Raw genomic sequence first — 69,645 nt, forward strand, 5'->3', positions numbered from 1 at the left:
TTCCTTGTATATAAAAGAAGGAAAAGAACTTCAAACATGACTATGAGTAGGATTGTTTTTTATCTAAATTACAGAAAAAAGGTTTATGAGCAGTAATATTTGAATTATCAACTATTACTGCTCATAGAATAATCACGCGACATAGATCACTTACTTGCAAAGAGTTTTCATTTTAAGTTCATGTAATCATAGAATAATCATAGAAACATGTTAACTCGACTTAATAGATGCTGGTGTCTATGGAGATCCTCAGAATTTTATGATGAGATGGAGAAGGGAAGTCTTGAAATCCTTGTGTTTTCTTTATTTAGTATGTTCTCAATGCTTGGGGCTATATTGTATTACATTTTTCTTTCTGAATATATTCACAGATGCTAACTATGGATCATCCCTTATACATTAATGTACGCATGTGTGTATTTAAGTGTTGTATGTGCCATTTGAGTGCAACCTCACTAGGTCAGGGGTATAGGAAAATGCGGTTGAAAGCCAAATTAAAGGGGGAGAACAAGTCATCTGCAAATTATTTTAAGAATGTGCTGGTGTTTTTTATTAGATTCAGATCATGTGCATCATGTGTTGAGCATGTGTCTAATAGATGCAAAAATTAATCCGAAACTCAGATGGTATTCGAGCTCATGACTGTTAATAAAAGAGAAAACTAGTAGCTTCAGGCTAAACCTTGATCAATTGATTAATCATATAGCGATCTTGTTGTTTAATACTAGTATCTTACATATTATATGCACGTGCCTTGTGTGTGTGTGTGAGAAAGAGAGAGAGAGAGACGAGAAGTTATTGGTTGGACCACCAGCTCAGTGGTGGACCAGTTCAACCACGAAGCTAGGCGCGCATGCATGGATGAGAAAGAAATGGGAGGGGAAGGGTGCAATACAAGTGCGTCCCTTCATGGTTGGACTGGTCCATTGCTGAGTAGGTGGACCGGATCCAACCAATAATTTTACGAAAGAGAGAGATGGTGAAAGGATGAGAGAGGATGCGCTCCTTCTCTTCTAGAGTTCGAGTTGTATCTTTCATGCAAAACGATGATTTATCTTTTTTCGCATCTTCGACCATTGGATTGCACCACAAACAACCCTCAAAACATTTTGGACATCTTTATTCATCCGTCTGCATAAATCTCAAAGCGATTATTGCACGATCCAATAGTGAATTCATGTAAAGAAAGATGAATCCTTCATTCGAGCGAAAGATAGAACCCTATTCCTCTTTCTACCGATAAGCATTGCACTAACTTAGCATGAATCCCAAAAATGAAACACGTGTCTTTGATTCCTATACTATTAACTAACAAAAAATAACACCCTCAATTTTTGGGAGCCCAAGCCCCAACTCCAGAATTTCCCATATATTGAGAGATTTTTACAGCAATTAAGTTTCATTAAGTTGCAAGTATCGCATGTCTCTCCTGAATTTTTCAACAAATAGTCTCGCTATGGCACGCATGCTGTTACAAATTCCACAAGTTCTTTTGCTCAAAAGTGAAAAATAAAAGAATCTACAAGTTGTACAATATTGTAAGAAGTCTATAACATCATTATGGAAATTTGGGTGGAATCGAGCTGTAGTTATCTGCATTTATTCTTCTAAAATGAAAGCCAAGCTAATCTGCTCCACAATCTAAGCTACATCACTAGAAGCACCATGAAGTGGTTAATTTCATCTTCGTCAATTGTCCTGGCGTTCCTTGGAGTCAGAAACTCTTAGCTTTTTTCCTTTTAGCTTCAATACTCTTTTCGAGCTCCCCTGTAGCACCCTCTAACTGACGCTTTGGAATAGAACCCCAGAGATAGAAATCGCTCTATCATTTCCTCTGCTTTGAAGTTTAGCGAGACAAGCAGAATTGACCACCGAACTACCAATATTGGCCTAGATTCTTCTCAACAATGATGCCACCCGTCATCGAAATAATAATAGAATCTATAATTGCACACAAGATTTTCTCGAATCATCCGTATGGGTAATATGTAACATCAACTTGTTGGTATTTATACTCTTACAACATATCCCTGGCAAGGAAGAATCCGGGATCTATAATTTAAGATACATTTCAGATTAAATTGATATATTAGAGGAAACACAAATGACCTTGAATTGTATCTCTTTATTACATAAGAGATGGCAACTTTTTCCTAGCGTTTTCACTTGGTTTTTTTCGCACACAGAAACAGGATTTTTTATGTTTTTGTTTTTTTATAAGAGGATGTCTTGACAACTTTTGTTTCAGAAACAAAAAAAAAAGAGAAGAGGTGTAATCATCACAAGCTTAATGCATACAGGGCATGACATTGACGATGCTTTATCCGCAGCTCACAAGGTGGTACACTGCGAATTAAAGAAGAAAACGCCTGGTGTCACTCAATGACGTGCTATCTAATAACTTGCATGGGTCCACGCCACAACGCACGAAAAATTATGATGCAAGGAATTCTGCATGTTGGTTAGCATCTCGCCATCAACTAGACATAGAACATGGCTTTTCGGCATAGCTAAGTCAGCTGACATGGACATTAACAGCCGTCTAAAATGATTGTTTTTCGGTAGGCTTGGGAGCAAATTATGGAGGAATCCTTGGCCGCCATTATGGATTACTGCTGCTCTCTGTCGGTGATGGATACATTATGGAGGAATCCTTTAGCCACCATTCTTAGCATCTTGCTTTGAATAATAAATCACTTAATTAGTTAGATCCCGGTTATAATCACCATTAACGATTGAATAAGCCTATAAATAAGAGGTCGCTCGTCCCCGTTACCCATCACAAACACTTCTAGTTTCTGTGCGCACAAACTCGAGAGAGATGGCAGTGCAAAATAGCACTAGCATTTCCTCTTGCTTTCTTTTGACAGCTTTCCTCACCCTAATAGCCTTCGCTCTTGATGCGAGTACTTGTCATGCAGCAAGACCTAACACCCATGGTACAATAAGCTTAGAATTTGTGAGGACTTCTTGTAACAAGACCAAGTACCCAAGCCTCTGCTTCAATTCACTGGCAGCTTATGCAACCACAATTCAGACAAGCCCTGTTCAACTGGCTGAGGCCGCCCTCTCTGTGAGCCTGAGCTATGCCCGTGGCGCGTCGACCATGATGACCAGGCTGTCGAAAGGCAAAGGCATGAGCTCAAGAGAAGCAGAGGCCATGAGCGATTGCATTGAGAGCTTGGGGGACTCTGTGGAGGAGCTCCGACAGTCCCTTAAAGCCATGGGGCATCTCAGCGGCAAAAATCTCAAACTTCGAGTCAATGACATCCAGACATGGGTGAGCTCAGCCTTGACAGATGAGAGCACTTGCATGGATGGCTTTGCAAACGATGGTATGAAGGCCGGGGGACGAAGTGCCCTTAGAAGCCACATCGTCAAGGTAGCGCAGCTCACCAGCAACGCCTTATCAATCATAAGCGGCCTTGCTGCTATTGAGTCCTCACCTTAAGTCCTCTCGTTAGCCTCTTATTAGCTATGTATCATGGAAGTTGCTTGCTATGAGTGTGTGCAGTTGGTAGATGACAGAGATGGCCATATGTTTATAGTATATGTAGAATATATAAAGCAGTATTAAAAAAAGAGCGTCCTAATGTACGAGGCTTCTGCCACCGCAGAATTTAGAGAGTGTATGTACAACAATGTTATAACTAGGTAATTCTGGATGCAGGTTAATATAATCTTAGTGCTTCAACTCGGGGCTCTATCTGGCAAATAGCCATCCGTAACAAGATAATTTAAAAGAAAAATGCTAAACATCAACACTCCATTCCCTGCTGCTGGTGTATTTGTCATGGAACGCTGATGCGATCTGCTAGGAATGGCCAATCCTCCCATATACCATATAAGACACCAGAGAACTGAGCAGGGAATTGAGTGGTGATGGATGCCAATACTGGCTTTAGAATTAAATTCATAGAGGTGCAAGAGTAGCTGCTTTGATGTAGAATTTTATTCGATTTTCTTTTGTGGAGAACCAGATCTAAATCTGCATTCCTGAACATCATCACTGTTACCAATTTTTTAGAATCGCCTCAGTTACTGAAGGGAGATAGAGTTTGTCTGCTTGTCGAAGATTACTGCTGACATTCTTTGTTCCTTCGAATTTTTGGTTGAGAATCAATAGGATACACGACTGGTGACAGTCTAGAACCCCACCATGTTACAAATTTGATGTCCGAATCTCTAACAGCACATGGTGAAGGCCCACTGAGCCTTTCAGCAAGACAGATCTTGAGGACCCAAGAAAAGATTGATCTATGAGGAGTAACTAGTATTAAGCTTTCTTCGTACTTCTATTTTTTTTAAAAAATAATAATCATAAAGTGAATCTTAGCATTGAGCATGCGTGATGTACTGAGAAGAGAAGGATGTTTTCGACCTTATGTACTTTGTGTTTTTCTTTAATCAATCTATAATAAATACCTCCTATCTCTACTCTATGGACTTCCTTATGCCCTTTCTCTCAAGGTAGAGCTAAACCAAGTCCGAAGAGGGAGTGCCAGAGAACAAGACATGGACTGAGAACTGGGGACTCACTAATGCAGCCTCAAGGCCTTTTTTTAGTTTGCTTTTTCTTTCTCATTCAAAAAAAAAAGAAGTTTGCTTTTTCTTTTTCATTCAAAGAAAGTAAAATTAGTAGGAACACAACGAATCATTTCGTACGAATGATAGAAGGCAAACAACCAACCAAACTTCCACCTAAATGGAGGGGTGCAACTGCTATAATGCAGCTTCACAAGGCCTTCTGTCTAATTGGCATGGGTAACAAGACCTGCAATTTTTGCTGCAATAAAGGAAGATGAGGGCCCCTATTACTTATCATTTCATGCCACCTTTTTGCATAACGACGTCGAAATGCCAGTGGCTGCACTAATGAAAATTCTTCTTCTTCTTCTTCTTTCTTTTTCAAATTTCCAAATTGCATATGATTTCTTAAATGAATTAATTTCTGTTTCAGCCAAAAAAATGCATTAATTTCTTACTCAAGAAAAATGTCTTTAAAAGAAATTCTAAGCTTTTAAAGACAAGGTCCACTCAATTCCTTGTTTAGTTACCTAACCTCCTCAGTAATGAAAATCCAGAACTCTCTGACAAGGACCTTTTTATCTTTTAGGGAGAAATCTGAAAAGGACGCGTTTGAATTGGCAAACCTTAACACATAAGATATTTCAGAAATGAGCTGTGTTTGTCGGAGCTAAATGCTGCCTTCCTTCGTGGCAGCTACGTGACTATTGAGTATACTGTAGCCATGGAGAATTACAGAATTAGAGTTTGGAATAGTTCTCTATTAGCCTTTCTTCATAATTAATGTCCTAATGATGTAATCTGCCATTAATTGTTCTTTCATTGGATTCTTTAGTTTTTTATCCAATTGATTATTGAGTGTTCTCTACTTAGTCTACCAGACATTCTTTGGACATGGTATTCCATCTCCATAGTGTCGGATCTAATGTCTCTGTTTTCCCTTGAAATCTTGCTTCTCCACTGGTGAGTAGAGGGGGAAGGGCCTGTGCTTGGCTGAGGTCGATGACTGCATAATATAGAATGGAGAAGCCGCTTTTCCTGTTGGTTGCGGCAAGTTTAAAATAAAGCGCTTTATCTATGTCAGGTGTCTGAACTTTTTCTCAGTCTTCGTAATTCTTTTATATGATGGCACCATTCATGCCCTGCTGGAATCCAAGGTTCAGTGCGAAGGAGCAGCGTCCGTGAGATCAAATGCGAGGCTTATTTGAAGGAATCGGTCCATTTCCGACCTCCATCTTTTCAGAGCCTTTCAATCTTTAGCGTTGTCTCAGAACTGTTCGAAGCTCTCCTTGACTAAGAGCAATACTCTACTGGAGCCAGAACTGGTTCAGCTCTCATCTCTTCAGGCCGTCCTGTTCTTATTTCTCTTAATTAGGACGGATTTTTGAATGCTCCACAGTCTTCGGAATGTCAATTCTCTTCATTTCCTTTCTGTTTTGATGTCTCTGCTTGAAAACCGCTCTGTACCAGCTAATATCTGTTCTTTGGTTCTGTTGTTCTTACTCTGTTTTGGTTGCCCTGTTTCTGTTATTCTTTGGTTATGGCATCACTGTCTCAGGCAGTAACAGATCTTTCTCTTTGTATCTCTTAGCTTAATTCCAATAAAGGCCAGGTTAAGGTACGCCATCTCGGTGCAAGCTCCATGCTGGTGCTATTCTATTATTATGTTGGTACAAACAGTGTAGCCGAGTATCGATATGCTTTTCAGACTATATGTCATTACCCAATTGGTACCATATGGTATGTTCGTATCATTTAGGCCTTGTTTGGGGGAGCTTTTGGAGGGCCAAAAAGCACTTTCTGGCCCTCCAAAAGTACTTTTAAGTAAAAAACAGTGTTTGGTAAAATTTTGGAAAAGCTGTTTCAGCTTTTGCGGGAAGCTGAAAACAGCTTTTTGGCAGAAGCTCCATTTTGGAGCTTTCCGAAAACGCTGTTTTCAGCTTTGTCGGGAAGCTGTAATTTTGACCAAAATACCCCCATTCAAAAAAAAAAATTCCTCCCAAAAACCTCTCTCTCGCTGCCTGTTCCTCTTCCACCGAACCGCACTCCCTCTCCCCCGCTGCCGCACCCCCTCCTTCTCCCCCGGCGCCGCACCCCCTCCCTCTCCCACGGTGCGGAGGTGCCGAAGAAGAGGAAGACGGGTAGTCTTCCCCTTCCCGCGGCGGCCGCCGGCCACGATTTCCCCGTCATGGAAAGGGGAGGCGCCGAACAAGGAGGTCCCACGGTGGGGAGGTGCCGAAGAAGAGGAAGAAGAAGGGGGCGCCCTCCTCCTTCCTGCGGCCGCCGCCGGTTACGACCCACCCCCTCCCGCATCCGCCACGGCCCGGCCTCTTTCCGGCGCCGTCGGCCTCGCGGGAGGAGAGCTCTTCCCAGGGGGCCAGCCGTGGCCGCCGAGACTGCCACAGCCGCCGCCGGCCACGGCCCGGCCCCCTCCCGCGGCCGCCGCGACGTGGCCCCCTCCCGCGGCCGCCGCGGCGTGGCCCCCTTCCGGCATCGCCGGCCGCGGGAGGAGAAGAAAGGAGAACGGGGTAGAGGAAGGAAGGAGAAGAAGAGAAGAAAAAAAGAAAAGGAAAAGAAAAGAAAAAAAAGAAGAAAAGGAAAGAAAAAAAAGAGAAAAAAAAAAGAAAAGAAAAGAAAAGAAAAAAAGAATAAATAAATAAATAAACACACGCCCGCATGGATTCTCACATACTCCTTCCGTTCAAGCCTTGACGTCCTCGTCAGGCTAAGGGTTCATATCTATTCAAATCTAATCACAAACACCACGATTGGCCCGTGATTAGCCCCAATAGATCCGTGCTGCAGTGTTCCCTAGTCCACATAGATTATGGGCTGGGTCCGCTCTGATACCATTTGTAACAATTCAGGATCTCACCCAAAATGACTAGCCGGAAGGTATTATTTGGGTTCCTTGATCCTGTCTAAATACCCAAGATCTACCCAGCGAATAACCGATGTGGGACTAAACACACGCCCGCACGGATCCTCACAGTTCTCTATTAGCCTGTCTTCATAATTAATGTCCTAATGATGTAATCTGCCATTAATTGTTCTTTCATTGGATTCTTTAGTTTTTTATCCAATTGATTATTGAGTGTTCTCTACTTAGTCTACCAGACATTCTTTGGACATGGTATTCCATCTCCATAGTGTCGGATCTAATGTCTCTGTTTTCCCTTGAAATCTTGCTTCTCCACTGGTGAGTAGAGGGGGAAGGGCCTGTGCTTGGCTGAGGTCGATGACTGCATAATATAGAATGGAGAAGCCGCTTTTCCTGTTGGTTGCGGCAAGTTTAAAATAAAGCGCTTTATCTATGTCAGGTGTCTGAACTTTTTCTCAGTCTTCGTAATTCTTTTATATGATGGCACCATTCATGCCCTGCTGGAATCCAAGGTTCAGTGCGAAGGAGCAGTGTCCATGAGATCAAATGCGAGGCTCATTTGAAAGAATCGGTCCATTTCCGACCTCCATCTTTTCAGAGCCTTTCAATCTTTAGCGTTGTCTCAGAACTGTTCGAAGCTCTCATTGACTAAGAGCAATACTCTACTGGAGCCAGAACTGGTTCAGCTCTCATCTCTTCAGGCCGTCCTGTTCTTATTTCTCTTGATTAGGACGGATTTTTGAATGCTCCACAGTCTTCGGAATCTCAATTCTCTTCATTTCCTTTCTGTTTTGATGTCTCTGCTTGAAAACCGCTCAGTACCAGCTAATATCTGTTCTTAGGTTCTGTTGTTCTTACTCTGTTTTGGTTGCCCTGTTTCTGTTGTTCTTTGGTTATGGCCTCACTGTCTCAGGCAGTAACAGATCTTTCTCTTTGTATCTCTTAGCTTAATTCCAATAAAAGCCAGGTTAAAGTACGCCATCTCGGTACGAGCTCTATGCTGGTGCTATTCTATTATTATGTTGGTACAAACAGTGTAGAGATAGATTGGAAATATCGAGTATCGATATGTCTTCCATACTATATGCCATTACCTAATTGGTACCATATGGTATGTTCGTGTCATTTGGTTCGGTATGGTATAGCATATCTTGGGCCGGATGATTATAACCTCTCTTATCATTAAAAAACGGAAAAGTTGCTTTATGCATTGTGAACTATAAGACTTGGATGATATCATTTTGCGTCACAGAGATGGCAAATACCTTGCATTATTTGCCAAACACAAGGCTCAAGCTAGACATGGCAAAGACCATCTCGAAAAAAACAATCCAATAGCCCCCTACCTGTTCACTCTGGCCTTCGACATTCTAAACTGCATCCTAAAGCATGGTACTCATGCATTAGTTCAACTAGTAGGATGTGGGGAAACGACTACTAGGATCTGCAGTACTCAATATGCTATAATGACACGCTTCTATTCAGTCATGCTGAGACAGCGCAGGTGACTAATTTCAAGCTGATCCCCTACAGTTTCGAGTTGATTTATGGGCTAAAGATTAACTTCAACGAGAGCTCAGTTATAGTCCTTGGAGCAGAGTCGCAGCAAGGTGAACAGTATGCCAAAATCCTTCACTGAAGCTTGATTATTTCCCTGTTAAATACGTAGACGTACTATTATCACTGGGAACTCTGTCGAGGAATGAGACTGGCAGGTGCTTTTTAATAAGTTTGATAAAAAAATGGCAGCCTGGAAAGGAAATTTTCTCTCTTTCGGGGGAGGACTTGTGCTAGTAAACGCTGTCCTCTAGACCAGATTCCATGCTCATTTCTTTGGAGAGGAAGCACTTATACGTCTAGTTTCGCTTGTCTTGTCAAATGGCAAGCGGTCTGTAAGAGTAAGAAGGAACGTCTCGGAGTGCGTTTACACGTGAAAGCATGCGATGGAGCAAGAGTAGGTCCTCAAAGGCCAGCAAAACTGAGTTCATAAGAACCTCCCTCCTGTACATCAGAAAACTCAAGCATTGCGTTGCCATGCGAGGCGTCCCAATATGAAGTCCTCTTAAACCATTCAACAACACTAGGTCAAGTTGGTAAAATATCTTGTATACATACAAAGAGATCTATGTCCAATCTCATCTTCACTCTCATATTTAGCCAGGCTTTCACTCACCCTAATTGTTAAAAAAATGATCTTGCACAGTCGTTGAGCCTAAATTTGTTCTACATGCAGTCCAATGAAGATGTCACCATGGCTAGTTTGTACTGCCATTATGGTTTAAGGTTCCCGTGGGAAGTTTTGAGCAAGCGTTACAAAAGAGAAAAAAAGCTGGATGATTGGTTGAGCAGTAGGTAAGGCCCGACTGACCACCACCAAGCCGCCTCCATCCTCAAGTGCCACATTAACCTGGTGAACTGAACAGCCGATGGATGATTAATTAGTTGTAATGTTCTTATAAAAGAAGAATAAATCTCTATCAAAACGAACACAAACTTTTGAGTTGGTACTCAAAAAACTAGGATTTTTTACCTGTATTAAGAACTGATCTCGCATTGTTTTTTTTTTTTTGTTGAGACAAAGGTTTTCTTCTGTTCTGTGGCTTAAGATGGCACGCAAGCCTCAAACACTAAAAACAAAATAAAATTTTATCATAGACGGAGCAACGAAGCAAAGAGGAACACCCTGCATCGAAACAAAATCCTGCATCCAAAGTCAAAGTCCTGAAACAAAACGGATGAAGCCACCCCCACACTCGCATCCGCAGTTTCCCCGGCCATCAGTTTTCCGGGGCCTGTTTGCGGCGAGCTTCCTACGCTAAAATATTATCCATCCAACCCTACCCATCGAACTGAGGTTAGCAAGCTTGGAGACGCGCGTGGGTGCTTCGCAGCCCTTCAACAGATACCCTTCCCTACCCTCCCTCCCTCCTTCCAACCATTACGAATCACCATCTAATCAGCCATTAAAAATATTAAACCCAATCAAAAGAGAACTTCAGCTTATTCCCATGGCTATAAATCACCATTCACCCGTAACCCGGAAAAAATTACGATTCATGTGTGTCCGTTTTGACTTAAACTAATTTTAGTAATTTTGACATTACGATATAGGAATGTTCGCATTTTTGAGCTAACTTAAACTTATAGTAATATACTAATTTTAAAAAATTTTATCAGTCTTCTTCGACTGAAAGTATTTGTGCCCAGAAAAACTGCTTGATTCTTATCTTAAATTTAAGAATAACCTCATTGGTGCCACATGTTAAGAGACGTAGATTTATTTTTTTTAAAAAAAATCTAATTTATATCATAATATAGAACTTATATAATTACACGTTGAAATTACAGAAAATTTTTAAACTATTGCTCAGCTGAATAGTATTATAGCTATTTTAAAATAAATTTTATTATTATTTTTTTAATATATTTTTATATATTTTTAAATTTTTTATAAATAATTTCCGTAAAACTCTATTTTGACCGGATGGTTTTAGGGCCCCCCACCCCTCTCTTCGTATTAAAAAATAATAATATACTAATCTCTTTTCCTTTCCTTTCTTAATTCAGATAGTATACAGCAGACCTCGTAGCCTCCGTTATCCGGAGGAGATCGAAGCGGTGGAGCGAGGGGAGGGCGAGGGTTGAGCGGAGCGAATAGGAGAAAGGAGAAAAGAGAGGAGAAGAAGAAAAAAGAATTAGAAAATGGCGGGAGAAACTGTCCGGATAACGGCCTCAGCCACCTCCTGCTTCCATGGCTCCCGCCGGCCGGCCCTTCTTGCTTCCCATCGCTTACTGGGGCCAAAATACTTCCTCACCTCCGGCCTCCGCCGAGCCTCCTCCTCTCACCTCTTCGGCGGCCTTCGCCTGAGGCCCAGTTCGACGACCCCGACGTCACAGGAGAGGAGAAGGAATCCCTCCGTCGTCGCCATGGCTGCCGATGGTCAGTCTCTTCCCCTGCCCTCTCTCTTTCTCTTCTCAGCTTCTATGAGTTCTATCAGTAGCTGTAGTTTCTTGTCTTTTATTTCTCTTAAGACTGTAATGAGTTGTATGGGGGTCTTGGATAAGGATATTTAGTGCCCGTATTTCACTAAACAACACAAATGTTAGTAGAGATGCATATAATGTGGGATGCATTCAGCATGTTTGTGTAAATGATTCAGAAGCAGAGCATTGAGTGAGCAGTAGAGTTTCTAGGTCTTAAAGTCTTCTTTCATATTAGGAATTGGGGTGATATTCCCATTTCTAGGAAATTCTTGTATGATAGTTGATGGAGAAAGAGATGTAGGGATTTTTTTTTGGGGAACTTGCTCAGCGGTCCATTTATTGACCGAACTTTAACATTAAATCCCTGTTGACCGGTTGTTAAACAACCGGTCCATATATATTTTAACATTGCTTTATGGGACAAAAATGCCCCCGCCTCTCCCATTCCCACCGAAGAAGGAGAAGAAAAAGGCAGCCGCCGGCCACGGCCCACCCCCTCCCGCGCCTGCCGCCGGCACGGCCCACCCCCTCCCGCGCCTGCCGCCGGCCACAGCCCGCCCCCTCCCGCACCCGCTGCCCCCTTCCGCGCCGCCGGAATTACCTCCGCCCCCACGGTGGGGAGGTGCCAAAGAAGAGGAGCCGCTGCCCCCCCCCGGTGGCCCCATCCTGCGGCCGCCACCGTCCGACCCCCTTCCGTAGCTGCCGGCCTCGCGAGAGGAGAAGGAAGAAGAAAGAAGGAGAAGGGAAGAAGAGAAGAAAAAAAAAAGAAAAAGAAAAGAAAAAAAAGAAAATGAAAGAAAAAGAAGAAAAGAAAATAAAATAAAAATAAAAATAAAATTAACTGTGTTCCTAGACAAGCTAACTGTGTTCACAGACAACTTAACTGTGTTCACAGACCTGGAGTCGACCCCTTAACAGCACGAGTCGACCCCTGCTCACCTGGAGTCGACTCTCAGGCTTTCCTAGACAACTTAACTGTGTTCCCAGACAAGTTAACTGTGTTTCCAAACAACTTAACTGTGTTTCTAGACAACTGTGTTCCTAGACAAATTAACTGTGTTCCTAGACAAGTTAACTGTGTTCCCAAACAACTTAACTGTATTCTTAGATAACTGTGTTCCTAAACAACTTAACTGTGTTCACAGACAACTTAACTGTGTTCCTAGACAACTGTGTTCCTAGACAAGTTAACTGTGTTCCCAAACAATTTAACTGTGTTCCTAAACAACTGTGTTCCTAGACAAGTTAACTGTGTTCCTAGACAAGTTAACTGTGTTCCCAGACAAGTTAACTGTGTTCCCAGACAACTTAACTGTGTTCCCAGACAAGTTAACTGTGTTCCCAAACAACTTAACTGTGTTCCTAGACAACTGTGTTCCTAGACAAATTAACTGTGTTCCTAGACAAGTTAACTGTGTTCCCAAACAACTTAACTGTATTCTTAGATAACTGTGTTCCTAAACAACTTAACTGTGTTCACAGACAACTTAACTGTGTTCCTAGACAACTGTGTTCCTAGACAAGTTAACTGTGTTCCCAAACAATTTAACTGTGTTCCCAAACAACTGTGTTCCTAGACAAGTTAACTGTGTTCCTAGACAACTTAACTGTGTTCCCAGACAAGTTAACTGTGTTCCTAGACAACTTAACTGTGTTCCCAGACAAGTTAACTGTGTTTCCAGACAACTTAACTGTGTTCCTAGACAACTGTGTTCCTAGACAAATTAACTGTGTTCCTAGACAAGTTAACTGTGTTCCCAAACAACTTAACTGTATTCTTAGATAACTGTGTTCCTAAACAACTTAACTGTGTTCACAGACAACTTAACTGTGTTCCTAGTTAACTGTGTTCCTAGACAAGTTAACTGTGTTCCCAAACAATTTAACTGTGTTCCTAAACAACTGTGTTCCTAGACAAGTTAACTGTGTTCCTAGTCAACTTAACTGTGTTCCCAGACAAGTTAACTGTGTTCCTAGACAACTTAACTGTGTTCCCAGACAAGTTAACTGTGTTCCTAGACAACTTAACTGTGTTCCCAGACAAGTTAACTGTGTTCCCAAACAACTTAACTGTGTTCCTAGACAACTGTGTTCCTAGACAAATTAACTGTGTTCCTAGACAAGTTAACTGTGTTCCCAAACAACTTAACTGTATTCTTAGATAACTGTGTTCCTAAACAACTTAACTGTGTTCACAGACAACTTAACTGTGTTCCTAGACAACTGTGTTCCTAGACAAGTTAACTGTGTTCCCAAACAATTTAACTGTGTTCCCAAACAACTGTGTTCCCAGACAAGTTAACTGTGTTCCTAGACAACTTAACTGTGTTCCCAGACAAGTTAACTGTGTTCCCAGACAACTTAACTGTGTTCCTAGACAACTGTGTTCCTAGACAAATTAACTGTGTTCCTAGACAAGTTAACTGTGTTCCCAAACAACTTAACTGTATTCTTAGATAACTGTGTTCCTAAACAACTTAACTGTGTTCACAGACAACTTAACTGTGTTCCTAGACAACTGTGTTCCTAGACAAGTTAACTGTGTTCCCAAACAATTTAACTGTGTTCCTAAACAACTGTGTTCCTAGACAAGTTAACTGTGTTCCTAGACAACTTAACTGTGTTCCCAGACAAGTTAACTGTGTTCCTAGACAACTTAACTGTGTTCCCAGACAAGTTAACTGTGTTCCTAGACAACTTAACTGTGTTCCCAGACAAGTTAACTGTGTTCCCAAACAACTAGACAACTGTGTTTCTAGACAAGTTAACTGTGTTCCCAAACAACTTAACTGTATTCTTAGATAACTGTGTTCCTAAACAACTTAACTGTGTTCACAGACAACTTAACTGTGTTCCTAGACAACTGTGTTCCTAGACAAGTTAACTGTGTTCCAGACAAGTTTACTGTGTTCCTAAACAACTGTGTTCCTAGACAAGTTAACTGTGTTCCTAGACAACTTAACTGTGTTCCCAGACAAGTTAACTGTGTTCCTAGACAACTTAACTGTGTTCCCAGACAAGTTAACTGTGTTCCCAAACAACTTAACTGTGTTCCTAGACAACAGTGTTCCTAGACAAATTAACTGTGTTCCTAGACAAGTTAACTGTGTTCCCAAACAACTTAACTGTATTCTTAGATAACTGTGTTCCTAAACAACTTAACTGTGTTCACAGACAACTTAACTGTGTTCCTAGATAACTGTGTTCCTAGACAAGTTAACTGTGTTCCCAAACAATTTAACTGTGTTCCTAAACAACTGTGTTCCTAGACAAGTTAATTGTGTTCCTAGACAACTTAACTGTGTTCCCAGATAAGTTAACTGTGTTCCCAGACAACTTAACTGTGTTCCCAGACAAGTTAACTGTGTTCCCAAACAACTTAACTGTGTTCCTAGACAACTGTGTTCCTAGACAAATTAACTGTGTTCCTAGACAAGTTAACTGTGTTCCCAAACAACTTAACTGTATTCTTAGATAACTGTGTTCCTAAACAAGTTAACTGTGTTCACAGACAACTTAACTGTGTTCCTAGACAAGTTAACTGTGTTCCTAGACAAGTTAACTGTGTTCCTAAATAATTTAACTGTGTTCCTAAACAACTGTGTTCCTAGACAAGTTAACTGTGTTCCTTGACAAATTAACTGTGTTCCTAGATAACTTAACTGTGTTCCCAGACAAGTTAACTGTGTTCCCAAACAACTTAACTGTGTTCCTAAACAACTGTGTTCCTAGACAACTTAACTTTGTTCACAGACAACTTAACTGTGTTCCTAGACAAGTTAACTGTGTTCACAGACAACTTAACTGTGTTCACAAACCTGGGGTCGACCCCTGCTCACTTGGAGTCGACTCTCTCAGGCTTTCCAGAGAGCTGTTTTTTGCCTGATTTCAGGGGTCGACTCCAGCTCTTTAGGGGTCGACCCCAGCTCTTCAGGGGTCGACCCCTAAAGAGCTGGGGTCGACCCCAGCTCAGCATAAGTCTACAATAATTTTCTAATAACACTTAACTGTGTGCACAGTCGAAATAACTGTGTTCTGGGGTAGAATAAGTGTGTTCCGGGATGATTTAAATATGTTCCAAGCTTATTTAACCGTGTGTCATGTTAGATTAAGTGTGTTCCAAACTTATTTAATTGTTCCAAGCTTATTTAACTTTATTTTTATTTTTTTATTTTTTTCTTTTTTTTTCCTTTTTTTTTTCTTCTCTTCTTCCCTTCTTCTTCTTTCTTCTTTTTTCTCCTTCCGCGAGCTGGCGGCACACAGTTAAATTGTCTGCGAACACAGTTAACAGGACTGTGCACACAGTTAAGTGTTCTTAGAAAATTGTTGTAGAAGTGAGCGAGTCGACCCAAGATTTTCACAAGTCGACCCCAGCCGAGCAGGAGTCGACCCCAGTTCAAACTTTTTCTTTTCTTTTTCTTTTTTTTCTTCTCTTCTTCCCTTCTTCTTCTTTCTTCTCTTCCCGCGAGGCCGGCGGCGCCGGAAAGGGGCTGGGCCACGGCGGACGCTGGAGGAGGGCGGGCCGTGGCCGGCGACAGCCGCAGGACGCGGGACGGCGCCCTTCTTCCTCTTCTTCGGCACCTTCCCACCATGGGGGCAGGGGCGGAGGCATTCCCGGCGGCGCGGCCGCGGGAGGGGGCTCGGGAGGAGGCGAGCCGGGCCGGCGGCGGCCGCGGGAGGGGGCAGGCCGCGGTCGGCAGCAGCCGCGGCTGGGAGATTACAGTTTGGAAAGTCTCTGAAATTCTTCTTCTTCGGAAGGATGGGAGATCATGAGGGAAGGGGCATTTTCGGTATCTTATTTCAAAATAAAAAGGGCTCAGGGACCGGAAATTACAGTTTGGAAAGTTTCTGGACCGGTTGTTTTAGATTTAATTAACAAGGACTTTTTGTTATAGTGGAGTCTTTAGAGGGATGGGAAAGTCAATTACCCTTTTTTTTTATAAAAAAAATAGAGACTCTGCTCTGCTCGCTAACCTATCATCTCCAACTGATACAGACTCTACTAAACCATCATCTTCCAATATGAGCATTTAAACATTATTATAAAATATGAATATTTCTTCATTAAACTGAAGACAAACAAGTCATTTGGACATGGAAAAGTTTAATACCTACCACTAGACTTCCTACGAAACGGCTAGATACCATGTTCATTCTTGTTCTAGATGTTTATATGAAGTTTATGATGGATAAAGTGCTGCCATGCTAGTCCCAAGTATGGATGAACAAGCTGGATGGTTGATATTGATTGATAGGCAATAGTGGGAAGCATGTCAAGTGTGAAATGGATCCCAATTTGATATTGGAGTTAACATAGATGAAAGTTGTGAAAGAAGCTTGAAATATGTTTGGTGAATAAAGATCAGTATAGCGTACTCCAAATGGTCGAGACAAGGCTAGATCGTCATCCTTATAGCTTATTATTGTAAGCTATTTTTCTTATAGTTATGCTACCAGCAAATGTTTGATGTGCTAACATAAAACAACTTCCCATATCTATGTTGTTCATGCCTTCATTTATGCTTCAAATATAAATTTTGTCAGCCAACTTGATTAGATGTTGTTTTTTAACATGGTTGTTCTTATAAAGGTTTATTTGAGGCTAGCCTTGCCTCCCACCTCAAAATGTGGCTCCTCTAAAATGCCTTGAAGAGAGGTTTATATGAGGAGGCACACCTTGTTCCTCATCTTAAACCTTATGTGAGAAGCATTTATGTAGCATTGATAATTTGTAGTCCGTGGACAGGGAAGGATAGATCTTCTTTATTATTTACTGAATCATGGCATTCTTGTACGTTGACCCAGATGCCAAACTTAAGTGTGGTTAAATATATTGTGGTATGTTAACCAAGTCATGGATATTTGGCTTTGCAATATGTAATTCCTACCAAGCTTATAACCAAATTTATATATGAAAATTTCACTAATGTATCTGCATATTTAGGTATTTTCCACATCATAAATGCACATGGTATATGTGTGTGTCTATTTCATGATGCAAACAAAAAGCAAGTAAGAAAAGATAGTAAATGAATTAACATGTTGGAAACTTTATTTATTGTCTGTGATTTTCTCTTAAGAATTAGGAGGGGCTAATCTACACTTTTTCTCCCCTGTAGCCACCCCGTCCTCGGGGGGCTGAATCCAACCGGAATCAAATCCCTGCCCCCCTTACCCAAGTGGCAAGAGGTGATACCGTCCGAGCAAGAGCTTGGTGATGTTGTCTACGATTTATATGATGGCAAAAGATAGTTTTGAAAACAATAATTGCTTTTTTGTGGTATAGAAGTGATACATTTTTTAATTGGTTGCTTGCCAGAGACAAAGCGACAAGTACCACTGAAGGATTACCGCAATATTGGAATTATGGCTCACATAGATGCAGGAAAAACTACTACCACAGAGCGCATTCTCTACTACACAGGAAGGAATTATAAGATTGGTGAGGTACATGAAGGAACAGCTACAATGGACTGGATGGAACAGGAACAAGAGAGAGGCATCACTATAACCTCTGCAGCAACTACCACCTTTTGGAAGAATCACAGAATTAACATTATTGATACTCCTGGCCATGTTGATTTTACACTTGAAGTGGAGCGTGCTCTCAGGGTCTTGGATGGCGCTATATGCTTGTTTGACAGTGTTGCTGGGGTGGAGCCGCAGTCTGAAACTGTGTGGAGACAAGCAGATAAATATGGAGTCCCTAGAATATGCTTTGTCAATAAAATGGATCGCCTTGGGGCTAACTTCTTTAGAACTAGGGATATGATAGTGACGAACTTGGGTGCTAAACCTCTAGTAGTCCAATTGCCAGTGGGTGCAGAAGACAGCTTCCAAGGAGTTGTTGATCTGCTGAAAATGAAAGCTGTGATCTGGACAGGGGAAGAGTTAGGTGCAAAATTTGCATATGAAGACATACCAGATGATCTCCAAGATTTGGCTCAAGAGTACAGAAACCAGATGATAGAAACTATTGTTGAATTAGATGATAAAGCTATGGAAAACTATCTAGAAGGAATTGAGCCAGATGAACAAACTATGAAAGAATTAATTAGAAAAGGCACAATATCGAGCAGTTTTGTCCCAGTTTTATGTGGTTCGGCATTTAAAAACAAAGGTGTTCAACCATTGCTTGATGCTGTCATTGATTACTTGCCTTCACCAATTGACTTGCCACCAATGAAAGGTTCAGATCCTGACAATGCAGAATTTGTCATTGAAAGGCCTCCTAGTGATGATGAACCATTTGCTGGACTGGCTTTCAAGATTATGAGTGATCCATTTGTAGGGTCTCTTACATTTGTGAGAGTGTACTCGGGGAAGTTGATTGGAGGTTCTTACGTTCTCAATGCAAACAAAGGAAAGAAAGAGAGAATTGGAAGACTTCTAGAGATGCATGCTAATAGTAGGGAGGACATCAAGTCAGCTTTGACAGGTGATATTGTTGCTTTAGCGGGTTTGAAAGATACAATCACAGGTGAGACACTGTGTGATCCTGAGAAACCTATAGTGCTCGAACGTATGGACTTTCCAGATCCTGTTATCAAGGTTGCTATAGAACCCAAGACCAAGGCTGATATTGATAAAATGGCAGTTGGACTAATTAAGCTAGCTCAAGAAGACCCATCTTTCCACTTCTCTAGAGATGAGGAAATTAACCAAACTGTTATTGAAGGAATGGGGGAGCTGCATCTTGAGATCATCGTTGATCGACTGAAGAGGGAGTTCAAGGTTTGCAGTTTAACTGATAATAATTATCTTGAGTCCTAATTTGCATGTCCATGCATGTACATGCAAACACTGTTTATGAATTTGAAACCACATTTAATAGCTAAACTCCTGCATGCATTACAATTTTTTTTGTAGGAGTTCCCTGTTTAGTTGGTACATCTTTTTTCCTCCTCAGAAGTTTCTTTTCTTAGCTCTTCATTTTCCAAGTTTTGCCATATGCATATTTTTCATCATGGATTCCACTGCATAAACAGGTCGAAGCAAATGTAGGCGCACCTCAGGTTAATTACCGTGAAAGCATCTCAAGAGTTTCAGAAGTGCAATATATCCACAAGAAGCAGTCTGGTGGACAAGGGCAATTTGCAGACATTACTGTCAGATTCGAGCCCTTGGAACCAGGAAGTGGGTATGAATTCAAGAGTGAAATAAAGGGTGGAGCAGTGCCAAGGGAATATATCCCAGGAGTGATGAAAGGGTTGGACGAATGCATGAGCAATGGCGTGCTTGCTGGCTACCCGGTTGTTGATGTCCGAGCTGTGTTGGTTGATGGCTCTTATCATGATGTTGATTCTAGTGTTCTGGCATTTCAACTGGCAGCCCGGGGTGCTTTCCGGGAGGGAATGAAAAAAGCTGGTCCAAAGATGCTGGAACCTATAATGAAAGTTGAAGTAGTCACTCCAGAAGAGCATTTGGGTGATGTTATTGGTGACCTAAACTCTAGGAGAGGCCAGATCAATAGTTTTGGTGATAAGCCAGGTGGTCTTAAGGTATGTAAGAAAGCACCATATTTTGTCATCCTCTTGAGCGTGGATTACTTTTTCTGGTCGTTGCTAAATGCCTGTGGCAGAAGCCAGCATGGTAGACTCCAAAACCTGTAGATGAGATGACCACCGAGAGTTGCACACTTGTTTTATTCTAACTTTTTTTATAATGCTGCTAACATAATAGATGCATTCAATTAATTCAAGGGAAATAAAAAAACCAATAATACCGATTTTCATCGAGGATTATGTTCATATATTGCTTGGTTGTTAATTTCTTTCATCTTGTAGGTAAACTTCTTCCTTTTACTACTTAGTTGCACTTGCTCATTAATGCTCTAAAATAAGTACTAACTAGGCCCTTGCCAATACTTTTCAAATGCAGGTAGTTGATGCCTTGGTGCCACTGGCTGAAATGTTCCAATACGTAAGTACGCTTCGGGGAATGACAAAAGGGCGTGCATCTTACACAATGCAGCTTGCGAAGTTTGATGTTGTCCCACAGCATATCCAAAACCAGCTCTCCTCGAAACAGGAAGCAGTTGCAGCTTAATCCAGTTGATTAGGGGATTCGTGCAGATAAGCAAGGTTGTTGGAGCATCAAAAGTTTCAACACTCAAGTTTGAGATAAAAGGAGAACATTTTGTAATTCAATTACTTACTGAAAATGTAAAAAAGATACTTAGGCCCAAATTCATTGTTCTTGTAGTTCATAAAGATTGCTGGTCTCTAAATAGCATTGGTTTCCCCTGTATCTACTCTTTTCTTTCCTGCATTGATACTTGGACAATAACTTCAGAACTCGTTCGCGTTTACACTGCCCATTAGTTGTACTTATCAAAGTTTAAACACATCCACCAAACAATTGTTTTAACGGAACGATTCCAAATTAGCCAATTCTGAAGACCAAAGCAATAGTTCCTTATGCATCTTTACTGTCAGTACAGTACAGTGACTGATAGCAGTCGGCCAACTTGTTCTGTCTCTCCAACTCAGGCAAGTGTTTCTTATTTGAAGTATTATCGAACATTCTTAGGATGCAAATATCTTATATGGGTACGGTATTACTTGACCATCTTTCAGTGCTAAGTTTACTCACTCAGGATATTTGTTTCAAAATGATTACATCTCAAAATACAGTCCTGGTTTCGCACGAACTTAAATGGAGCAAGTGTTTTTAGATGCATTTTCTCCATCTGTATCAACATGAGGATGACTTTTCCTGTATATGCTTTATTGCACTAAAAATGATGAGAGAGAGAAGGGGTCTTGTGTTTGGATCAAAATACGATTATAAAGGCAGCTCCTTAACAGAGTTCATCTTGCCTTGAGGAGTACTGTGAGAACCGTCCCAGCTGAAGGCAGGGAGGTCTCAATGGATGCCGCCCGAATAAGGGAGCCGTCAGTCTCCCCACATCACGGAGGAGGCGAACTGTTGTGAAACTGTCTCCATCACGCGGAGCCGTCACGGAATGGCCGCGAGCTGCCCGAAACTGTAAGGACCCGTGCGGGCGTGGGTTTAGTCCCACATCAATTATTCGCTGGGTAGATCTTGGATACTTATACAGGATTAAGCAACCCAAATAATACCTTCCGGCTAGCCATTTTGGGTGAGGTCCTGAGTTGTTACAAATGGTATCAGAGCGGACTCGGCCCATAACCTATATGGATTAGGGGACACTGCAGCACGGATCCATTGGGGCTGACCACGGGCCAATCGTGGTGTTTGTGATTAGATTTAAATAGATTTGAACCCTTAGCCTGACGAGGACGTCAGGGCTTGAACGGGGGGAGTCTGTGAGGACCCATGCGGGCGTGTGTTTAGTCCCACATCGGTTATTTGCTGGGTAGATCTTGGGTACTTATATAGGATCAAGGAACCCAAATAATACCTTCCGGCTAGCCATTTTGGGTGAGATCCTGGGTTGTTACAGAAACTGCCGCCTACCTTGATTCTTGGGTGCCCTCACTCCTTGGTCATCTCAAAGTGAATTTCAGTGGTGGTATGTCGGTGGATGGTGGATCTGGAGGTATCGGATTCGTGATCAGAGATTCTTTTGGCGGGCTGGTAGCAGCCGAGGGGCGGCGCACTCCTGGGATCACTGTTGTAGTGGCAGAGCTTCGGGCTGCATGGAAGGAGCTGACATATGCGAGGAGGACGCTTGGAGTCGAGAGGGTGTATCTCGAAGGGGACTCTTTTGTGATGATTGATTGAATCCGAGGTGTGGATAGATATGGGGATGACCATCCTCTCATCAGAGAGACTCGTAGGCTGGTTCAGGAGATGGATGGGCTACAGGCAGTACATGTATTTTGTGAGGCGAACAGGGCAGCAGACTGGATCGTCTCTTTCGTCGCCTCGCATTTTGGAGATTTTCTATGAACATCTACAGAAGATATTCCCTCTCCTTTGTACTCTTTACTTTCTCGTGACCGGACAGGATGTGCTTAAGCTAGAGCTATATAAATTGCCGCATTTACCAAAAAAAAAAAAAAAAAAAAAAGCCGCCTAACTACTCCGGTGAGGGCGGAACGGTGCAGCCGCCACCTTATACTACTTCTTTTGCCCCTCCTCTGGCTCAAGGATCACCCACCCCGCCATCATCTTCCTCTTTCCTCTCACCTCCTCCACCGAAACCCTAACCGTAGCTCAACAACACCCGTCTCCAATTGCAGAAACCCTAGCCCCAATGGCGGAAACCCTAGAGCTCCTTTCCTCCACCTCGCGCTTCCTCATGCAGGTGATGAAACTAAGTCCAATACGGTCGACCATAAGAGATGAGATTTCCCGGCATCTCCTTGTCGAAATTTGCTTCAAGAATGGGCTGGCTGTGCCTTATAGCTTGATGTGCCTTTCCTTTCAAGCCTAAAAATCGGATCTTGGGCTTTCTTCCTGGGGTCGGCCTTGCAAGGATTCAATGTGTTTCTGTTGAATGGAAGCAGCTCATGCCAAGCGATCAGCTACGGAAGCACAAGTTCGAGGAGAAAGAAGCATGTAAAGAGCTTTTCATGATCAGCAGCAGAGCTTTCTCGCCAGCCATGATATGTTTTTTTATGGTACGCTGTCAATCACACGGCAACAAGATTAGAGAATAAAAAACTAAGTGGAAGTATAGGGATTGATCCGTGGTTCGCCTATATCAAAACCTCAACCCAGTCTATAGCACCATTTACCTTCTTGTATACATATATGGCTTGGCAAAAGACATACTCTCCTAGCAATCTACAGGCATTGTGGAGTAGCGGTCTCTTCTCCGCACCACATCTGCGACTCCGAACCAATTCAATCACCATAGTCGAATCCTTCTTGAGGAGGATATGATTCACATCCAACACCATCATCGCATAGAAGATGCTCTTCCATGCTACTCTAAACTCGGTGCAAGCAAGAGATGTATCAAAAATCTGTCTCCTTCCGCCGCCACTACTCTGGCATCGTGGTCTAAATCCCACCCGCCAGCCATGTATTCGGCCACCTCCTTGTCAGTCGTATACGACATGATAGCTGGTATGGCTCGTTCGAGTGGGGTGCTGCAGCCCAATCGGTCATAATCTTCGGAGTAAAAGATAATCATTCTGTGGCCCTATGTTGTCCACCGCTTGCTCCATGTACTTCTCCTCTTGGTACATGGGTATTTGGTTTAACTGGTGAAATTTGTGATCCTTCATGAGCGCTCAATATTGGTCCACCTACGTACTGAGTCGGCTTCAGTTTTTCGCTACCTCTCAGCATAATCTCGAACATGATTATGAATATCTTGTCGCTATCCATATCATATCTTCATATGCTAATGATAAAGATAAATAATTTATAAAAATCTCATTCATTGCGATTCTCGCGACAGGTAGGCTCGGTCCTTCCTCCTCCTCCTCGAGGTTGAATAGGGGTCTGCCCTGTTCTAAATGAGAAGAGGGCTTTCGGGCCCTCTTTTGGCGTCGGGCCGGGCCACTTGGCCGGCCCAGCGAAGCTGGCCCTCGCATCTATATTGTCAGCTGTGAGCAATTATTACATACTAAAGAAAAAAAATAGTAGTCCAAACGCTACCGGTTCGAAGAAAGTGCACCTTGAAGATATGGGAGGATTGGGAGTTATCCGATAAGACCATTACAACAACTTGCATGATTTGAAAGATCAGAGAGCTGGAAAACACGTACCGTTCGGACTAAGAAATAAATAGGGAAGCACAAATCCTAATTTCACTCGGAGCCCAATCTTTCCTAATTTTACTCGGATTCTGCCTATTATCTCTCTCTTTCAATAGAAAGATAAGACCGTTATAATCATTATGTAGAACAGTAGGAGTCGGTCAAATAAAACCTTGTTTCCAGATTCCGTCCTTTCCTAAGAGTAGTAGGAAACACTAGATCCTAACTTGATTCGGATTAGCTTCACTCTCTATTATATATAGTGCAAATTCGGGCCAGAAAATCCCATCTGATCATCATCTTTTCTTTTCGTTTTCTTTTCTTCTCTTTGTTCGCTTGGTTTTTGCTCGGAAAGTGGAACGATGCCGTGCTACACTGATGGAGATTGGAGAAGACTGGTTCGACTGCACTCAGTTCGAAGGGATGCTTTTCACTGTGAGTGCCAACGAGAGTGTAGCTGAAGTCGACCTCCACCCTACCATGAAGGTGACAGAGTTGGAGACCGAGAGCTTCTACGACCCAATCAGGGACACCATGGAGCATTTCCTCGACGTGTACAGCGACGGCACCGTGATCGTCGTGAAGATCTCAGTCTCCGGACGTGATATTAAGGAGATCATCCGTTTCCTTTGAATAATGCCGATCGGGTTGCAGAACCAACACACCCACTTGTTTTTTCTCTATTCTTAATTATCTTTTTCGTGTGTTTCATGCAGTAAAAGAGATACAAACGGAAGTCTGCTTTATAAGAGGAGATATACCTGAGTCTGTTTTGTAAGCTGATAAATGTACTTGGTATAAAGAATCAATATATATTAAATTGTGAGGACAGTGTTGTGCATGCGACTCTTGTAGTTTCTTTACCTGTAATCCTTCAGTAAGTTCAGTAAGTAGCAGTAAGTTCTGGTTGTTTTTTTGGTAATTGGTCGCTTTGACTGTGTGGCAATACATAGATATCAATTTGTTTTTGGTTTGTATATTAATGGTTTTGGTACTTTCACTACTGCTGCTTTACTTTATAAATTCTTGAATCTGCACGCATGGTTTGAGTTGTCCAGTTGCTGAAACTCTATGAAAGATGGCTGTCCGTTTGGAGACCATAAATTTTCTTGTTCGGATACAAGAACAAGCTCCAAACGAGGGCTGTCCTTCACAGAAAGCTAAATACTTATCGACCGTATGATGTTAAAATGCCCGTTTTCTTTTGCCATCTGATCTGCTACTTTCGATTCCATTGGTATTATTGACCACAGTTGGGTGAATTGGATCTTTTTGATGCTTTATATATATATATAACTTTTTTTTCGATTTCCCTTTTCGTTTTTCCCTGAATCTTTTGGACTCTCAGCTCTTCTCATTCTTATTTCATTATCTTAATGAGAAGGGAGGTAGTTTGACGACCATTAGCCTCAAATACTACGAGGTGATTGAAAAAGTTCCAGACAGCTGAAGCTAAAATACTTTGAGGTGAAGACATGAACTTATGTTTCAGTATGATCTCCCATACAACAATGACATTAAGACAGTGACTTATACCCAAGCAGCTCCATGACTCACCTAGATGTTTTTCTCTGATCATTCTCTACATGAACAAAACATAATTAAAAAAAAAAGTCTCTGGAATTTCGATTACCAGAAATATGAATGACAGTCAAAACAAACACCTAAAATAATTATATCTCAAGAAAGGACTCCTATAATCTCTCTCTCAAGATAAGACCGTTATAATCATATGGCAAACAATAGGAATCAGCTAAAACTGTATTTCTAGAGTCCGTCTTTTCTAAGAGTGGTAGGAAACAGATCAGATCCCAATCTTTCTTGTTTCCAAGTGAAACAAGAATTAATTAAATCCCAATGTGATGAGGATCAGATTTGATTCGTTTCTCCCGTCTATAAATCTTTATTAGAGTTTTGATTAAAAACAAAATTATTTTTTTTATTCCCTAAATTTTAGTTGTTTTAAATTCTTTAAAATACTTATTTCTTTTAGACGCCTCGTTCTTCTCAAAAAGAATGTTAGTTTTTGAAAAAATATGGTGTGTATTTTCGAAACCATTATATCTATTTGGTACTCCGAATAGAGTTTATAAAGACTCCTTCAGAATTAATTTAAAAACAATCTAATTTCTCTCTCATTTATTAGCGCTTTGTCTCCTCTGGAAAGTTTTTTCCTCAGACAAAATTCTTCCACTCTTTAAATTTTTTTTCTTTCCATTCTTTTCTTTTTCTGGATATCTGAAGGAATTGATTAGGTCAAGCCTCCTCAACGAACATGCAGGCTAGAGGAGGATTAGGTTGAACTAAGTTGTTGTACCTTGAGGACGAGATTGCCACTGAGTTGCACATAGAAAACGAATCACATTTTAGAGCAGTAAATATCACACGGCTCGATCCAGGTAAGCTTTTTTAATCTTCTTATTTTATTCTAGTAAATTATTCCTTTATAATACTTTTATAAAATAAAGATATAGCAGCTTTTAGGCAAAATATTTCGAACAATCTAAGAACGTGATCTTAATTGTACTAAAAATTGCTATATATATATATATATATATGTTTATTAAAATTTAATTGGATAGCATAAAATTAGATTAGTTTAATTGTATAGAAATTTGAAAGCCTTAACTTCATCTAGAAGGTTATTTTCTTTACAAAAATTAGTCTTTTAAGAAAGTTATATTGCCCTGAAAGTTGTGCAAACAGATTTTTTTAATTTTAAAAATGTACAAATTTTTTTTGCATATTTAAAATCTGTGTAGAATTTTCTGCAGCTTTGAAAATAGTGCAAAAATTTTCTGCAGATTAAAAATATGTGTAGAAATTAGTGCAGCTTTAAAATTCATGTAAATTTCTACAGCTTTAAATTCTGTGCAAACTATATTTTGCAATATTTAATTTTTGTGCAGAATTTTTTGTATCTTTAAAGATGCAGAAAAGTCGTGCATCTTTTAAAACTATGTATATTAATAGTTATTTTCAAAATATCTATTGCTGTTGCTTTGAAAAACATGCAGAAATTATAGAGTTATTTTACTTGTTACATTTCTTAGTATAGTAATTTAATTTTATTGTTATTATATCTCTTTATTGTATTTATTTCAAAACCTAGAAGTATATTATTGAAAGCCATTAATTAACTATTCAAACATATAGGGCTAATCCTCTTGAAAGTTGTGTTTGTAGAACAAACCAAGCAAACAAAAGTTCATAAATAACTTCTTTCGCTATAGGGATCATTGACCATCAACCTCTGATTCATGGATGTGATGATTTCAGGTGGATGGAGCTCAGTTTGCATTGCACTTTTAAGTCATGAACACTCATAGTTTTGCCTGGTGATGGGCATGGTGGTACCTTAGAAATCTAGCTCATCTTTTGACTTGCATGCTTTGTGGAAGAGGCACATGCCTCACACAACCTCACCTAATTAATTGTAGCTGAAAGTATCATTGGCTTGCACACTTGAACATCAGATTTTATGCTCTGCTTCAAGCCACTTATAAAATAACCAACTTGTTGTGCAGGAGTCAGTCTATCTGCTCTTATTAGCAACATTCCAAATTGGGTTTAGTCATCGCTTATCAAACCTATTATTGTAGCTCTGTTAGATATCAAATAAATCTTCAAATTGAGTTAGACCATACCTGACATCAAGTCCTTGCTTGAAATTCACCCATGTGATGTTGAGGGATTTCTCTAAAGTTGAGGGATTTTGCACATTTATCACCATACTAGAGCTAGTTATTTGAACCCTCCCCTTGCTCACATCCTAAGCTGTTGGTGATTTAACCAAAGATCATTTATGGTAGAGAACATTTATTGAATCTCCTTCAATTCTCTCCCCTATCTTGCATCCAAAGATCCAACTTCATTCTTGAAAAGAGCCAACTTATGCTTGAGCAAGAGCTCATCTAGTGGGTCTATGACTAGGTGGTGGGCTATATTTGTTAGAGTGATTTCTTCTTATCTTTTCCTATTTTGAGAAGGAAGAGGAAGTAAAGAAAAGAAATAAATAAAAACTAAGGTATTGGTTTACTTTGGCGGAGACTCTAATCTTTAAGTTAAACAAACTAATAGTTCGAAATTCGGTTTTCTTTATTTCATGCAATGGTTCCTACTTATACATATAACTTCAACAAAAACAAAATCAGTCAAAACTAGCGCCTAATAAGACTCCTTAACCTTATCACGTGCTACCCATTTTGACTCCTTCAATCCATGACTTAAACATGGATGAACATGCTGCTGAAATGTCCGTCCTTTGAACTTGTTTTTGCATGAATGGAGGACATCTAAGATATCACCAAGTGCAACCATTATTAATTGATATCGTACATTCATCGATGTTTAAGTCATGAATTGAAGGAGCCAAAATGGTTAACAAGTGATAAGGTCAAGGAGTCTTCATGGCATCTCGATCATGTTTTTCGCAAATCTAACTAGCTGGTTGACTGACTAGTTAGGAGATTTTTATAAAAAATATTCATCTTATACATGTAAGATTCATCTTAATGATCATTGGACATGGTGATTTAGCCACTGCTTTTCATGGCTTCAATCAAGCAGGTTGATACATGCCTCATTGACAACTGCCACAATATTATCATCAGTCTTCCTGTACCGCATCGTATGAATCCACTCCATTAGCCAGAGTAGGCTCCAAGATAAGTACATCATGATGAACGGTGTGGATGTCCAAACTTAGATGACCCACCATATATTGCGGTGCGGAACAAGACTATAGAAGTTGAAAAAAATGAAAAGAACAATCATCACGAATCAACTTACCCAACCATAAGTCAAATAAACAGGATCATTGTTATTATCATGGTATAAAAAATCCCACACAGCCGAGTCACCCGTGGGCCTTAAAGTAAGCGAAGACGCCCACCATAGGAGCAGCGATGTAAGTGGTGGGCTCTGATTGCGCAAAATCAGGTCTGGAGTCAGCGTAGGCATCATGGTTATTGGGCCCTCCGACAATGGCCCCCACCAACAAGTTGGGATTGGGCCCTTCGCTCTGGAAGTACGGCGTCCCATCTTTGCAACCGATGTGGCCGGGATGCTGACCGACAGATGGCAAGGCTGATCCACGGTGGTGGATCCTCTGAGGGAACTTGTTGCCATACCCCACCAAGTAAGACATGCTTAACGGGTTGCTACCGAGGATGTAGTCCGCCTGCACCAACCACGCAATCCAATTTATCTAGTTATAATGACCTAACAATCAATCACTTGCATGAAAATTTTATAATATTCCTAACACATTTTGCATTGTTGTGCGGATATTGTATATGTGTGAGAATCTATGGAAACATGTATTTAGTCTCTTATTTGCTTTGCACCGAGTAAATTTTAAATATTTATGCAACACCAAAGAATTCAAATAACAACCCTATCTAGTTTTTTTTAGATGAGATTTTGAATTGTTACAAATGGTATCAAAGTGGACCTAGTCGTAGCTTATATGGATTAAGTTTATTTGATCTGACTATAAGCTGATCATGATGAAGTATATGGAAATATAGTTGTATCAATAATTATGTAAAGCAAGTGGACCGAAATTCTAATGATACCTGGGTTTTGGCCAGCTCTATAAGCCTCTGGGGAGACGCCAGTACGCCATTACAGCTAACGGATTTGTTATGAGAACTAAGATCGCGGCCTAATGCGACGAGGAGAAAAGATAGTGCTGCCGCGTTCTGCAGGTTGCTCCCTCCTGGCTTGATGAGAAGGCCACCTGCACCATTGTTTACTCAGCATTCAATTAAAAGGAAGATCAAGTACGTTAAAAGTCGAAAGTTTAAATGCCAATTTCTTTTGCTGGTAAGGTCTCTCGATGGTAAATCCAGATGCCTACCGATCTTCACTGATTTTGGGAGAACTCAGAGCTATTTGCAGAGGTATATAGCCCATTGCCTGATTTTATTTAAAAAAACTACCAGTGGCAAGCACATACTAACTTCCATGGCCATGTAAGTCGCATAATATTCTGATTCTTGGTCTGTATTTTCTGGAACTCCTTAGTCATAATTCTCTGCTTAGCAATTTGAGATTGCAGTTTGACTCTTGGATGCCTAATTCCAAAAATTAGGACTTGCATGGAAACCATGGCGACTAGGCTAGTAGAACAACCATGTCGACTATTAAATAGCGGATTAACCCCTAACCAAAACATAACAATAAAATTTGACAGGAAAACAACCACTATGCTCACAAATCACATCTAGTTAAGAGTTAGGGGAGAGCGGATAGAATTTAAACCTGGACTGTACTTGACATTCTTCGAAGGTGATTCTGGCAGCACTGCGCATGCAAATTCCTCAGCCTTTGCGAGCAAATTTGAATTCGAGTCATTACTTGCGATTAGATCCTGCAGCAACATTTTTGTAGAGAGGGAACGATCAAGGACTTTATTTTGTCAACTGAACTGATAATATACGGTGTGTGTACATCAATCTTATAATTTATTAGAGAGCAAAAAACAAACTAGGGTGCAACTTCTAGCGGCCGTTTGCTCAGTTTAGGAATTGATAGCAGCAATATTCGGCCAATCCTTAGATAGCCAACCAAACCCACGCCCATATATATACATGTGTGTGTACAATTTGGCTTGGACCAAGGTAGGTTATCTCTAGTTAGGCTGGATTGATCGATTTGAGCATGCAAGGCTTAAGTTGGATGGAAGCTTACAGCAATAGTATGGATTAGCTTTAGCTTGCAGCACTTAATATCGGTCCCTTGCGTGTTAGATTCAAATTATCTAAACCTTCAATCCGAACTTAATTAGCCTAACCCAAAATGGAGCCGACAATTTTCAAGACCTAAGCCTAATTTAAGATACATATTTGCACAAGTTGATCCACATTACCCATTGAATCACTTTTGGATTCAAGTTAAAACTAGTTGGAAGTCACATCCCTAGCTTATGCGCACAAAACTCATCAGTGCATACCTTAAAGATTAGCACATGGATGCCTGCTTCCTTATTATCCCACCCAAATTCCTGGGCACCAAGCTGACCAATGTTCTGGGTCACATAGTTCCAGTACCACGAGTTGTTGGAAGCTTTGTAGATCCATGCTGCACCCCAAACTAGCTCGTCCTGAGAACACATCACAAAACGCAGAACCTGAGATAACGCAGAATCCAAACTCCAATATAGAAACCGCTATGAGGCCCTGATCGGCCTGAAGAAGTTTCTCATTAATCCTCTGTGATGCTACCATGCATCACATCAATGCCCATGCCATGAGGCAAGAGAAACTTTTCATGCGAGCAAAGAGGCAGTTCTAATACAACTCATAGATAGATAGACGGAATCAGTATTGCCATTCTAGTAGTAAGATAGTCTACCTCGTAGCCACTCCAATCACAATAGAAGGGGCAGACCCATCCGCCAAGGCTGTTGGAGTCGCTGTATGAACCCCGGTATTTGTCCGCAAAATCGAAAACCTAGAACAAATCGATCTACTGAAGGCCATGGTGCAACTTATCACGTATCATGAGCTGAGAAATAGAAGGCATTATATTACCTGGTAGGATCTTGCCAAAAGCGTCTCAGAGTAGGAGGGATCAGATGATCTGAAGACAATCGAGGCGGCTGCAAGGGCGGCGGCGGTCTCAGCTGCGACCTCGGAGCCGCGTTTCTCGGTGTCGACTGCGTAGACCGTCCGGGGAGTGTCCATGTCCTCCGGCCTCTCCCAGCAGTTATGGTCGGCGTAGGGATCGCCAACCTGAACGTAGATCTTGTAGGGTTCGGCGGTCGCTTTGAGCAAGTAGTCGGTGGCCCATCTCACTGCCCCCACGGCATGAAGCAAGTCTCCACCCATCTCGCCGCCGAACTCGATGATGCTCCATGCCAATACTGTCGTTGTGAAAGCCATGGGGAAACCAAATTTTAGGTTGTCTCCAGCATCGTAGTAGCCTCCGACCAAATCAACCTATGAAAAGGAAATAATACTGGATGAATATTTTTTCGGAAAAAAAAAAAACAAAGATAGCGGAATATTAATGCATGTGGTTGCCTCTCCTCTACGCGATCTTTCGAGTGACGAGGTCAAGCAAATTAGGAAAAAAAGGATTCACCTTCCCTCAAGTGAATATGCCGTTGGATCATTGTTGTACAAATCTCAAAGCACTCCTAACTTGATTGACCTTTTGTCTGCAGAGCCCTTAAAGCGACCCAACGGAGGATTTGCATGAAGAAAGGTAAAATATTGCATGGAAGATGCAATCCCAACCCGGCAAATTTATGATTAGATCTAACAAGATCTAACGTGATCTCATTGATAGATTAGATCGCATGCTGCTGAAGATTAACCCAACCCAGCCCAATTTGTTTGCTTTTGATCTTTCTAACTCATCCCATTATCATGGTTAGGTCATAGGTCAGGCAAGTTTGACTTGCCAATCTTAAGATTAAATTGTTTAGGACTCAGACAGATATGGGCACAATTCAGTTAAGGTCCTGGATTAGCCCAAAGGCCTAGATTTACACCATTCGAGCGAGATCATCGGCTCAAACTGGTTTGAAAATTGCATCCAATGCAACAATCATGCTTGTTTGCCCATTTGATTGCATCAAACTTCAATTTTGCTATCATTTTTCGAAATTCTGTCCAATGGCTTAGCGTTAAAATTGACCTAACTTAAAACCATCCTGCATACGTGCATCTATATATCAATCTATATTTATTTAATATTTGGCAAGCATATTTATTTTTCGTGGTAGATTCGGCAAGAGTAGATTTTTCATTGATAATCTGAGTCATTGAATATTGTAATATAATATCTGTAAATGGTTGGCATACTAAAAATCATGAGATTTTGAGTTTTCCAACTTGCGTATCAACGAGCTAAGAAAAAAAAAATACAGTGTTTTATGTTATTTAAAATATTTTTTTATTACTTGATGCATAGATTAGATATTTCTAAATTTTATAATTTTTTAATATGATCATATCTAGCATATCGGATTATTGATATGGATCCTCCATGGTCTGCTCTAGGCCACACTAGATCTAAGCGAATATAATTGGATATCCACTCTAGTCAAAGATACGCTGAATGTTTCTCCCAACTTTTAATATAATGGAGAGAGTCAGTCTTGTGACTCTTGTCCTACCAAGTACCAACATGCGATGCCAACCAGGAGCAAAGGTGAGGTGATGCTATAAATTCAGCCAGCCAGCTAAAACGAAACAAGAAGTAAAAGAAGAGGATGAAAAAAAAAATAATGAAAGAGATTAAAACAGAAAGAAAGCGTACACCGAGGTATTGACCGTCCTGTAGGGCAGAATCCTTCCGCCAGGCCACTCTGTGAGACCGTGGCAACTTTCCAGATCGCTGCCCCTCAAAAAATAACAGGGACTTCGTCAGTGCATCCCCATAGTTATGGCAGCATCCTCCAACAGCAAGCGAGACCAGAAGCAGCACCCTCAAGGGGAAACGGTAATGGAGGCTTTTCGTCATCTCTCTATGGATCAAGTTTCTGGTCTTCTCACTCGCTTCTCCAGGGTTCTAAATAGACGTGAGAAGAGGAGGGGGGGTGTCTAGAGGCCAGTTTGCTGTGTCTGCTTGGATCGGAGAATGATATATAAAAAAAATGGAAACCCTTCGATTATAACTGGGAAGGTTAAATTGCATGCCATTTGTTTTCACTCTCCTGGAAAGGTTGACGAAATCTCGCAACAATGCAAGCCGATCAGGTTTGGTCACCACTAGTGCAGGATCTGTGCATGCACTGAATCACAAAGTTATTGCTAGGAATACAGTTAATAATTAGATATCTTTAGTTACTAGTTTTTGTCGTCCTCGTATTAATCGTCTGAAATGCCCATATATATACCAGTAAGTGCATTCAACTCTTTTCACCTTATATGGATAGATATAAGTAGTTCAAATTAAAAGGTTAGAGATTAATAATATTATGATATTATAGATAGAAATTTTAGCTTGCCCTAATTAGTAGATTAATTTGTGGCCTTTTTTTTTGTCTCTATCCAATTGCACCACGTTGGTTCAATGTTCCCATGAATAACTTTAGCTAGTTTATCCAGCCACACATTTCTTTCCTATTGTAAGATATTTTACTCTTATAGAGACCGGAAAAAACCCTCAACTAATTCAAACTCCAGCACGAGACAAATCTATGGCACCGATGAGTTGTTAAGATAATACGGATCTTTAACAAAATAAATCAAGAAAGAAGCATTTTTTGAAAGCATTTTTCGAAACTAAGTTAATGAAAAAAAAAGCCCGAAACCTTTTGTGGTGTCTCTCTTTCTCAAACTCCGTCTTGGCTCCTATCCCGATGCTCGGCCTTCTTGTTGTCCCTCATCATCACTTAACTTTAGAAAACAGATATATTTTCGTTGAACAAGTCTTACTAATTTTCATTCAATATTTTAATGTAGTATTTTTTTTTTAATTTTATTAAAGTTGTATATAGAAAGTTTTTTTTTTCTAAGATGGATGGATCGTATCTAACAAGTACGAATATATTCAATAAAATTTAAAAACAAAAAAAAAAATTCTTCACTCATTTTTTTTGTCTTATGTCAGCAAGTCCTTTTTTGTCTCCTTCTACATCTTAATTTTTTTTTTCTTATGTTATCTACTGGAAATGTTTTTTTTGTTGCCCCTTCGTGGCTACTGTTAATCTTATCATATTCTGTGTCCTCTTTTAATTTTTTCTTTATCTATCTAAACTTATTCCCCCCTGCTCCATGTCCCTAAATAAATCTTTATGCATCTTTCTTCTAGGATTTCTTAACCCACCTTTGTTACCTCATGATATCGAAAAGACATCTACTTTCATTGATCCATTCTCTCATTTTTATTCCATTTTTTAATTAGTATATATTTTTATTTCTAAAATTCAAATATGATCTTATTCGTTAAAGTGGAATTTGATGTCAGTAATTCCATATTATTTTTTCAAAAGTTTCTTGAGGACGTAATCCGGCTTTTATTAATTCCTAGAATGAACTTATACTTTTTTTAGTCACTCTAGTGTTTGAGTCAAATTGTAACGAGGAAGAATCTTTATAAATACCATCTGTTGTGGTTCAAATTTGGCCCGATAGTGACCATGCCGGTGGAGTTGAGGGAGCAGCCGGTGGTTGGAAAAAGAAGACGGAAGCCACCTCCTGTACGACGGCCGTGGACCTGCACAAAGCCTCGCCAGTATTTTCGGTGAGGGCCCTCCGACGATCAAGTTAGAGTGGAATTAATTTGGTCCAGCCGAAAAAAAAAGTCCTTTTGAAGTTACCTGACCGAGCTATTTATAGTCCCGGTTGAGAGGCCCAGGTGGCTGAGGCACTGTTGGCCCTCATCATGAGGGGGAGTGGCTCTGAGCCGGATGACGCGCAGCTTAGGCTAGCTGGTAGCGTGTAGTACTGCCTGTTCTTGAGAACGGTAGGGTGTTGACGGTCACAGCAGGGTATGGCTGGAGTAGTCAAGGTGATGTTTGACTGTTGAAGGTCAGATATGGAGACGTGGCACGATAATGTTGTTAAGTACGGCCACACAGATGGGCGTAGGTGCACACATAGGTGCGGTCGTTGGCGAGAACGATCTCGTTGAAAGGTCGCGTCATGCGTTTGACGGGGTCGGCTTGACGGTTGTTGGGAGTAGCTCGGCTTTTTGGGTTCCAAGGTGTGCTCGATGGAGCGCCCCGAGCTCGAGGGTCGGGGCGTGCTACTGAGGTAGGCACCCCGAGCTTAGTCGGGGCGAGTCGGCGAATACTGGAGGCACTCCGAACTTGGTCAAGATAGTCGACGAACATCTAAAGTTGGTGGAGCTTTCGGTGGAGTCCCGAAGTCGAGTCGACTCTGGGCCGAAGTGTGGATTCAACTAGTTGGTGTTGACATTTATTGGGCCGAAACTGGATGGCTTTTTAAGTGTAAGCTGGACGATCCCTTTTACCCTTATCACTATCTATTTATTTTAGTCAACTATGGTTTGTCAAGAAAGTATATTTATTTATTAAAAAAATACGTTGATGATGACATAGAACTTTTCCTTTGTTGAGAAGGATTTTGAATTTCATTCTAAACCAATTACTTCAATGCAAGATTTTAAACAATTTCAACCATGATGTCTCAGGAAAAGTGAATGCAAGCAAATCAGTACTCTTGGAAAGTGCTTAAATATTGTCCAACTATGTTCGTGAATATAAGTACCTACTCAAATTGATACCTTCTAACCATGCATTGCAAATATTAGAATCAATTTAGCATTCATAGATTGCTAAATCGGACCTTCAAAGGATGCTTCAGGGACTCTTTGCCATAACGTTTTTGCGGTTATTGCTTTCCTTTGTTTTTTTTGCCATAACGTTTTTGCCATAACGTTTTTGCGGTTATTGCTTTCCTTGAAGAGCTAGGCATTTATTCTTCTTTATTGTGTAAGAAAATAAGAAATACAAGTGAAAATGTTTTGCTTCATTTATTAAAACTCGTTTTCATGTTTTCATTAGATTATTGAATCGGATCACTTTGCTCAAAATGTGTGTGTGACTATGCTAAGCTATTTCAAATTATTAGATTAACCTTCAATCCAACATAATGATAAAACATGCCATCAATACAGATCCAACAACAACAACAAAAAAAAAATCCATCACCTTTTGTTTAGTCTGAGTGCAAAAATTTATGCCACAGCATAAGTTTTTGGATTTTTAAATTTACTTTTAAGATATGCAAATCAAGCTCCAAATCAACCGCCATCTGTAACTCAATTTCAACGCTAAATTAGGCCATGCGGACCTGATGATCTAATAGAATGGGTAGTCTTGCATGATAGGTTAGTTCGAAGCTCTCATGTCCCTGCCTTAATAAGCAAGGCCGACTTACCAAGAACTCAAGTTGATTAGGTTCATATTCATCCCTGTCCAAGTTGTAATGCCACCATTGATATCAATTTTTCCAGGATATTTTTATTAAAATGATTGTGTATGGATTAATGTTGGCATTATTTCTATACATGTTCTTTTAGACAGATACTGTAAACAATTTCCAATTAGGTACTCAACATGCATGGTATGTTCATTACACTAGTAGTTTCTCAAAACAAACAAGGGTTTTTTGTGAGGAGACGATAGTCACGAAAACTGCAAGAATCAGCACTTGAAAATGTTAATTAGTAGCTTCTGAATTGGTCAACATGCAACCCATATTAGCATTGAATTTCTTGAACCTCCCTGTTTTGTTCCAATGTAGCTGTCACATGCTTCTCTAAAGTTCGATAGATCTCTACATCATAAAAGTACACAAACTTCAGTTTGGTCTAAAATCTATACAAACTTTGGTGAAATAAGAAGGTTTCAGCCTGCATGGTGATCTAATTTTTTTTTTTTTAATTATTTTTTGACAAACAGGAAACGAAAAGATATCAAACGGTCTCAAGCTTACATGCCAACTTTGATTGAACAACATTGTTTTCGTTTGACTGTATTAACAAGTAGTACAGGACAACATTCAGTGACATGCAAGAAATATTTTTTTAAAGAGAACAAGAAAAACTAACAACAACGATGTGAATCGTGCAGGATATTTGAAATTCGCTGAAGTAATTATAATTTTTTGGTACTTCATAGAAGCTTAAAATACACCATCTTAACAAAAATGTATACTTGATTCTGCATTTTATTGTTTTGACTCGATACGCATTTGATGGTGGATTCAATCTGCACCTAAACAACAATAGCGTACACAAAGCAGGTAGCTGTCACTTATAGAAAGCAACATCCAAACTGTTATACAAAACACGACACTTGTGGAATACAGGATATTGCAGATCCTGCAACACATCTCTGAAACCACACAGAATCCACGCATTGTTTTACATCAGCTCATTTTCGTTTGGTACCGATTATCACCATTTAAAAGAAGCCGACAAGCTTTTGCAGAAAACATTTTCTTTTGGTCCACAATTTGAAAAATTAACAAAACCAGTAAACAACAGTTGCAGAAACTAAACTTAAGAAACAGAAAAATCCTGTGTTAACAAAATATTAAGTCCACGAGACGAATAAAAACCTCAAATCAAGAAGTATCAGAGTTGAGAGGTATCCAGTACATGGGAAGGATAATGTTAAACACACATCCAGTTGGACTTCGTCTCTTATCTCATTTGGACTATTCCAGCACTAACAAGCTTCTGTATCTTTTGCATGACGTGAGGATTCTTAAGATGATCTTGGGCACCCTTAGGATTCTCCTGGAAGTCAATCAATACCTGCGGACATTCAAATCAAACCATCACGCAACAAGTTATTGTCAGGCAAATTGAGACCCGGAGTGAGAACTCAATGACAACCACGACAGCATGTTACAATACATTTCACCATAAAATGATCAATTTTCTCTAATAAATGAACATTTCTTTCCAAACATTTCAATACGACCACTTACTTGCCGCATAATGGGATCAGACAGGATATTCTGTACTTCTGGATCCTGCATAGCCTTTGCCTGCAAGATGACAGATTTAATACACACTAGAGCGAATGGCTATAGAAAATAATCACAGAAGAAAGAGATTAACCGACCTGTCTCTCTTTCAATTCCTCTGGGCTTATCTCACCCCTATTAGTCTTATTAATCTGTTCAATGCACCTGTAAAGGGCCAAGCAGAGAGCATGCGTAACATCAAGTAACTAGGTACGTCAAGCTTAATAAAAGCCTAATGTAATATCACAGTATTACCTCCTCACACCATCCATCAGTTCCTGATTGTTTGGGTCATGTTTTAAGCCCTCCTGGTATGTTTCTAATGCCTTGTCATATTCTTTCATAAAGAACTGAATTGCACCCTTCCTTGTGTATCCTTTGGAAAATGATGGATCCAGCTCAATGCACTTCTCTGCATCTTTGAGACCCTCAGGCAAAGCACCCAATTTTGTGTAGCATGCAGCTCTGTTGCTGCATACCTGTAAAACAAAGCACATTTTTTTAAATGCTTAGAAAATGGTCAAACAAACGGTATCCTGAAAATCAGCTCGTACATAAATTATAACATCAGCTATGAGAGACAATGTGCATTACCCTTGGATCATTTGGATTTCTTCTTAAAGCTTCAGCGTAGTGTTTCACCGCTTCTGGGTATTTTTGTTGCTTGAAGAACTCATTGCCTAAACATCGATACCAAATCAAATAAGTGAATCCTATCATTGACCATAAAAAGTAAGTAGTAGCTAAATTTTTTTTGAAAATTTACCCTCATAATATGCCAAAATATCCACAAAAATTCCATTCTGAACAGGCAATAATTTGACTAAGTTCAGAAAATAACAGAATTTGCAACAAATGCGGATGGGGAAAATGGCAGATGTTCTAGTTCTCGATAAACAACAGCTGCAGCTATGGATCAAAAGGTCAGCAACCACAAGTTATGGATCAAAGGCAATCAGGCTTGACATCATCAGATATCATTAAGATATTATGATGATGATGATATCATTAAGAATGAAAAAATAATAATTAAGCAAGCCTTTATGAATTATCCATGTATGATATCATAGAACTGTGCTTGCCCAAGCTGAAAAAAATTATATCTTAAGAATCAAACCATGCTTTTTTGCAAAACAAGCCGGAGATAGATACAAGAGAAAGCATGTGTTGTAAATATATTCACCTAATAAATATATCTATTTACGATGTAAATGCACATACATATACTGCATAACCACAAATTAGTAACAAAAATCTTATAAACTGCAAATGAGGAGAAAGAGTATGGCTTCTCTGGTGAGCTTGCATACCAACTCCCTCAAAGGTGCATTCTCTGGTGAGCTTGCATACCAACTCCCTCAAAGGTGCATCAGCTTTCTCAGCGATTCTCGCATAAAATAAAAGAAAAAGAAAGAAAGAAAACAAACAGCTAGGTTCACTTATCCAAGAGAACAAATACACTAGCAAGTAAACCTCGACCACACAAGAATGTGAATACCTTAGTGGCCAATGACATAAATCAGAAAACCACCTTTTCTGAAGTAATACTTAAAAAATAGAAAAAAGCAATTGTTGTTCTAACAGGCCGTAAGCACCAGATAGAAAGAGAACAGGTCTCACCTAGACACTAGGCTGGCACTCAGCAGTCAAGGCAGCCCAAAAAGCATATTATAAAACACTAATAAATAAAAGAATAAAACTAAAAATTATTCATAACTGGACATATGAAATATAACATATCAAGTAGGACGTACCAACTCAATGGAGAGTATCAACTTGGCAACACCCGAAGTAATTTATAAATCGATCTCATCCTTTATACTCAAACATGATAGAAAATGTTACATGGGCACCTCGGTGGCTCAAGTCCATAGCCAAGGCAGCCATCTTGTAAAGCAGGAAGAAATCTTTCAATATTAAATAGACAAGCAGGCAAGTTTATATAATGATGATTACAAAATGAGTAAGAATTGAAAATATTCAACTTCCATCATGTCAATACCCATGCTATGATTCATTTTCACAAGAGTTCCTGGTATAAGATAACACGAGATTCATGAATGTACAATCACCGAAAATCGACAAGAAAAGGTAAGACACCAAAAATAGCAGCCAAGCTATACAAAAACATACCAAGGACTACCACACATTAACAGCAAAAATCATGAATAATGAAGGGAACAAAATGTCACCCTTGAGCACAAATCATTATTCTCGGAAGGATATAAAGAAAAACTCATAAATCATCAAAAATTTGATATGTCATCATGCATACACCCCTTTTAATTAGCAAGCAATGCAAAAAATAGTTGAAAAAAAGGGAACTGATTGAAAACATATTATTTTTAAGATACAGCTAAGTGAGTAAAAGGCGATAAGATCTCGTAATGAGCCTAAAGTTTATCATTGAAAGGATGCCAAGTTACTGTATGTGCACCACAAAAACTACCCAAGAAAGCTTTAGACAACTCAAATAGTTGTTGCCAAAGCACACTACTATTTGAAAAGACAGAAATTTAGAAATATGAAAGCACAGTGAGAAACTAAAAGGCAATAGACATATCACAAATTGAGAGTTGACTAACATACCCTTCTCGCGTTCTTCATCAGCTATTTTTGGATCAAAGTATTCTTGCTGCTCTAGTTCTTTCTTTGCCCTCTCAGCATCATTAAGCTTCCTTAACGTGTCAGGATTACGATGTTCAGTTAGAGCTTTCTGGAAGGTCTCAATAGCAGGTTCATAGTCCTTTGAGCATTTAGCAAGCTTCACTAGTGCAGTTCCTTTCCTAGTCAATGCCCTTGCTATCATTTTGAAGTCTGAATGAAGTTCTCTGCCCCTCTCAACAGCTTTATCACAATCCTTTATACATTCTTCATACTAAACACAAACAAATAAATTTATTGTCAGAAAATATGATGAGAACAGCCCTAATTCCTACAATCTGATAATGGAAAATTAGGACTTGTATCAATTTCTCATTGATAAGAAACTGAAGTCTGTGTCTTAAAAAACATTTAGTTGGTTTGCAATGCTCATCAGTGGTTGAAAAAAAGCACAACAGTTTCAAAGTAATGTTAAGCTCCACAGCTCAATGCAACTACTAACAATGCAGTGCAACATGAAGCAAAATAAAGCATCATAAGTCGCCTAAATTTTACAGAATCTGAGCATCATTTTTCAGTAATTGCCGATAACGGTAAAGATATCCATAAGCATTCTAAAAGTTACAAATTGCATGATGGGAACTAGATCATTAGACACAAAGTTCATCGATTAACTTCACATCAAAATAATAAATAAATATATTGAGGTGAAATTTCAACTGAAAATTAGAGATAAACTTGGAACATTCCTCATTCAAGGAATCACTCGTATAAAATGATCAACATAACAAGGAACCCAAAAAGGATCTTGTAGCATTTCATTACAAGAATAGAACACTATAGATAAGATACAGGATAAGAAAGAGATCAAAAGAACTGGACGAGTCTCTGACATGACCATGCTCTTCCTAAAGATTAGAATCATGAATGATGGGACCAGGACCTTCCTCTTGACTAAGCCATGATTCGTAGGATCCATCTCTTGCATAAGCCATGTTCATCACATGGGAATGCATACATAGATCCCTTCTATGACCAGACTCTTTTATTTTTCCTAGGCAAGACAATATGTTTTCCCATGGGATGAGAAATACTGTTCACTTTCATAAGCACACCTCTCAGTATTCAGTATCTGACCAGTGACTATGACTAGGAAGGAAAATGTAGAGAAGCTTATACACAAAAATGGGAGCATATTTATCAGATTGCAACTGCTCATCAAGTTCCTCTCTTGAAAAAATCACGAAATGCTACTCCAAACAGTCATTAGATCAGATCACAGCCATCCATCAAATGCTCGATCATTTTAAATAAGTCACTTGCATCTCAAATGCCCAAAACTAGCATTGTATTATATCAATCATCAAGGATGATTTATGAGTGATGACCTAAACCAAAGACAATATTCATACAGGAACAGAAAATATAAGTAAGGGAGATATGGAAGGATATAAAAATATATTCCTTCTTGGTAACAAAGCAGAAAGCAAATCAAGAACTCTAAACATGAGATTTGAATAAGAATGTACCAAGGGCATGACCAAGAATACATAACTGCAAGAACATGAAATGAAATTTTCAAGAGATGCAATGAACATCTGAATAACATTCAACATGTCACATGTCATGAAAAAGAAAAAAAGAGCCAAAAAAAATTAATTTACAGATGCATACCTTGAATATAAGGTGCCCTGACCATATACTGTGAACACCTTCCTAACCAACTCAAATTGGACTACTTTCTGCAACCTTTGACTAATTTCCTCAAATGGGAAAGTTTAAAACGTCGGAGAATTATTTAGTTCGAACCTGATTTGGTCATTCACTGGTTGCTATTAGCGGATATATTCAAACAATATTACTAGAATTATGCTTAAACTTCATGTAGTAACTCCTATAAACTGAGTTTTCGCACTCCATTACTTATATTCCAGACAGCTCAAAGTAAGGTTCGCCGTTTCACTACCGGACCCCGTACTACTACCATTCTAGCATAGTGTCAGTACGGTACAGTACAAAAAAAATTTCGGCGTACCGAGTATCGATACGCCACCCATACCGGATACCGGTACCGAATCGGTATGGTACTATACGCCCCATACGGGTTCGAGCCGGTACAGCATACCATGACTCGAAGTGTTTTCTCATAAATTAAAATCACCTTACCAGCATTTAGCAAATACATCTTAAAATAGGTCCTGCACAGGATTATTAAACATCAAATTTATTGCTATATTGTTCTTAATTCCTTTCTTTATTTTAAGTTGATCTAGATGCTGTCATATATTAACAGGCCTTGTCGATGTACTTATCACAATTCAAATCCACTATTATCAACTTATAATGCCGATAATAGAAAATCTTATAACCTAAATGCATCATTATGCTCCATCAGTTTCTCAATGAATTCACAATAGGCAACGCCTAGAACTAAATACAGATAATTGGTAGCCATCTGATAAAGTAAATGGCTATCTTAGTTCTCAAGTCAGACGTTTAGTATGAAATTATAACCTGCAAATCATTTCTGGTCTAGAAATATAGACCTTTTACTTTTTGGCAGAGCCATAGAACAAACAAATTACTCTCTTTCATATATTGTAGCCTACGCAAGGGAAAATAAGAAATTTAACCCACAAAGACAACATGCAGGCAAAGTAATTACCTTTCCCATCTCCAGGTAAACAGCAGCCCTGTTGGTGAGGAACGATATGTCCTCATCATCAAGCTCCGTCGCTTTAGTGTAATGCTGGATTGCCGTCTCAAAGTCCTTCTTTTTGTAGGCCACATTGCCCGCCTCCTTCTCCCTCTGTGCCTCCGCCTTCCTTTCCCTTGGTTCTTTCTCGTCCTCTGACACTTTCATCGTCTCGGGCTCTGGTTGGGGCTCCGGCGCCTTCCTCGCCGGCTCCTGTTGGGGCTTCGCCGACTCTGGTTCCGGGAAGTCCCTCTCCATCTCATCAGTGGGCGCCCTCATCTTGACATTGAGAAGGACTCCGAGCACCTGCATCATCCTCTGATCCGAGAGGTACATGTTGATATTGTTGGGGTTTTTCTGCAAGTCCTGTATCATCCTGACGAAATCCGGCTGCTGGAGGTAACCCCTGGTGGTCGGATCCGCCGTGAGCTTGGCCCACAGATCCGTCCCCTGGAAGATCTTCCCGAAGGGCGAAGCCCCCGGCGGCGGGGCGCGGCCGCGAGCGGCGGCGGCCCGGGCGTCGGCGAGGCCGGACTTGAGGGCCTCGTTGGATGGGTCAAGGTCGAGGCCCTTCTCGTAGGCAGCGACGGCCTCGTCGGCTGAGCCGAGGCCGAGGTGGGAGGCGCCGAGGCGGCTGTAGCCCTTGGACCAGTCGGGCTTGAGGTCGACAGTCTTCCGGGCATCGGCAAGGGCCTCGGCGTAGCGATGGATGGAAGCGTAGGCGGCGGAGCGGTTGGAATAGAGGACGTGGTTGGTGGGGGCGAGCACGATCGCCTCCGAGAAGTGGCGGATGGCTTCCTCGAAGCGGCCGGCGGAGAAGGCCGCGTTGCCCTTGGCTTTCGCCTCGTCGGCCATGGGAGAGAGAAAAAGGGAGGAGACGAAGAAGCTGCGATCGAGTACTAGGCCGGAGGGGGGGGGGGGGGGGGGGGAGGGATCGGGCGAGAGAGAGAGAGAGAGAGAGAGAGGGTTTTGGAATCCGAGAACGGAGAGTTGGGGAAGGAAAAGGGCAAGCGAGAGGAGCCCTGAAATTCTAGGAGTTCCCGGTTTGCGTGGTTCTGGAAAGTTCGGGGGCCATAGTGGGGCGGAGAGATCTCGGTCGATGGAGGTGGATATGGATATACATAGCGTCCGTGTGGATCCACGCATGGATCGGGTATGCAGCTCAAGTGGGGCTGGTCAAATGTGATTCAACCCATCAATCCAATTCATATTCAACCTGTTTAATAGGTCAATTTGTTTAATCTATTTAACATTCGAATTAGGTTCGGATTTCAAACATTTAACCCATTTTAAGTTGTTTAATATTCAAGTGAAGTCGGGTCACATAACCTGCTTAACTGCCTATATGTATACCGTTTAAATTACGATGGGGCTGGACATATGGGCCGATCAGATAGCTCTCTTGCCTCTTGAGTCTTGGACCTCTTGATCTCTCCCGAATCTTGAATGACACCCTCCAACCCATGTTTAGAGATTAGGGTACCTCTTAGTCAGGGTTTCTGAGCTCCTTTCCTCGCCCCTGTTCGGCTATTCCCTTCCCTCTTGGCTTCTTCTAGTTAGCATCGCTGACTGAGTGCCCCCTTTCCTCATCGATTGAGTGGTGAGTCGGCGACCTCTCTTACCTATTGGTCTCTCTTGAGTTTTGAATTCGAAGCGAAATGGAGGCATGGTGGACTCCTCTATCTTCTACTTCTCCTCCTCCTTTCATTCCCCTCTTGCTCCCTCGTGGATTCCTTCCTGATCAGGTTGTTGTACTAGTATGCCTACACAATGATCTTATGCCTCGTGGTTCTCTTCATTGGTATCATGTCTGGGCTCGCATTGGGGCTCATTTCTCTTAGACTCGTTGAGCTCGAGATCCTCCAATACAGCGACACCCTCACAGAGAAGAAGTAGGCAAGTCTTTGGTTATGGTTCTTGATTCTTGGATGTAGTTGTGATGCCTCCTCCTCCTCTTCTTCCTTTTGTTTTTGGCTCAGCTAAGTTGGATTGGGGAAATCTTAATATTTTCCTTGCTATGTTTGACTCTTCTAACATTAGCTGGTCTAGATTGGAGAAATCTTAAGCTCTTCTCTGATCTTTTTGATGATGATGATTATATCGAGTAATTCAGCTCAGTTTGTTAAAATCCCAGTGAAAAGCTTATGCGAACTAAGATATCTTGATTTTTTTTAAAAAAAAAATCAGAATCTTGATTGGTTCTTGGATCAGCGAGCTTTGCTCTCGTTTTTCTCTATTGCTATTTAATTTTGAATATTTTGGAGGGCCTATATGCTCTTTCTTGATTTTAATTTTCTAGCTAAGTCTATGTCCAATGTAGGGATAACTAGGCCGGGCTAGGTTGGGTTAACAAGTCCAATACTGTTTCTTAAATAGGTTAAACATATCAGATCTGGTTGGGCTAATCGTTTACCTACTTATTAAACATGTTAAACTAGCTGAGTCGGATTACCTATTTATTAAACATGATATCTTCGTGTATCAAATTCTGACCAGTTTAATAGATAGGATGGATTCAAATTTGAAATTTTCTTTTATGACCCGACCTAGCCCGATTGCCACTCATAATGATGAGGTTAGGTTGTTAACGGATTCATCCACAAGGGCCTAAAAAATGGCCCAAAAAAATGCTGGACATCTAGATCTGAAACTTAGAAATCTCCATTGGGACATCAATCACTCCTGGAAATTTTCTGCCCTTGGCCGGTATAAATTGACGCAACGAGAGATATCAATGGATATGATATTAATATACATGGCAAATATACTAATATTATCGATCAGGGCAAACAGGGCCATAATTTGCTCTTCTGCTCGAGGGTTTTGGATGCTTTGGTTGTTGAGTTCAAGGGATCGAAGGAACTAATCAACTCTCGCGCATTTTCTCAGTTTCCATCTTTCCTCGGATGTGGATACCCAAAGGTAACGCCTCGCTTTTCTTTTTCTAGGCTTCATGGTACGTTGCTAAAATTTCAGTGAAAATACTTTCGGTCCTTCTATTCTATTGGCTATAGTTACTTGCGATGCTGTATTTTCCTTGAACTAAGTTTCCTTCTATTATAGGAGAGCTGCTGGTGATCAGGTTTAGCTTGTTTCCCTGCAAAATGGGAATCTCGGGAAGAAGTAGGAGATTGCAGTCATCCAAGAGTCCAAGACGGATGGTTTCAATAGTGGCTTCCAAGTTGGTTGACAGAATGCCTATGAGAATGCCTATATCTGATTTAGGAGAATAAAATTACAAAAGAAAAAAAACCGCTAGAGGAAGGGATTGAACCTTCGACCTTGTGGTTAACAGCCACACGCTCTAACCAGCTGAGCTACTCCAGCCACGCCTGCATTTGCTAAGTAAAATCTATTAATACATTCAATAGACAAAGGCTAATGAACCCTCTGCAAGTCTGGCTTGGCCCCGAGCTAAGACAATGGGCAATGAAGACAACAAATAGCGGAGTACTCCTATGCTATGCAACATATCTACATTATATAATAATTTTAGAGTTTAATTGTATGTCTAAGAGCTAACAGTTTTCATATCAATTGCAAGTTATTCAAAATGAAGATCTAGATGATTAAACATGATCTACAACATATAAAATATCTACAAACTAGAATTTATGCATTTCGGTGGTTTTTAGCCTATTCATCAAATTGGTACAAGAAAACAAAAGTTAATGATCATATACTATTGTAGTAAACTACATTATATGATATATAAATTGAAAACCTACTTAATGGATCATGATCTACGTATTTCTGAACATTGATGGATTTAAAACTAAACATTTTGACACCTATTTAATGATTAGGTTAAAAATTTCAAAATACATAAATTCTGATTTCTAAATATTTATTTACAGTTAATGTAAAATCTGTAGTTCAGCTCATAATTTTAAAAATATAAGGAAAAAAAGAATTTATTAGCCTAAGTTAGTCAAAGATTTGTAAGAACAATTTCTAAGGAACATTTGTTAGTTGCAACAAGCAAAATATTTTTTCCAAGCTGTTAGATGATTCAAGTGTGGCTAATAAATATACTATTTAACTGTTTATGAGCTAGGCTCTGTGGGAGCAGGTGCTTTAATTTTAGTGTGGCTCTGCGATTTTTTGACGAATAGCTGGTGGGTGGGTGAGTGATGGGAGACCGAAGCAGGAAAACGGCAAAAGAATCCTCCGGCAAATAGGACGGATCATAGGATCTCCAATGAGGAGCTTGAAAATCTTCAACAATATTTTATAGAGGTTTTTGAGTTGCCAAAGGAGAGGATCGAGGCAAGTATGGGAGTTGATGGCTATGAATGCTCAAAGTTTTACGCTCCTTCCCCGAGCATTCAATTCAGTTTTCGTGGATAAGTTGTCGGGAATGTCTATCTCTATAACAGCTGATATGCCACATATCTATAATCTCTCTTATTGCAGCTGATATGAGATAATTCCAGTCTTGAGAACTTTCATAAAATAGGAATAGAAATCCAATCTCATTCTCTAAGTGTCTTTTTTTTTGCCAGTTCGTTTTTCCTTCTATCTCATATCAAATAGAAAAAAGATCTTATCATCAATATGGCACCGAGCTAACTTCTTGCACTGTAGTACGAGAGACTCTACTCTGGCTGAATAGCTCTCATTTTACTGTAAAGTCCTCACCGACCGATGCTCAATATTTAGGCTTATTCAATATTAAGTGTCATTTCTAGCCCACAATCTTGCAATCCTTTGCCCAGCCTCAACTTCCAAGACCAAGCCGTATATTTTGAAATCAAACCACATTTTTATGTAAAATATATATAGCGACCAATTTCCTAATAACTTTGGTTTTTGGAACCAAGTTCTTAGCAACATTACATTACAACTAACACTGTTGAATATTATGAGTTCAAATCCCTCTTAATTTGATTGTTTGTTCACCTAATCTAACTGGCTACATGTCATGAGGGAACGCAAGGGAGTGAATGCTGTACCTCACATGGATTATTGACCCATTCCCTAATAGCATGAGCTTTTCAGATCAAATTGTCAGATGATATAGCTAAAATTAATGATATCTCCTTAAACATATTTTCTATCCTATTGGACATCTTAATACTGGGAAAATGTAGGTTTTGAAAGTTTCTTGCGTTTAAGGATAAGTGCAAAATCATCAATTAAGTATTACATTTATGAAATTCATAGTTCAGAGTTTAAGATGCCAGAGGAGCGTACCGTACAACATGATAACGTAAGCATTGAATGTAATCTAGCACACTTGTAGAATTTCTCAATATGTAGCTCAATATCTACATACGTTTCACTCCATTAATTAGCATGTATGGTCCCTCTACTACAGTGAACCCAAATTCCTCATCATTTAAAACAATAAATCAAATCTCCATCTCGATCTTGTAAACATCTAAAACCCGATTTCGTAATCCATGATGCAAAAATTTAATCATAATTTAGTATTGTTATCAAGAACAATATTCATATCTACATGTGTCGAAGCCTCACCAAGTTTTGTTGGGTCTCATCCGTATGTCACGTTCTCACCATAATTTTGGCTAGGATTTCTCTTGTCCCGGTTATCAAAAAAAAAAGAAAAAGTCACTCTAACAAGCGTAACCAAAGTCCCAAAGTCATGGATTAGTGGGTTTATATGAATTTGTTGGCCTCAGCCAAACCAAAAGAGTAATGCCATTGGTACCTGTTTCGTCGGTGCATGTACTAAGTTGCATGCCAAGCCAAACGTTTTATGGGCTAGGGAATTTTTGTTGCACATGAACCAATCACCCAAAGCAAGGTCCAAGCTAGGAGGTTACTTTCTATTTGTAACCATAGTTCTTCTTTGTAACGTCCCTTTATTTCTTTTCTTCTTAATTTTTAATAGCAAATCAACCAAGTGTACGTGTTAATTGTCAAAGAAAGACGAGGGGTACTCGTGAAGATGGTTTTCTTTGTTACTTAATTGGATTTCGTTGCTTAAATAGAATGATTTCATTCACCACATCGACCGTTGGATCAAGCCATGTACGGACATTCCTTGGTATTAATTATATCCGTGGGGTGATCATGCCAAGATCATGAAGATGACAAGACCACCATATTTGGTTGTGCTATGGTGGTCCTATATAGCGATAGAAAATTCATTCTTGAGATCGGAAATCCAAGTTTATCTCAAGACAGTGATCCTGGGCTGAAATTTAGGGATAAAAAAACCCTTAATCTAGCTGAAAAAATTAGTATATCAACATACGTAATATATTATATCAATATTATATTTATCATAGTATATTGATATTACATATATTGCATATATGATGCATATCTTATTACTCAATTATAATTTTAAATTATAATAGAAATATTTATTATACTTTATATTTATATTAAGAAATTATTTAATATATGACTTCTACTTACCTTTTTTTCTAATCAAAATAAATACTAGTATTAAAATAATAATATATTATAAGTATCAATGAAAAATTTTAATTCTACAATAACAACTAATATATTTTTATAAGTATCAAATTATCTTGATACCAATAATCTAAAATTAACTTGGTGATCCATTTGTGTCAAGAAACCTCAATTGAAAGTTATTCAAACTTAAAACGCGCATGCCTCACTAAGCCTTGCTTCCTACGAACCCGTGGTAGATGCATGGATAAAAATGCCAACAGGTCACGCAGCCGCTCTTGACTGGTTTGTTCCTTCCATTATACTTTCGAATAACCACGTCGTTCGATGGCTGGCTGAGAGAGCATCATTGTTTCCCCGTTTCGCTTCCTCTACGCATGCAACGCAGACAGGGCTCCTTCCACCTCAAGACTCGTCTTCATATGATAAGAAATGCAGCTTCAACGGGTGCCGTAAATAGGGAATATAAGTGCATGGCACGTAAAGATGGTGAGGGTTGGGAACCATATATCTTCACGTACAAGGCATTTCAATTATTTTGTTTAAGGATAACATCAGGGCAAGTATGAGTTGGATAGGGCATTAAACATACTTGTTCTCTCGAGGGAGGGCCGGGGAGGGGGAGAGTTAGATAGGATAGCTTAAAACTTATTTTTACCTACGAATTAGATAAAAAATGTAAAAGTAATTCTCAATATTTTATATAATATTAAATAAAATAAAAGTCAAATTGTAGAATATGACAAATCAAATTTTCAACAATAATAGAGCAACAAGCAAAAATGTTATTCTTTAGGAAGTCAATTTTTTATTAAAATAAGAAAACAATTAATTAAAAAAATAATTAAGCATGTACTTTGTAATCTTTCACATGATTAATCTTTTTTATGATTGATCACGATACTTTCTTTTCTAGTATCATCATAATCATCGTAATTATCAAGGCTTACGTATAATTAGGTCATGTTTGGGACAAGTGTTGCCATTATTAGCACCTGTCTTGGATTTGTTGCAGGTTCTAGAATGAAGTTCCGCTCCTACCATCGTCTCCAAATTGGTCAAATAAAACCTGCCCCATTAAAGCTAGGTCAAGTTGAGTATGGGATGATATAGAGTAATTTGATATTACTAATTTTGCTAGAAGCTTCATATGTACGTTAATTACATTTATGGTATGAAATTTGTTTTCTAATTTGAGTTCCCATGCATGTATAGGTCCTAATTTTGGTGCCTTGGCTCAAATACTGCAACATGGATATATTACATAGTAGAAATGAAGGAGAAGAGTGGGTATACACGAGAATTGTACTCGACAAATAATGTAGTAAAGTTGTTGACATGCATAGATGTAACAATAGTATGCTGAACTATGCTAAACCTACCATTTTTCGAGTATATCAAATTAGATAGATCATGGATCAACATGGTTCCGCTAATTAAGTCGGTTTGCTCAATTAAAACCTGCTCCATTCCCTCCTCAGCTCGATTAATAGGCTCTGTCATCCCCTTCGCGATGTTTTAAGACTTCTTTCCCTTAGTGTTCGAGATCCCTCTCTTTCAGTGCTCATAACAGTTTAGAGTACGTTTCTGCTCAATGCTTTCCCTGCTCCATCTCCCTCTATGGCATCATCAGTAAGAAATATACCCTTATCCTTCTCTCTCTCTCTCTCCCTCCCTCTCTCCATCTCTTAATCTCTCTTGCTCCTCCCCTTCGTCCTCTCTCTCTCTCTCACACACACAGAGAGAGCTTTAATCCTATAACGAGCAAGGGCTTGAAAGCAGAAAGAGATTTTTTTTTAATTTTTGATTCTAACCCTCTGCTCTTTTTATTTTTAAATTTTTTTTGAATTTTCAATTCAAATTGGTATTTTTTGAAAATTCGACACCAGAACAGAATGGTACCACATACCTTAGGTGAAAATAATTATTTATCGATCATGAATATACAAGTAATATAAATGTAAATGTATACTATGCGCAGCATTACCTCTCAATAACAACTCTGACCTAGCCGAGAAGACGGAGGGTCCATAGACTTTTAGGTTTGACATCCATTCATTCAAAATCTGCCGATTGATTGAAGCTGAAGATCCTCTCCTTTTCTTTTTTTTTAATACAAGCAATACAACCCTGCACCCCTCCTGCCTGATCATCTCATAGTGGATCATGACCTGACTCCTTGGACCCTTCTTCGGGTCAGCCGCTCATTTCGGTACATGTTGACAAGCTCCTATTGCACCCCTACCTAATAGACATTATTTACCATCTTCCACAATACAATAGCCAAATCGAAGTCCTCTTCCTAATAATCCATTGCCTGAGTCAGATCACCATCTGCCTCTCTCCCACGCAATATAAAGGGAGGCAAAGTCCACTTCATAAAGCCCTACCCCAAAGCCATCGTCCCCTCCTCCTCGAATGCTCCACCCCACGCTCTCATCACCAACCATGTATCTCGTCCCATCGTCCCTACTATTCCTCGCTCTCATTTCCTCTCTCCCACCTATCTCCCTCTCCTCCCCCAACTTTAAACACATTGACTGGTGGTGCCATAAAACCCCCCACCGAGAGGCCTGCCGCTACCGTCTTAGCCACCCCAAATCCCCTGACCAACCCATGAGCAAGCACCAGTTCTACAGGCTCCATCTCCAGGTCACCTACGACCTCGCCGCCCGCGCCCACAGCCACCTTGGCCGCCTCGGCCATCGGTGCAGCACCGCGCCCGAGAGGAAGGCCTGGCTCGACTGCCGGAAGCTCTATGGCGACACCTTCTTCCAGCTCAACCGCACCCTCCACCCCCCCAAGCCTGCCTGCACCGCCCTCGATTACCAGACCTGGCTCAGCGCCAGCCTCACCAACCTTGAGGCCTGCCGCAAGGGCTTCGCCGACCTTGGTGCCTCCGCCGAGATCATCCACCCCGTTATGCAATACAACGTCTCCGACCTCATCAGCAACTGCCTCGCCATCAACCATTCCAATGCCACCACCAACAGCACTGCCGCCGTCGACGTCCCGAGCTTCACATCGGTCGCCAACCGGAAGCTATTGCAGCTTTCAGCGCCGCCCAATTTCATCGTGGCGAAACACGGCTCGGGGAACTTCCGGACTATCCAAGCGGCCCTTCATGCCGCCGCGGCGTTGCGGTCAAGGAGAAAGAGAGGCAGTATCGTGATTCGAGTGAAAGCCGGGGTGTACGATGAGCACCTACAGGTAGTAAGCAGTCTGACTGATCTCACCATGGTCGGCGATGGCATGGGGAAGACGATAATTACCGGCCGTCGGAGCGTGGCCACAGGCTCCACCACATTTAGCTCCCCAACTTTCAGTAAGAATTAAACCTTTTACTCTGCCCTTAAGCTCTAGCAAGTAGCTTCAATAGTGTTGCTAAGCATGCATAACATATGCAGGCGTGTTTGGCGATGGATTCATAGCTAGCGGCATCACCTTTCGAAACACATTCGGCCCAGGATCTCAAGCAGTGGCTCTGCTCTCGGGATCCGATCGATCGGTATTCTATCGGTGCAGCATCGAAGGATACCAGGACACTCTCTGTGTCTTCACTCAGAGGCAATTCTACCGAGAATGCGACATCTACGGCACCATCGACTTCATCTTCGGCAATGCAGCGGTGGTTTTCCAGAACTGCAACATTTTCGCCCGAAGGCCCCGGCGGGGCGAGTCGAACGTGATCACCGCACAGGGCCGGACTGACCCGAACCAGAACACGGGGATCGTCATCCACTCCTCCGCCATCCGCCCGGCGGCCGAACTCCTGCCGGTGCGCAGAACGGTACGCTCCTACCTCGGCCGGCCATGGAAGCAATACTCGAGGACGGTGTACCTCCGGAGCTACATCGACGGCATCATCGATCCGGCCGGGTGGCTGCCGTTCCGCGGTAATTTCGCATTGAGTACACTGTACTACGCCGAGTTCGGGAACACCGGGCCAGGCTCGAGGATGTCGCGGCGGGTGAGGTGGCCGGGATACCATGTGATCAAGCGGCCGTCGCTGGTGAGGCAGTTCAGCGTGGGGCGATTCATAGCCGGCCGGAAGTGGATCCGGTCGACCGGCGTGCCGTTTATTGCGGTCCTTTGATTTCGGCTCATCAGAAAGTGCTCGCTATTAGTCTTAAAGTCTATTTATGGTCAGGGAAATCGGCAGCGTTGAATTAGAGAACAGGGGAAGGAGACCTCCTCCTTTGGTCGTTCACAGTCTTACCCCAGTTGCTTTGGAAATTTGGCAGCGTTCGACTGGAGATTAAATAGTGAAAGGCAACCTCCACCTTCGGTCATTCATATTTCTACTCGAATGATTTGGAAGGTTGGCAGGGTTGAATTGGAGATTAGTGAAGGGAGACCTCCTATCCACAATTCATAATTTATTTGGGTGGCGTGCCATACATGCGTCCACAAGTTCTGCTGTTTTTATTGTAACAAAAGAATCATTTATTCGTTATAAGAAGAGGCATATATATATATATATATATATATATATATATATATATATATATATATATATATATATGGCATGATTTCGACCTTAGATGAATTAGACACTTGCAAATATTGTATTATTTTAAGATGTTATTTTTAATATATGGCTGATATATGATCACATGAAGAAAGAAATATCAATCATGAGAATAAACATAACATTTCATATCTTGGAAATTCCGATAGACTAGAGGATCTCATGGAAGTCTTCTCTCTGAAAAAATATCTTGGCATGGTGACTTTGCTGTTGGAATTTTATCTGTTCGTTTTTTTATTTTTTTGTCTATCTTTTTTTGAAAAAAAAAGAGGTCAAATTCTTGCTTCTCTTTCTAAAACAGGAAATTGGAAAAACAGAGTGGTTTTTTTTTATTAAAAGCAGGTAGTTTTGCGTTGAAATGAGGAGTCCTTTCAGGCTATAATTCTCTTAACCATACTCCCAGTCTTTCATTAGATACCTAATCATTATATTAATTGCAGATGCTAGGTGTCACCATCTACCATTTCGGCCTACGTGCGTCCCAAGTATAGGTCATTGGTATGCGTTTTTTTAATTTCTTGTTTTCGTATTGGGCACTCTGATTCGTAAGTATGTTAGAATTGGTTGCCGCTAGATTAAGAGGTCTGCTGAGGTTGGTTGAGTCCCAAGATAAGATTGAGGTTGGCTATAATTCCAAGCAAAATACCTCATGCTGGTAGATGGTGAAGATATTGGTGAAGTAGCGTGCTCTCAATATCCACATCTAACATAAAATAAATTTTTTTTATCAGAGAATTTCTAGCACGAGATCCTTCCATGCTTAAATCAGTCAAATTCTAGAAAAAAGAATTGAAAGAGAGAGAGAAAGTTTCTAAAGAGAGTGGAGTGGAGAAAATGACTTATCTGAGGTTGCTCGATTCCGTCGGTATAAAAGATGGAATCGGTATCCATTATTGAGATTAATGGAGCGTAACGACTCGTCATGCAATAACTATACAGTAGCAAATTCTTATATTATGCATGTAGTGATAATAGTGTTAATCATGCACTTATGGCCGTGCAATTATGGCCGATTTGGTGTAACTGTTATTCTGAGATTGTGATCACGTTGATAGGCATTAATAGCTAATAAGGTAAAACTTGGATCAATCCCAGAATCAGGTTGGCAAAGTTTTACCTATTCAAAATCTACAGAAGTCAAAGTCGGCAGTTGCAGCTTACGGAGGTTCCCAGCATGAAGAATGGGTTGAAGGCATTGGCGGTTTATATTTATTAATTAAGTTTTAAGAAGGGACTTGAGTGATAAGCTTTCCGGTCCTGGGATTGGGCGCCTCGCACGGCGGATCCGCTCCCGCCGGGTCTAGTGCCGTCTTGCCTACCGTTCCTTGCTTGACGCCGGGGTCTGATAGGCCAGCTGCTCAAGCGAAGATAACCCACCATGGTACCCAATCACCGAACAAGTGAACATTGAGAGGTGCTTCTATTTGACGGAAATCTTACGAAAACAAAAGAAAATTTACGCAATTGATCTCTCTAAGGGCATTTATGTGGCATTTTGAATGCGGATGTTGGAAGGATTACATTTGACACCACAAGCAAGTGTTTTATGGCATGTTTCATGTCATTTTTATTTTTATTTTTTATTATAAAAATTGAGGCAAAAAAATCTTTTTTAATTTTAAACTTTATTTTTATTAACTAAAAATAAAAGTAAGAAATTCTTATTTATTGATATGGGAAAATGAGCCCGATAATATCGTATAATAGGATTTATCCGACTCAAAGCTGATGTGGCACTCTTCATGGTCAAGCCAGATCTATCCTCACCTATTTGAGATCCCTATGAGCAGGCTAGAAACAACCGACCTCCGAGGTCATGCGCTATCCGACGTAAAGTCCTGTAGCTCGGACCAACATCCATTCCAAACTTATCTGAGCACTTTTACCTCAAGTGATGACTCCATGTCCTGTGCGGGAGTACACTCCTCTCATCATGCCAACAATTAAAGGTTACCATGATAGCCCTAGGCAATTACGCCATATCTTAAGATAGTTACGATGCAATCTTAGATGGTTATAGTGCGATTCTAGTTTGTTCTAGCATGATTTTTAGAAGATTCCGAATCCCGTGGCTATAAATAGATTCTGAATCCTCTATGAAAAATACAACCACTATGGCATTAAGACACTCAATCGTCTTTTTTCCCATATTTTTTTCTTTTTGATTTAAGCATCGGAGGGCTTGACTGGAGTAGGTTTGGCAAATTCTCTAACTTGTTGCTTTCTTGCAAATCAACGAAGGTTGATAGAGGCATTCCACATCGTCAACCTAAAGGTCGAAGGCAACAATTATTTTTGTTATTTTCAAAGTTAAAAAACTTATATTTTTTTATCATCACTACCAATGTCGCCTTTACCGCCATTGTTGCGACTATCATTGGAGTCTTTGCCACCATTATCACTAACACCACTGCCGTCATTGTCTCCACTAGCATCGCAACGCCATCATGTCTCTACTGCTTTTATTGCCACCATCATTATTGTTGTTATTTCCACCACCACCATCGTCGTTGCTGTCGTCATTGTCGTTGTCTCCACCATTGCCATTGCCACCATCACTGCCACAACAATCACCATTGCCCTACCAACCACTATTATCTCTTTTATTTTGAGAATTGTTTGGAGTTGAATGGGTTCCGACTCAACTAAAGGTATGAGCACTAATCTTCTAGAGAAGCGTCATGCAGTTCACAGTCCTGCAAAAATTTGATTCGTCTCCAATGATTTTGTTGCTGCTCCTTTTTCTTTCTATAGAAAAAGGATAGTAATTTTACTCAAGCACGAGCAATGCCATATGCACCTACCATGAATAATAGGTGGATATTCGTTAGTCCAAACTCCAAGAAGCATTGCAATTTTTTTTAAAAAAATTCTTACAATAGAAAAAGTTACATGTTTGAATTTCTAGCTTCTAACTAAAAATATATTTTTAAACTTCTTGTACTTGTAGAAGCACTTCTCAAGTGATGTTATTAAATATTTATTTTTTTATGAGATACGTTCTTGCTCTAAACTTAAGGACTTATCTGAGCAATGCCAAACATGCCTTGAGAATCATAGCACAACCACCCATCTGATGTATTGGTTATCACAAGTACAAATGAATATTTTGCGACTCATGAGCCAAAAAATGGTTGGGGGGAAAGTGGGTCTAATCAACCAATCGGAAGCTTATCTCCATTTGGTCTTGGATCAATATCTAAGTCCAACCTCAACTGATTAATTAACATGGTCAGAATAAACTTTGCTGTAGGCCAAGTTACGCTTAAGGCGGGTATGAATCTATGAGTGTAGACTCGAACCTAGACTCTTAATTGAATGACATTGGAACATTTTTTTAATTTGTTTAGTTTTTTTTTTCCTCTAGAAAGAGGGGGCAGGGGGAGGGGTTGAGAAGAATATTGTAAGTGGAGAGATTTGGGCCCAAGAAGAATAATGGGGTGGCCAATAGCCCAATACTAATTCAGCCTCTATACATCCCCGACAACTTTTACAGTTTTACTTGTAAAGCCGCAAAGGAGTTTTTTTTTTTTTTTTTTCATTTTAAGAGAAAAAGAAAGAAACACGAAATGCCTGAGGTTGAACTCTCTTCTAGAATAAAGTAGGAATTAGGCATAAAATAAGCCTTATGTTTGTCAAATACGTTTAGAAAGCAGGAATAATGAAGAAATAATCACTGTAGTCCGACCTACTTATTTCAGGAAGAATTGTTCCAAGTAGGGCCTAAAATAACTTTATCCTGAAATAAGGACTTTTATATTTCTTCCACTTCTATATATATATATATATATATATATATGATCAGAAATATCCTCAGCCATGAGTTGCTCCATCTAGAATAGAAAAATTCAAGCAAATGGGAAACAAAACTACTTCCATTACAATTTTTTCTTATTCCTAAAAGAAGGTTGGTCATAATGGTAAAATTACCTTGATTTGTCATCTTTTACTGGAAGATGTACTTGATTTGTTTAATAATAGAAGGCAAACACAGTGCAGGGGTCAGAAGAAGCAGCAACATATTCGCAACAATTTGAAGGAGGCCAAAATATATATTTAAAGGTAAGATATCTGCAAGGATTGGATAGGTGGGATGGCAATGGTTGGGAAGTTAGGTAATTGGGCATTAATTCTCCCATATAAGGGTTAAGATTTAACTCCCAGTTTTTCGTGCTTCGCAGCGCAAGGCCCCACCCAGCCAGCAAGTCATAACGGAAAACCGACACGCCATCGTGCCTAATCCCAACTCGGGTTGGTTCGGATTTCTATTGGCCCAAGAAGCCAACACTGTTGTGCCAGTGCCAAGTTGGATCATTCACTGGCTGAGAAAGCCCACCTGGCCCTGCAACATAGGGTGCTGGATTCCTTTCTTGTCCGCGCCTCGGAAAAAGCGGGAGGCCCATTGCGTCAAGGAACCAGCAGTCCCATCCATCGCCCGCCTCCTCAAGATTCACGCTGCCTGGAAAAGTGGACGGTTTCAATCCTCCGTGCTCGCAGCGCCCTGCACGTGTCCGTGCAGACCGCACCGCCCTGGCTCCACACGAGGAATGGATGCCGCGAGCAAATCCGTAACTCAAGACGGTGGAAGGAGACGGCCGCCTGATAATGCAGCACGGTAAGAAGATGAGACAGCGGAGCGGGACCCACTCGGAACTACCACTTGCACGTGTCGCGTCCGTGGACTGCATGGCGCGGTGACGCGGACGGGCGATCAGGCGGCGGGAGCCGCTGCAGATATCTCACCCCATCTCTCCCTCTCTTTATCTTCCCATACGGGCTTTGGGTCCCGTCCATCCCCGGAATAATACTCCCCATGGCGACGGTCACCTGCTCGGCGATCGGATGGATTGCGCTGCTCTCGGCGCTGTTGCTTCCCATCGGGCACTGCGCCGCTCGGGTGGCGGGCGGGTGGGACTCGGTGATCCGGATGCCGGCGGAGATGGGCAGCGATGACGGGGACGAGGAGATCGGGACGAGGTGGGCGGTCCTCGTGGCCGGGTCGTTCGGCTACGGGAACTACCGGCATCAGGTACGGCGATTGATCGGGGGAAGAGTATCGTCGAAGCCTCTTTTGGCGCAATTTTTTTTCTTTTCTTTTCTTTTCTTGTTGACCACGAGATTTGTTGGTGAAATGATTGGGTGTTAGGCGGATGTGTGCCACGCGTATCAGCTGCTGAAGAAGGGTGGGCTCAAGGAGGAGAACATCGTGGTGATGATGCACGACGACATCGCCAATAACCCGCTGAATCCAAGGCCAGGGGTCATCATTAACCACCCCCACGGCGAAGACGTGTACGCTGGGGTCCCCAAGGTACTTGCTCTATATTTCTTGCTTTTCCCCCCATGGTTGTTTGCGTACTCCAGGGGTCTGTATTACAATAAAATATGAAAATTTTCAATTCTTTTCCCGGGGCCCCTTTGCGGACTACTCCATGATTTGAATTTTTAGTAGATCTATTTATAAAAATTAATCATTTATTCTTAAATATATTTTTGAATATTTTTACAGAATTAGATCGAAAAATCTAAAGAACAGGCCCTGGCAGCTATATTCATACAAAATTTAGATTGGATGATATATATTTAGTTGATACGGAGTGATGAACAACCTAATTCGCGGATTTTAAAACTTTTAGTATCTACAATCTTGCAGAAATATGCAAATAGCCTCTCGGTTGTTGGGTGGGCCTAAAATTTTTGGAAGTGTCAAACCAGCCTGAAGAATAAAAACAAATCAAAATTTTAACAAATTAAGCTCAAACAGATAAAGCAACTTTGAATATATTTATATTATGCACTTTATATTATATAAATAACGAACCATCCATGTAATACTTTAATTAGTGTATCTTTTCGTATGTTGAACCAGTCACACTTCAATTCAAGTTTAAACCGAGCTTGACTTAAGATTGAATTGATTTTATATCGACTCACTGTTGTCAAGCTGATCATCCCTGAGGCTCATGTTGGACTTGGTTTGGAATTAAATTTGAATTGAGCTCAAAATAATGATAAACAAATGCTTCATCTTGAGGTTCGTGCTTATTAATTTCGAATCGGAGCTCAATTAAGTACCTCTGGATTACACCCCTAGGCGGAGTCACGAATAGGCCTGAGAAGTCCATCACAAATAGGTGCCTTTTGGCATATTGGAGATCCCTGGAAGGAATTTGTTGATGGACTTGGAAATGGTCTGGATGTAATTCTATGGGCTCCATTACAAGTACTCATTTCACTTTACTTTGCTGCAAAGGGAAAGATCGATCTCCCTATCTTCTGTAAACCGTGGGACAAAATTAAATACCATGCGCGCTACAAAAAATTGTGTTTTTGCCGACTCTTCCCCGCCGACGCTATCAAAAAGCGTCGGCGAATTTCGAACGGGGTCGAAACTCGACGACGCTTTTTGATAGTGTCGGGTGAAATTTAGAGACGACGACGCTTTAAAGCGTCGTCGAAGGCCAAAAGATACGACGACGCTTTAAAGCGTCGTCGGAGGCCAAATGGAGGGGCACTTGAACTGCGGCACCAGGCACGCCATCCCCCCGACTCTTCTCTCCTCCTCCTCCTTTCTCTCTCTCCCTTTTCGGATCGCCTTACTGACTGCGGGAGATGATACGAGGAAAAGGAAGACAAAATGATGCTCTGCAAAACTTCATCCTCCGTTCTTCTTCCTCCGCTTTTTTCCTTCGTTGACGTGAGAGAGAGAGAGAGAGAGAGAGAGAGCGCCGGGGTGAGGGTGAGGGTGAGAGGCGGAAGGATTAGGAAACGGATAAGGAACAGAGCGAGAAGGCCTGGTTCCAAGACGACGCCGATTTGCCTTGGGCGAGCGCTAGATAGTGGAGGAGACGACGACGCTTTAAAGCGTCGTCGAAGGCCTGGTTCCAACTCCCCCGATCCCTCCCTCACCCAGCGGCTCCCCCGATCTTAGAGACGACGACGCTTTAAAGCGTCGTCGGAGGTCCCTCCTTCTTCACCCAGCCGCTCCCCCGATTCCTCCATCCGCCCACTCCACCATCCGCCCACCCCACCATCCGCCGACGTTCTTCTTTTAATCCCACACCGGAGACCCCACCCGTTCTCCCCTAATTTCTTTATCTACTGCACCTTTGGCGTGGGGTGTTGGGAGGGAGAGGATGGGGATCGATCTGAACACGATTGAGGAGGAGGAGGAGGAGGAGGCGGCGGGCCCGCGTCGCCGAGCACAACCTCGACCTCCGCCACTCCGCCTTCAAGCCCACCTCGCCTGCCGCCAAGGCGGTCGTCGACCAGCTCCTCTGGATCGCCTGGGCTTCGAAGCAGGGGCACTCGAGGGCTCCTCCGGATCGCCTGGGCTTCGCATGCATGGCCGTCTGAACCAGCCCAGCCACCAAACGGCTCCATCGAGGGTGGGGAGACCAGATCCCTTCAGCTTCTCCTGGGTGATTTCATCCATCCTCCGAGCCATCTCGGGACTCATATGGTTCCTGCAATCCCCCACCTCCCCTTTCCTGAACAGCGACGCATTCATTACCTCGTAGACCGGGATTTTTCGACGTCCCGTCCTGTTCACCTCCAAGTTCCTCAAGTTCTCAAAGCTACGGAGCCTTACAATGTCCTCCAAGACCCCTTCCTTCTCTTCCTCTGGCGAGAAGGGTTTCGCCGTCGTCCATGGCGGCCATGCCCTGGTTCCCCTCTTTCTTTTTTAATTTTTTTTTTAAAAACAGGTTGCTAACGCCGACGCTTATAAGCGTCGGCGTTGAGTATTTTTCCGACACTTTCATTAGCATCGGGAAAGTCCTGTTTTTGCCGACGCTTTCTCTTAGCGTCGGCAAAAACCGGACCCACGCCCACTTGCCCGATGTTTGACCCACGCTTTGTGAAGCGTGGGCTGGGAATTCGCCGACGCTTATAAGCGTCGGTAGAGACAAAAAAAAGCGTCGGGATTTCTTCCTTTTTTTGTAGTGGCGGCCACTACACAATCCGTCGTTACTTCCGTTGCTGATCCACCTTGAAGCTATCATGTTTGGTGAACTTGTTTCTCCTTCCTCTACTCAATTCTCTTCACTGCTGCCTTTGATTATACTTTTGTTGGAGTCTCTGATGGAGAAGTTGCAGCCTGTGGTCATCTCGAGTATCTATTTGCTGCTATCTGACGGGTGAACGGATACTACTCTTCTTAGTCACCATTTTTGCTTCCATTCCTCTTTTCGACTTAGACTTGATCTTGCATTCATGTTATAAATCCTCATCCTGTACATTCTTATCTGCTTTCTTTCCTTCTTTTATTATGTAAATTATGCAGTCTGCATACCCTTCTGTACATTTATTCTGAATAAAATTTGGTGAGTAATGTGGGTTCCTCCCATTACTCTCCTCCTCCTCAGAAAAAAAAAAGAACTAGGCGAAGGATAGAGAAATGATTAATTGGAACCCTTTTCTAGCTCAAATTACATGCTTGATGTCCTATTGCTCTTCATTAGCTTATTGGTCGCTTCTTTGTTGAAATTGCATGCACATTTCTTTTGAAACCTATAGAAGCTAGTAGTTGTTATCCCAAATTAAACTTTCAAAACATTCTACGTTTTGTAATACAATTACAGGACTACACTGGGGAGCAGGTCACCACCAAGAACTTATATGCGGTCATTTTAGGTAACAAGAGTGCAGTTGAAGGTGGAAGCGGGAAGGTTGTGGATAGCAAGCCAGTTGATCGGATTTTCATCTACTACTCCGATCATGGAGGCCCCGGCGTCCTCGGTCCGTTTCAAATCCCCTCTAATTCTTGCTAAACTGGTGGCACCATGAGCTTGTTACGCTCACTCTTCATCTCCTGGTCCCAGGAATGCCAAACATGCCGTTCCTTTACGCTGCTGATTTCATTGATGTGTTGAAAAAGAAGCATGCATCCGGAAGTTACAGGGAAATGGTAAGAAACTAAAAGAAAGATTGTTAAACAGCATATAAGTGGACACAGAAGAGTTATGTTGTTGCTAGTGGTTACATGGAACAGGTTATCTATGTGGAGGCATGCGAAAGTGGGAGTATATTTGAAGGTTTGTTGCCAGAAGGCCTTAATATATACGTGACCACGGCATCAAACGCAGAGGAGAGTAGCTGGGGAACGTACTGCCCGGGAATGGATCCGGCTCCACCTCCCGAGTACATCACCTGTCTCGGGGATTTGTATAGCGTTGCATGGATGGAAGACAGGTCTGTTTTCTTAGCCCTCTTTGAACCTTACAGCCATTATTTGCTACCGTAGTAAAATATAAAAAACTAGGACCGACTTCCATGCCCATGCAAATAATGGAGTTAAAACGAGCTCCTCGAGCTCTGCTATTTATCTGGGCCTAAGTCCTCGAGCTTGTCTTTCCCAGCTGGAAAATTCTATGCGATTAGTGAACTGAGAAGCCAGGAGCCCATGGTTTCCCCATTCTCACGTACGGCTCGTTCTTTGCAGCGCGACTCACAACCTGAAGGAGGAAACGATAGAGAAGCAGTACGAGGTGGTAAGCACCCAACGGCCTCACAAAACGATCGATCTCTCGAGTGATTCTTTTCCTTCTATCATTTCGAAATCTTCTGCAGGTAAATAACTGCCCTGTTTTCATTCGTTCTGTATGGGTGGGGGTGGATAGGTGAAGGAGAGGACTTCCAACTACAACACCTACAGCGCGGGATCCCACGTCATGGAGTATGGGGACAAGAGCTTCAAGGACGATAAGCTGTACCTCTTCCAGGGCTTCGACCCCTCCAGCGCCAACCTCTCCGGCAATGGCCTTCCACCTACCATGCCGACGGGGGCTATCAACCAGAGGGACGCCGATCTCCTCTTCCTTTGGAAGCGAGTGAGTACAGAATACCTTTCGATCATTCTTTTTCTTGTTTTGTTTAGAAAAAAATATCGACTTTAATTGAATGCTCCGATCTATCTCGTGTTCCTTTGATTTTTTTTCAAGCTGAACAAGATGGCGAAATTAGGGGTCATTAAATACGTTGAATAGCTTCATCTTTCTTGTTGTAAGGAAAGAAGAAAACAATAACGCACTTTAGATTCGCAGTGATAGAAAAGGGGAAAAAAAATTCCCCCTTCTACATTGCCTGGGTGCTTGAGCTATATTTACCATATTTGATAGAAAACAATTTAGGTTGCCATAAGACAAAAGAAGCCCAAATAATATAGGTTTCTTTTGCATGTAGATGTAGTAGGGAGTTTTCTAGACCTCCATTCAGGCATCTACATACCAAAGGTGGCGAATATGTCTTGTTCCACTCTCTTATCCCTGCACAGTATGGCTTTAACATGCCTTTTGCCACTTGTATGATCTAAACAGGATTTTCGTCTGTAAGGTTGCAAGGGGTGATTATGAAGAGCTTTCAAATAGTTTTTTTGTTCGGTTGGGAAGTGATCGTTTCGGTGATTCCTCTGGTCGAAATTTATATGCTGACGTCCTCTTCAAATCGGCCAACCAAAACATCTGGAAAAATTAAAAAGAAAACCATCTTATATATTACAAAATCTAAAAACTAGACTATGCGAATTGACATAAGATTGAATGATGAGTCCCAAATCAATGCTAATGGCAGGTCTCACTTCTTTCTATTCTGTCATGTAAATAATAGGATCAAAAGAGGGTGGATGAACTGCAGAGTTGCTTCCTCTGTGCAGTTTAATCATCACATGCCTTGTGAATGCGAAAGAATATTGATTAGCTAGCTGTTAGGTTGAAATGTTGTGAGACTTAAGATGATGAGCACTGAAGGGGGCTAGGGAAATTGCTAGGAGTCAGAGGTGAAGGAGAACAGGGCTTGGGATGGGTATATCAGAAGGCGCAGATTTGAGTCCATAAATGATGAAGTGATGCGGAAACTCTTTTGGGATGCTTGGCTTTAAGTGAGCTCATAAATAAATGATGACAAAGTGATGGAGAACTGTTTGAGATGGTTAGCCATGTGGAACAAACTTTAAATGAATTAATTGCGAAGGTTGTGCATGAGGAACAAACATATGTGGAGGCCCCATTATTGGACTCGAATTTATGCTGAACGGTGGCAGGCGTAGAATGCTTTAGAAACATGAATATAGCTTGAGAGGAAGGAGCAGAAGAAAAGCTGGTACGGATGAAGAGTGAGCCCTAATTAGATGAAGTCTTGCAAGGATTGATGAAGTTGAAACCATATGCAAAGGTTTGTGAGTCATTGAAGTTTTCCTGGATGTTTCCTAGTCTGATTCCTTGATGTAGGTAGTTGTAATTGTTTAGCTGCAGTTAGCTTAAGAAGAATAGCTGATTGAATTCGATAAGATTCTTTTGTGTATCTTTACTAGTAGAGTTATACTTAATACAGGCACTTGTCCCTTTTTTTTCAACTGTTGATTATCATTACTACAGAAATGTGCTGCCTATGTTCCAACATTGTCTGTTTTTTTTGCTTTCAGTATGAACAATTGGATGCAAGATCCGAAAAGAAGACACAGGTTCTTAAGGAGATTACTGAGACGATGATGCACAGGCTGCATCTTGACAATAGCATCAATCTGATTGGAAAGCTTATTTTTGGATCAGAAAATGGTCCTTCCATCCTCAATGCTGTAAGACCATCTGGCCAGGCACTGGTTGACGACTGGAATTGCCTTAAGACAATGGTAATAATTTCTCTCCCTCTTCTTTTTGTCGTAAGTTTAGTTAGTTTTGTTACATTCAGTCAGCCTTCACTGCTGCAGCATGGGAAGGTGTTGAGCACTTTGATAGAAGGTTGATGTTTTGGCATAGACTTAATTTTGTGCCATTGAACAAGAGAGGAAACCTTTCGAATCTGAATTCTTTCTTTCCTGCTTTTTTTTTTCTGGGATTTATTATTTTTCTTTCAATAGAACTTTCTGGGAATTAGTTATTTTCTATTTTATCAGATATACGCGATTCATCTTAAAGTAATCATCAAACACCTACTTCAGGTACAAGTATTTCAATCCTACTGTGGGCCGCTCACTCAACATGGGATGAGACACATGCGGGCATTTGCAAACTTATGCAACAGAGGCATCTCCAATGATGCAATGGTGGAAGCCTGTGTTAACACTTGCGGAAGCCATATTTCAGCTAAATGGAGCCCCTCAAGCCGAGAATACAGTGCTTTCTGACGACAACACCATTGTGAATTCTGCAGAGCCATGTTAGGAAAGCTACTTAAAAAATTCTCACTCTCTTTTCTCTAGCTTTATGCAAGTGAACTTTCTTATCTGTATATCAGGTCCATGGTAGAGACATGAGGTTGTATATTTTCTACGGAGGTTAATAATATAATACGCAGCCATGATATGGGTAGCTTCCAATTCTGAGACCGTTGTTAATTTAGGATTATATGGCTTGCTTTCCTGCTGCATCCTTTATTTTTATCTGTCATCAGTGACTCAGAAAAAACACAATTTATATGACTATTACTGCATGGAGATTTTTTTTTAAAAAAAAAATACTGTTGCGTATTTGTCAAGATCATTCGTTAATGCCAGAGTAATGGAAAATGCATGGATTCGTTCTTTGATGAACAAAATGATAAAGATGAGGTGGTGTCGATTTGTCGTCTGATGGTGGAGCCTACTAAAGCAGCTTGCAGCTGTTTGGAATGCAGTAGTTCTTGCCATGAGCTGCCAATTGGTGTACGTCGGTGTCCCAAAGCTTGAAAGGAGGGGTTTCTTTAGACAAAATGCAGGACCTGGACCCCATCCCGGCTCTTAGAGAAGGATAAGCTCCGGCGACTAGCCTGCACGTAGTAGAGCACATATTCTACTTAGGCACAGAAGATCAAAGGAATAAAAACCACTCGGAGATAGGGGAGGGGAACTTGCATGCTCTTTTCAGAAAAGAAAGGAAGACCACGAAGAGGACCACTCCTGCGAAGATGCCAACAATTATTGCAATAGTTCTTCCAATGTCATCCTCCGAATACCCTGTCCATTCGAGAAAGCAAACAGCGATTAGCATTTAACAAGCATGCATGGCAGTGGTGCTCGCTTGCAATTCGAAGTGAGGGATTAAATATTGAGCCAAGAAAGGGAGCACTTAAGTTGGAGCTAAATAAATTACTACGTTGTAATAATTGAGGCTGCTCATTCTAAAGACGCAATCTGAAAGGCGATTTTGGTGGTTTCTCTTTATGAAATATAATACGCGATGATGAGCAGTGGCTTTAGTCGGACTAATATAAATGTTCTAGAGTGGGCGTACGAGCAAGTGCACAATGGCTAAAGCTCCTTTTCTTGAAGATTCTTTTTGCTGGAACTCAAACGCTTGGTTAATTTATTTTTTATTTTTTATTTTTTTTATAGGATGGTACGATTATATGGTCCTAATATAAATGCGATATATAGTATTAGAGTACAGCTAGTCCTTAAGCTAGGATGGCAGAGCTTGGGCTGACTCCCAAATCACTAAACCCTGTATGATTCATTTATTTAGTTGGGATAATGAAATAGCAAAATGAAAAACTTGGAAGATCATCAAGGATTATCCTGACATTTCTGTATAAAAACATAAAATTAACGAAATTTATAGTGACTGCGACAGCAGGATGCAACTTAGCCACCCCTATCATATAGCTTTTAGGGAAAAATTGTTGTATGTGATGCACTTGGCAGATAAACCACAACCACAACCCTTAAGCAAGGGCTTTTCTTATGGTGTTTTCTTATTTCTCCCTCATATACCAACAAATAATTTCTAGGTTAAGATAACCCATCCTGCTTTACTGGTGTGTTTTTCTAAAACTTCTTAACCACTCCTTTCAGCCATAGAATAACTTTGGAGAGGAACATATTCTGGTTTAGCCTTACCCTTTATAATCTATCCAAAAAGCTTTGGGATAACTATTCTTTCAAGAAAACCTAATCCCCCAACAGTCAACAGATCATGACACTAATCCAAACGGGAAAGTCCTTCAGAAAGCGAGTCGCCACGTGTCCAAGTTCGGTGGGACGCATGACAACCCTCTTGTATCAGAGGTAGTGCAGGAAATGCTGTTCCATGTTCCTCGTGGAACAGGTAATCCTTTTTACCGAAAATTCAAAAGTTAATCTAACCTCCACACTCGCAACTTGGAACTTAAAAGCTGTGAAACAGTAAGGGGGAGTGTTTTCCCTGTCCATCTCTAGCAAACAGAAAGCAGCACAATTGTTGGGGTGCATAGCTTGAAGCCTAACCTGCTGTAGATCGGAGGTAGTAGCCGGAGGCCCAGTACTTGGCATAGCACTGCGTCAAGTACACGTCCGCCGCCATGGCCGACCCGCAAGAATTCTTCAGCTGCCCGATGGCCTGCGCCAGGCACGCGGAGCAGTCGGCCGTGCTCAAATCCCCGATGCACTGAGCGTAGCCCTGCACCGTCCCGGATCTGCTCACTCGAAAGCCCACCCCGGTCTGGAGGTCGGCGAGCACGTCGTCCCTCCGCCGGAAGAACTCCCCGTCCTTGGTCGTGCTCGTGCTGCACTTGCGGTACACCAGGCTCGTGTCGGCCCGCCCGAGGAAGTTCTCGTTGCTGTACCGCACGAAGCAGCCGTCGAGCTGCAGCGAGGCGGCGTAGGAGTCGGGGCACACCAGGTTGAGCTGGCCCACGGCGCTCTGCACGCAGGCCGAGCAGTCGCCGGAGCTCAGATCGTTGCGGCACTGGTAGAGGCCGTAGACGGCCGCGCCGGCGGTTGACGCGGAGCCTTTGCCCTCTGCGAAGCAGTTGTAGGTGGCCTGGGAGGCGGCAGCGGCGACGGACGTAAGGAGGGAGATTAGATTGTTTTGGTAGGGGTTGCCGGGCTGGAACTTGGATGGCGAGCATCCGGCGTAGATGAAGCTGGCGGCCTTGGCCTGATGGATGGGATATAAGAAGGCCAAGAAACAAAAGAGGAAGGAGTTGAAGGGGCTGCGGAGTTTCTTAAGGGACATGCTTGTGAGACTGACAAGTTTTGA

General features: G+C 41.1%; 6 protein-coding genes, 1 non-coding gene and 1 pseudogene across 9 annotated transcripts in view; 4 read left to right on the top strand and 4 right to left on the bottom strand.

Annotated features, from left to right (window-relative positions):
• The first annotated feature begins 2,781 nt into the window (after positions 1-2,781).
• Positions 2,782-3,694, top strand: LOC148703231 (21 kDa protein pseudogene; annotated as a pseudogene). Its single transcript, XR_015988155.1, has one exon. The product of XR_015988155.1 is annotated as a 21 kDa protein pseudogene (transcript).
• A 7,258-nt stretch (positions 3,695-10,952) lies between these two features.
• Positions 10,953-20,641, top strand: LOC148703232 (elongation factor G-2, chloroplastic). 2 transcript variants are annotated; one of them, XM_088723772.2, is made up of 4 exons: positions 10,953-11,348; positions 17,512-19,126; positions 19,381-19,893; positions 20,273-20,641. In XM_088723772.2, exons 2-4 carry the CDS (start codon positions 17,759-17,761, stop codon positions 20,438-20,440), a joined length of 2,049 nt encoding a protein of 682 aa, XP_088579898.1. In that variant the 5' UTR covers positions 10,953-11,348; positions 17,512-17,758; the 3' UTR covers positions 20,441-20,641. The 2 variants fall into 2 exon arrangements, with proteins under 2 accessions (XP_088579898.1, XP_088579897.1); XM_088723771.2 differs by having other exon boundaries at positions 17,712-19,126.
• An 8,190-nt stretch (positions 20,642-28,831) lies between these two features.
• On the bottom strand, positions 28,832-34,191 carry LOC148703233 (endoglucanase 8-like). Its single transcript, XM_088723773.2, has 7 exons — positions 33,307-34,191; positions 31,572-31,979; positions 31,393-31,491; positions 30,992-31,141; positions 30,301-30,409; positions 29,613-29,776; positions 28,832-29,215 (listed from the first exon to the last, which is right to left on the bottom strand). Exons 1-7 carry the CDS (start codon positions 33,508-33,510, stop codon positions 28,892-28,894), a joined length of 1,458 nt encoding a protein of 485 aa, XP_088579899.2. The 5' UTR covers positions 33,511-34,191; the 3' UTR covers positions 28,832-28,891.
• A 3,831-nt stretch (positions 34,192-38,022) lies between these two features.
• On the bottom strand, positions 38,023-44,898 carry LOC103708511 (hsp70-Hsp90 organizing protein 3). The gene is made up of 7 exons (XM_008793471.6): positions 43,765-44,898; positions 41,085-41,373; positions 39,090-39,175; positions 38,751-38,974; positions 38,594-38,660; positions 38,457-38,516; positions 38,023-38,280 (listed from the first exon to the last, which is right to left on the bottom strand). The coding sequence occupies exons 1-7, from the start codon at positions 44,647-44,649 to the stop codon at positions 38,167-38,169; spliced, it is 1,725 nt and encodes a 574-aa protein (XP_008791693.4). The 5' UTR covers positions 44,650-44,898; the 3' UTR covers positions 38,023-38,166.
• Positions 44,899-47,047: 2,149 nt separating this feature from the next.
• TRNAN-GUU (transfer RNA asparagine (anticodon GUU)) lies at positions 47,048-47,121 on the bottom strand. Its single transcript has one exon. It is a non-coding gene; the product is annotated as a tRNA-Asn (tRNA).
• A 5,428-nt stretch (positions 47,122-52,549) lies between these two features.
• Positions 52,550-54,855, top strand: LOC148703235 (pectinesterase-like). The gene is made up of 2 exons (XM_088723774.2): positions 52,550-53,509; positions 53,592-54,855. The coding sequence occupies exons 1-2, from the start codon at positions 52,603-52,605 to the stop codon at positions 54,278-54,280; spliced, it is 1,596 nt and encodes a 531-aa protein (XP_088579900.2). The 5' UTR covers positions 52,550-52,602; the 3' UTR covers positions 54,281-54,855.
• A 4,625-nt stretch (positions 54,856-59,480) lies between these two features.
• BETA-VPE (beta vacuolar processing enzyme) lies at positions 59,481-67,028 on the top strand. The gene is made up of 9 exons (XM_088723775.2): positions 59,481-59,744; positions 59,862-60,026; positions 63,298-63,454; positions 63,538-63,623; positions 63,708-63,907; positions 64,158-64,206; positions 64,336-64,545; positions 66,135-66,341; positions 66,651-67,028. The coding sequence occupies exons 1-9, from the start codon at positions 59,529-59,531 to the stop codon at positions 66,834-66,836; spliced, it is 1,476 nt and encodes a 491-aa protein (XP_088579901.2). The 5' UTR covers positions 59,481-59,528; the 3' UTR covers positions 66,837-67,028.
• Positions 67,029-67,207: 179 nt separating this feature from the next.
• Positions 67,208-69,645, bottom strand: part of LOC148703237 (plasmodesmata-located protein 8-like) — a 2,620-nt gene continuing 182 nt past the window's right edge. Inside the window, exons 1-3 of the mRNA XM_088723776.2 lie at positions 68,892-69,645; positions 67,542-67,643; positions 67,208-67,456 (exon numbers count right to left, since the gene is read on the bottom strand). The exon at positions 68,892-69,645 is cut by the window's right edge and continues 182 nt beyond it. Of these exons, the coding sequence (XP_088579902.2) occupies positions 67,452-67,456; positions 67,542-67,643; positions 68,892-69,621 (837 nt within the window). The 5' untranslated portion in view covers positions 69,622-69,645 and the 3' untranslated portion in view covers positions 67,208-67,451. The remainder of the gene's footprint in view (positions 67,457-67,541; positions 67,644-68,891) is intronic.

The sequence above is a fragment of the Phoenix dactylifera genome, chromosome 6 (assembly GCF_051530095.1).
Source record: "Phoenix dactylifera cultivar Ajwa chromosome 6, Ajwa_hap1_PhDact_Kaust_v1.1, whole genome shotgun sequence".
NCBI lineage: Eukaryota > Viridiplantae > Streptophyta > Magnoliopsida > Arecales > Arecaceae > Phoenix > Phoenix dactylifera.

What these genes read in the sequence shown, in the direction of transcription:
- LOC103708511 (XM_008793471.6), bottom strand. Translation starts at nt 44,649, where the DNA reads ATGGCCGACGAGGCGAAAGCCAAGGGCAACGCGGCCTTCTCCGCCGGC. An exon ending in TGATGAAGAACGCGAGAAGG is followed by an intron (nt 39,176 to 41,084) that starts GTATGTTAGTCA and finishes ATCGATGTTTAG; the next exon opens with GCAATGAGTTCTTCAAGCAA. An exon ending in CTGATGGATGGTGTGAGGAG is followed by an intron (nt 38,661 to 38,750) that starts GTAATACTGTGA and finishes GGCCCTTTACAG; the next exon opens with GTGCATTGAACAGATTAATA.
- LOC148703235 (XM_088723774.2), top strand. Translation starts at nt 52,603, where the DNA reads ATGCTCCACCCCACGCTCTCATCACCAACCATGTATCTCGTCCCATCG. An exon ending in ATTTAGCTCCCCAACTTTCA is followed by an intron (nt 53,510 to 53,591) that starts GTAAGAATTAAA and finishes TAACATATGCAG; the next exon opens with GCGTGTTTGGCGATGGATTC.
- BETA-VPE (XM_088723775.2), top strand. Translation starts at nt 59,529, where the DNA reads ATGGCGACGGTCACCTGCTCGGCGATCGGATGGATTGCGCTGCTCTCG. An exon ending in TGGAGGCCCCGGCGTCCTCG is followed by an intron (nt 63,455 to 63,537) that starts GTCCGTTTCAAA and finishes TCCTGGTCCCAG; the next exon opens with GAATGCCAAACATGCCGTTC. An exon ending in TAGAGAAGCAGTACGAGGTG is followed by an intron (nt 64,207 to 64,335) that starts GTAAGCACCCAA and finishes GGGGGTGGATAG; the next exon opens with GTGAAGGAGAGGACTTCCAA.
- LOC148703233 (XM_088723773.2), bottom strand. Translation starts at nt 33,510, where the DNA reads ATGACGAAAAGCCTCCATTACCGTTTCCCCTTGAGGGTGCTGCTTCTG. An exon ending in AGGACGGTCAATACCTCGGT is followed by an intron (nt 31,980 to 33,306) that starts GTACGCTTTCTT and finishes TCCTTTTCATAG; the next exon opens with GTTGATTTGGTCGGAGGCTA. An exon ending in GAATGTCAAGTACAGTCCAG is followed by an intron (nt 29,777 to 30,300) that starts GTTTAAATTCTA and finishes ACAATGGTGCAG; the next exon opens with GTGGCCTTCTCATCAAGCCA.
- LOC148703232 (XM_088723771.2), top strand. Translation starts at nt 11,111, where the DNA reads ATGGCGGGAGAAACTGTCCGGATAACGGCCTCAGCCACCTCCTGCTTC. An exon ending in CGTCGCCATGGCTGCCGATG is followed by an intron (nt 11,349 to 17,711) that starts GTCAGTCTCTTC and finishes GTTGCTTGCCAG; the next exon opens with AGACAAAGCGACAAGTACCA. An exon ending in ATAAGCCAGGTGGTCTTAAG is followed by an intron (nt 19,894 to 20,272) that starts GTATGTAAGAAA and finishes TTTCAAATGCAG; the next exon opens with GTAGTTGATGCCTTGGTGCC.